A 72,089-nucleotide genomic window follows, 5' to 3' on the forward strand; every position below is an offset into this window, starting at 1 on the left:
TGGTTACATATCATGGATTTCACAAAAATATTAAGGAGCACAACTGTTTTGATTGTTGATTTCTGAAGGATCATGAACTGACTGCTGACAATTCAGCTTACAGAAATAAATTACAATTTTATATTCAAATACAAAGTTATAATTATTTTACATTGTAAAAAATATTTTACTTTTTCTTTAATATTTTACATATTTATTTATTTACTTCTTTCATTTTTACTGTATTATTTATTAAATAAGTGAACATAAGAAATATCTAAAACATTAAAAAAATACTGCTGACCCCAAACAGTAGTTTATATAGTATATATATTGTTCTTTCTTTTTCTTTTCTTTTCTATGAATCATTTATTCTACTATCTAATGGGCAGAAACATGTTTTAGGTTGCAGTCATGTAGTAAACCTTAACAACCTGTAATAAATACATTTAATCTACATTTTTCTTGGGTGCGACTGTTTGTACATTTCATGGGTCAGCCTTCCAGTCTCATTGTAACGTGGATGCTGAGGCTGAGTTGGAATCCATGTGTGGTCGTTTATTAGAAATAGCAGGAACAGCAAAGTACAGAAGGGCAGGCAAAAGGTCAGTAACAAGAGAGGCAGTCCGAACAGGAAACAATACAGAGGGGCAGTCCGAGAAACAATAGTAAATGGGCAGGCAGTGGGTCCAAACCGTGATGTCAGTCCAGACGAGCAAACAAAACAACAGGGATAATCGAAAAGACAGTAGAGAGGAGGCAGGCTAGGTTCAAACCGTAAATGCAGTCCAATCTGGCAAACAATCCGAAGGGGTAATCCGTAAACTCGTGAATCCAAAGACAAAGCAAAACAGCAACAGGTAGTCAGACAGAGTAAATAAAGAACGCTCGGTAAGGCAGGTTTAACTGGCAATACTTCGCGAAGAGCGAGCACATGGTCAGTGTTTATATACTACCAAACAGGAAGTGACAGTAGAAGCAGCAGAGGGAGCGTGGGCAGTCAGTACTCAGGTGAGGGCTCCCTCTGCTGGCTTGGCGTTACAAGCCAGCAGAGGGAGCTGGCCCCCCAGGAGCGACTCCTGGAGCTCAACATGGATGTCCCCATGGTCTAGGTGCAGGTCAGTATGGTCTGGCTCGGTGAAACTCTTCAATGAGAGATGGGTCCAGGATGTCGCGGTCGGCTACCCATGATCTCTCCTCAGGTCCATACCCCTCCCAGTCCACCAAATATTGGAGCTGACCCCCTCGACGTCGCGAGTCCAGCAACTCGTTCACCTGATAAGCGGGAGTTCCGTCAATATCCAGTGATGGTGGTGGTTCTGGGGCTTCATGGCCGGGGTCAGCATCCGGGTGGACCGGTTTGAGGAGGGAGACATGGAAAGAGGGAGAGATACAGTAATTAGCAGGAAGCTCTAATTGGTAAGTAATTTCATTAATTCTTCGTAGAATTTTAAATGGTCCTACATACCTTGGGGAGAGCTTCCTGCTGGGCAGCCACAACTTGATGTCTTTCATTGAGAGCCAGACCCATTGTCCAGGTTGGTAGGGAGGATGTGGGCAGCGCCGTCTGTTGGCCTGGACCTCTTGCGTCCTTATGGCCTGCTGGAGACGGACGTGTGCACTGTCCCACACCCTCTCACTACGTCGTATCCAGTCGTCCACGGCTGGAACCGAGGAGGGTTCGCCAGACCACGGGAACATGGGTGGTTGAAACCCCAGGACGCACTGAAAGGGGGTAAGGCCTGTGGAAGATTGAGTTAGGGAGTTCTGAGCATATTCTGCCCAAGGTAGAAACTCTGACCATCTGTGTTGCTCTCGGCTGCAATAGGTTCTTAGGTATCGTCCAATTTCTTGATTTAATCGTTCAACCTGGCCATTGAGGGTGGTACCCTGACGTGAGGCTCACATTAATATCGAGTTGCTTGCAAGACGCTTTCCAAACTTGGGAGGTGAACTGAGTGCCCCTATCCCTGACAATGTCCTCAGGGAGACCATAGATTCTGAAGACGTTGTGGAACAGGGCTACGGCTGTCTCCATGGCAGTGGGTAGTCCTTTTAATGGTATGAGATGGCAAGATTTGGAGAAGCGGTCAATAGTTACCAAGATGGTTGAGAAGTCATTGGCCGGGGTCAGTCATTGGAGGGAGGTAAATTGGTTACAAAGTCAATGGACAGATTTGACCATGGGCGTTGTGGAATGGGTAGTGGCTGGAGGAGACCGGAGGGCAATTCCTTGGGGGTCTTAGATTGTGCACAGATTGGGCAGGACTTGACATACGTGGTTACATCCTTTGTCATTGAAGGCCACTAAAATGCGTTTTGGACTAGATGGAGCGTTCGTGAGATGCCAGGATGCCCAGCACTTAACGAAAAGTGGACCCACTGCATTACGCGCTGGCATAGAATTTTAGGCACATAGTGTTTATTTGGAGGGCAGTTTGTGGGTGGTGGATCATGTTGCTGCTCCCGTTGGATCTCCTCCATGATGTCCCAAGAGATGGGGCTACAATTACTGTGGGTGGAAGTATGGATTCAGAGGATTGACGTTCTGTGGGAAGATCGTGTCGTCTAGAGAGAGCGTCAGCCGAGCTATTTTTACTGCCTGGTCTGTAAGTTACTGTGAATTGAAAGCGGGTGAAGAAGAGGGCCTAGCGAGCTTGGCAAGGGTTCAAACCTTTGGCACCCTTGATATATTCCAGGTTCTTGTGATCAGTTATAACTTGGAACAGGTGAGTGGTGCCCTCTAGCCAGTGTCGCCATGCTTCGATTGCGGCTTTCATAGAAAGGAGCTCCTTATTCCCCACGTCATAATTACGTTTGGCGCTGGTTAGTTTCCTAGAGAAGAAGGCGCAAGGATGTAGCTTGCCTGGTTGACCGTGCCTCTGAGAGAGGACTGCCCTGATCCCACAGTCCGAAGCGTCCACCTCTACTACGAAGGGTAAATTAGTTAGTGGAGCTGCTACCATGCTGTAATTACGAATGAATCGTCTGTAGAAGTTAGCAAAACCCAAGAACCTTTGAAGTTCCTTGACAGTAGAAGGTTGTGGCCATTCAGTGACTGCTTGAATCTTGGCAACATCCATCTTGACCCCTTGATGACTTATGTGGTAGCCCAGGAATGACGTTTGATGTACATGAAACTCACATTTTTCTGCCTTCTCGTAGAGCTGATTCTCAAGGAGCCGGGATAGCACTGTTCTTACATGGTCGATGTGTTCAGCCTCTGATTCGGAGTAAATGAGAATATCGTCAATGTAGGCAATGACATACTTGTTGAGGAGGTCCTTGAATGTTCCATTGATGAACGATTGAAATACAGCTGGGGAGTTGGCCAGGCCATAGGGCATAACCTGATACTCGTAGTGACCCCTGGTGGTGAGAAAAGCAGTTTTCCTTGCTCTTGGGAGGCATAGCGTTGGGAAGTAAGTCGATTGCACAGTCCCAAGGGTGGTGGGGAGGAAGTTGTGTCGCCTTGGACTTGCTAAATACTCCAGAAAGGTCATGATAACAGGGAGGAATGGTTACAGTCTTGTGAATATTAGGGCTTTCTATGCTGGTAGTGCAACATGGTTGGGGTTTAACGGGAAAGCAGTTGTTAAGACAGAAGTAAGACCAATGGGTTAGCTCACCATGATACCAGGAGATGTCAGGGTCATGAATTGAGAGCCATGGAAATCCTAGAATAGCCTCATGTTCGGGGGAGTCGACGACGTAGAGGGTGATGGATTCTTGATGTAGCAGGCCGACCTTGAGTGTGAGTGTTTTGGTTTGATGAGTGATTCCTCCCCCGATGAGAGCGTCGTTGATGGCCTTTATCTTAATCAGTGGGGTGCATGGTTGGGTGGGTGATCTTGTATTTCTCCACAATGTTCTTGTTAATTAGATTCAGCGCCACTCCAGAGTCTATCCTCGCTGTCAATTCAAGAGACAGAGTATCATTCTTAAGAAAAATGGGGAGTGTCAAAGTTCGATTACTGAGAAGAGAGAAATGGTTAATATTTACCCTGGAGCTGGCTTGGTGTTTCTGTGGACATCCGAGACTGCCATGGCCTGCTCCTCCACAATAATAGCATAAGCGATGGAGTCGGCGCCTCTCTCTCTCCTCCTCTGACAGCCTGGAAACACTTAGTTGCATGGGCTCTTCCAGTGGTTGAGATACAATCGCAGAGGAAACTGGTGAACTGCGTGGATTACCCTTCTCAATTTTATGTTTGGGAGCTTGCCGCATAAGATTGTCGATTTTGACAGTGAGAGAGACGAATTCCGAGAAGGAGGAGTCCTCTCTTCGGCAAGCTAGCTCAGTCTGGAGATCGGAATTTAGACTGTCGAAAAACATGGCTTTTAAAGAAATGTCATTCCATCCACTCTGAGCGGCCAGTGTTCTGAATTCGACTGCGAATTCAGCAGCAGTGCGGTTCCCTTGTTTAATGTTAATGATTTGTGTTGACATATCCCTGCCCTCAGCGGGATATTCAAACACTTCACGGAGCTGTTCAATGAAATAGTCAACAGAATATTTGAAACGTGAATCAGAATCCCATACTGCTGAAGCCCAATCGATAGCTTTGCCAGTTAACAAAGTCATGAGGAATGCACACTTCTTTTCCTCAGTTTCAAATTTGTCTCCTTGGTGATCGAAGTACAGTTTAACTTGACGAACAAACCCTTTACATAATTCAGCAGTACCATCGAATTTGTCAGGAAGGGCGAAGCTTACCGTATGTGGCGTGGGAGGAGGTAGTGATCGGATGTATTGTGTCAAATGCTCGTTGACAGACTGAAGTTTAGTGAGTTGTTCCTGGTAGCTTTTTAACATCTCGCTTTAGTAAGCGAACGCCGCCTGAAGGATAGAAATGTCCGCTGGATTCATGGTAGGCGAAGTATTCTGTAACATGAATGCTGAGGCTGAGTTGGAATCCATGTGCGGTCGTTTATTAGAAATAGCAGGAACAGCAAAGTACAGAAGGGCAGGCAAAAGGTCAGTAACAAGAGAGGCAGTCCGAACAGGAAACAATACAGCGGGGCAGTCCGAGAAACAATAGTAAATGGGTAGGCAGTGGATCCTGTTGTGAACTTTTCTCAGAGACCAGGAGACGTTTGGATATCTTTGAAGCAGAAGTTTCTCTTTATTGAGATCCTAGCTGTACGTTGCTACAGTTCTTCAAAAGTCGTCTACTAAGGCATATACATTACAGTTTATATACCTTTCCAGGGGGAGGATTACATAGAGGTGGAGTCAATCTAAACAAAGCATGCAAATGCAGTACAGGAATCAGCCCGTTACCAGAGTTCCCCAGCCCTGATCTCATTATCATAACAGTGTCATTTAAAGGCATAGGTGCTAATTCAGTCAGTCTGACAGTATTGCCCATACCTTAACATTATCATAGAGACAAAGGAATAGCTGTAACAAAAAGGTTAATGTCTCAGACACCTGGGCTGCCTGATTTGATCTTCTTCTAATGTCATCATCTGTACCTCTAAATTCAATGTACTTAACTTTAGATTTATCTGTGATGCTATGTAAGAATCTAGGGTCAGCATTATCATAAACAGATTCTTAAATTTGTAATCCCACAATCCAAACCGTGATGTCAGTCTAAACGAGCAAACAAAACAACAGGGATAATCCAAAAGACGATAGAGAGGAGGCAGACTAGGTTCAAACCGTAAATGCAGTCCAATCTGGCAAACAATCCGAAGGGGTAATCCGTAAACTCGTGAATCCAAAGACAAAGCAAAACAGCAACAGGTAGTCAGACAGAGTAAATAAAGAACGCTCGGTAAGGCAGGTTTAACTGGCAATACTTCGCGAAGAGCGAGCACATGGTCAGTGTTTATATACTACCAAACAGGAAGTGACAGTAGAAGCAGCAGAGGGAGCATGGGCAGTCAGTACTCAGGTGAGGGCTCCCTCTGCTGGCTTGGCGTTACACTCATCTGTGTCCACCTATTTTTAGCTGTACAAAACAGCTCGTTTTGCTGCTTGATATTGCAAATTAGTTTGTCTTACCATATTATTTTATTGTATTATCTTAATTATGAGCACACTGGTTTGAAATGCAGACAGTTGTACTGTATACTGCATGTTGTTATTCTTCTCATTATTTCCCTATAGCAGCTAATGAACCAGAATAGAAGGTTTGCACTTACGTCATGGTTTGATCAGTTACCAGGATGCACGGCCATATTGGAGATACTCGGATGTAAACAACAGCATGGATTGCACGGTTAATGTAATACTGAATGTGTTGTTCTGCTAATTGATGCTGTCTAAACCACAATATTTTGACAAACTATAGTTAATAGGTGGTAGAGATACATACAAGCAGTATTACTTAAGATATTAGCCTAATATTTGACCTACCTGACCGTAAATGATAAGAACAAACACAAATGTTGTTAAGATTCTTGCCCTGGAAATCCTGGTTCAGTTTGGCCAACCACAACTGGTCTGATTGATTAGTACAGCCCAAAACATGACAATAATTGACCATGTTCAGCAGCAGTGATAAGCAAAATGTGCAAGTTTTGTTTGGTTCAGTGGCATTATTTACATTCAGTGCCGCCAATATGGCTGATTGATGACGTGTCATGAAAACACTCTATAAGGTGGATACTGGAAATTCAGTCAATTTTTAAGCGGTGTGATACTGTCAATCAATAAATGGAGTAAAGGTTAGCAGTGTGTTTGTCTGCACAGCTCCAGTTGTTCTGCTTAAATCTGTCTAATCTGGCCACCCAGATCACAGCTGAGCTAAAGCCTTCAAAATTGTGCCACTCCACAAAAGAAATCTCCCTGGAGATGGATGTGGAATAGAGAGCACACAAAATACATCTCTTTTTTTGGACACAGGACACTGGTCCTGAGTTCCGGACAATCGTAACTAACCCTAGGGGCACTCTTCTGTTTACTGACCGCGAAAAAGCAAAGGAAGTCAGCTGGGGGGTGTAGGAGAATAGCTCTAAATGGGTTAAACTGATTCAGAGCATTGTTTGTATGGGAGGTTTTAAATATAATGAACTTGATGGTCTGTGGTGCTCGCTGGAGAGTAGATTCTATTGTTGGAAGGAGAGAAAACGAGCGAGCCTCAGGGCCACTTAGCTCGCGGCATGCTGTTCTTATTTGACAGCAGGTTGGGTCGCTCGGGGCCGTCTGAGTAATTATGCACAATCTTGCAGTAAAGAGCAACCAGGACAGGAAACAGGTTGCAAGCCGACCTAAAAACATGATTCTTTCTTCAATAACTTACCAGTCTCCTGTTTTCTGATATTCAGTGAAGCACAGAGCAGAGACAAGGTATAAACAGGACAGTAAATTAGAGACAGTACACATACAATGTGATTGCTCAAGAAAATAGACAGTAATATACAGTATTATCCAGTTGTTTCTCCAGCTGTTTTTTTTTTTTTTTTTTTTTTTTGGTTGCTTGACTTTGGTGACATCTACTGTTTACTTAGCTGATTGCTCAAGTTTAGAAAACCCATTGTAAAAAAAAGAAAGAAAAAAAGAAAGAGAGAAAAAAAAGAAATACATAATAAATATTATAATTATAACATACACTACCAGTCAAAGGTTTCTGAACAGTAAGTTTTAAAGAAGTCTCTTCTACTCACCAAGCCAGCATTTATTTGATCCAAAGAACAACAAAAACAGTAAGATAAAAAATTACTGTTTAAAATAACTGTTTTCTATTTGAATATATTTAAAAATGTAATTTATTCCTGTGATCAAAGCTACATTTTCAGCATCGTTACTCAAGTCTTCAGTGTCACATGATCCTTCAGAAATCAGTCTAATATGCTGATTTGCTGTTCAAAAACATTTTAAATTATTATTATCAATATTTAACAGCTGAATACATTTTTTCAGGATTCTTTGATGAACAAAAAGATCCAAAGATCAGCATTTACCTAAAATAATGTTTACATTTGTAACATTACACACTATTTCATTCAAAAGCTTGAAATCAGTATAATTCTTTATAGAATCTTTTATTTAGCAAGGATGCTTTAAATTGATGATTGAAAGTGATGATAAAGACATTTATAATGTTACAAAAGATTTCTGTTTCGGATAAATGCTGTTCTTCTAAACTTTCTATTCATCAAAGAAACCTGAAAATTCTACATAACAATAATAATAATAATAATAATAATAATAAATGTTTTTTGAACAGCAAATCAGAATATTAGAATGGTTTCTGAAAGATCATTTGACTGCAGTAATGATGTTAAAATTCAGCTTTGAAATCACAGGAATAAATTACATTTTAAAATATATAAAAATAGAAAACAGTTATTTTAAATAGTAAAAATATTTCAGATGTGTACTCTTTTTGCTGTACTCTAAATAAAAATAAATGCAGGCTTGCTGAGCAAAAGATACTTCTTCAAAAACATCTTATGGTTCAAAAAATCTTATGGTTCAAAACGTTTTGACTGGTAGTGTACGTATGGATTGTTTTAATGTCTTGCATTTTTCTTACAAGAAATGCAGCTCTACAAGCGGTGCTTGACAATAAAAAAAGCACCATAAAACATATAAAATACAATAATCTAACATAAAATTTAAGATGAGACCCTCTATATAACATGACTGAAAGAAGAAAATTGGAAATTAAATAATAAAGAAACAAATCATAGGCTACGCTAAATTTAAGAATAAAACATTCTAATAATAAAATCCACTTAATACCTTACAATGATATGCATTTATGGATTACTTACATACGTTTTATACGTTTTTTAATGGAAAACATTAATTCGTATTTTTAGTTGTAGATCCAGGTGTTTCCGTTTTTTGTCCCGAGACGCATTTGTAGGCTCTTTCCTGCTACCATACAACAAGCGATGTAAATGATTTGATAAATGGATGGATGAATGGATGGATGGATCATAGTTACATTTTAGGTAGGCTTGAAATTGACGTAGTTTTGGTATAAAAATCGATCACTCACAAATCGATTCACCAACCCAGTCCAGTTCCCAGATCTAAGACCAGACCGCATTGTCGATTGCCGAGCTTAGCTCCAGATATTTGTTGTCATCACGGTCTACATTAACGTTTAGGGGAAGCATTCATATTACAGATTAAGGCGGCTGGTTTAGATATAATCAAGATAAATGACTGTATCAGTCTGTTTTGTTTTTATTAGAAGTCAGTTCTACTAATACTTGCAGGTAAGACACACGAGCTGAATTAGCATTTGAGGATAACGGCTAACAAACATGCTAAGTGCATGTATGTGTAAAACCTGAACGTGTTCACGTTATGTTTTCGTTTATTTGTATTTGCTTTATCTTTCTACGAACTGCCGTTTAATTGAATGTGAATAGAAAAATATCTCAGCCAAAAATGAGGCTGTCAGGCATCCTTGACACCGACTGAATCAAAGAATCATTCAGAAAATTTTTAAAGGCATTTTTCTAGATATTGAGACATAGGCAGAATATATGTCATGGTTCGGGTCTCTTGCTTTTAAAACAAACATGACAATACATAATTAAAAAACAGTAAATAACGCTTCAGAGTCAGTAATCACAGTAAATGTTAAGAATACGAATTATATATTACATATTATGATTTATTAGTTACGGCGAACGTTGAAAATCTAATGTCTCTGTTGGTTGCAGACACAAGGCGACCCATATGGACCCGACGTCCAAGTCTGGGTTCAATCAGGTGTCAGATGTGGTGTTTGTCATAGAGGGAACTGCAAACCTTGGTCCATATTTTGAATCACTTCAGAAGAATTACATACTACCGACTATAGAGTAAGTAGACTATAGAGTCATCACTTGTTTATTCATGCTGACATGCAAAAGGCTTCTCTACTGACCTGCTTTGTGTGATCACAGGTATTTTAATGGAGGACCACCTGCTGAAACAGATTTTGGAGGAGATGTGAGTTGGATGAATCCGTTTACCCCTTCTGTTTACATGTGTGCTGTCATCTGATAATCTTTTTTGCTTTTTATAGTATGGTGGCACTCAGTATGGACTGGTGGTGTTCAACACAGTGGATTGTGCTCCAGAATCCTACGTCCAGTGCCATGCTCCCACCAGCTCCGCTTTTGAGTTTGTCTCTTGGATTGACAGCATTCAGTAAGGGCTGCGATTTTATGATATTTGCATTTTGTGGTAGAAAGTCTGAGATAAAAGTCCTTTTGCTTGTTAGTTAAGAGTGTATGTCTGCTTGAGAAATGCTGGGAATTGCAGCTTTTACACTGATGCTTTCTCAAAGGTTCATGGGAGGTGGAGCAGAGAGCTGCAGTCTCATAGCTGAGGGTCTTTCCGTGGCCTTGCAGCTCTTTGACGACTTCAAAAAGATGAGGGAGCAAATGTGAGTTCTTTAACTTGTTCTGTGAAATCAGAATTCTGTGGTTGAATGTGTGTTCTGATTGTTTTTCTATGCAGTGGTCAGACCCACAAGGTTTGTGTGTTGCTGTGTAATTCTCCTCCATACTTACTACCGGCTGTGGAGAGCGTCAGCTATACGGGCTGCACCGCAGACAGCCTGGTCCAGATCATACGTGATGTGAGTCTGCACTGATCTACTTGTTTTATCTGATATGTCTGTTTGTTAGACTATTGTTGTAATGGTAGATTTTGTAATATCACTTAACAACAGAATTCACTGCAATGACAGAACACTTAAACACATAATTGACCTTAGACCACTAAACCATTCTTAAGTAGCATGGGTATATTTCAAAATTATTGTTTTTTCTTTTATGCCAAAAATCATTAGAATATTAAGTAAAGATCATGTTCAATGAAGACATTTAGTAAATTTCCTCCTGTAAATGCATCAAAACGTAATTTTTGATTAGTGATATGCATTGCTAAAAACCTCAGATTCCAGATTTTAAAATATTGTTCTATCCTAACAAATCATACATCAACGGAAAGCTTGTTATTCAGCATTCAATGATGTTTAAATCTTAATTTCAAGAATTTGGCCCTTACGACTGGTTTTGTGGTCAAGGATCACATATTAAGAAATATTATGGATCTCAGGTTAAAATGTTTTTGGCTGAAAATTTGCAGAAATGCAAGCAACTACACTACCAGTCAAAAGTTTTTGAACGGTAGGATTTTTTTTTTTTTTTTAAATAAGTCTCTCACCAAGCTTGCATTTATTTGATCCAAAGTACAGCAAAAACAGTAAAGTTTTGAAATATTTTTACTTTTTAAAATAAATGTTTTCTATTTGAGTTTTTTTTAAATGCAATTTATTTCTTCCTGTGATTTCAAAGCTGAAGTTTTAGCATCATTACATGATTCTTCAGAAATCATTCTAATATTCAGATTTGCTGCTCAAAAAACGTTTATTATTTTGTTGAAAACAGCTGAGTAGAATTTTTTTCGGGTTTCTTTGATAAATAGACAGTTCAGAAGAACAGCATTTATTTTAAATAGAAATCTTTTGTAACATTATAAATGTCTTTATCATCACTTTTGATCAATTTAAAGTATCCTTGTTAAATGAAAGTATACATTTCTGTAACATTCTATAAATTACATTTTAAAATATATTCAAATAGAAAACAATTCTTTTAAACAGTAAAAATATTTCAAAATTGTACTGTTTTTTTTGCTGTACTTTGGATCAAATAAATGCAGGCTTGGTGAGCACTGAGCAGAAGATACTTAAAAAAAATAAATTAAAAAAAATAAAAACATTAACCTTACTGTTCAAAAATGTTTGACTGGTAGTGTATGTTCTAATCATGCTGGTTGATACCATAATAGTCTACAATATCACATTCTGTATTGTTTATAAAATGTTTATATGTGATGTCCTGCCAGATTTGTATAAATGCTGATAAATGCTGGTGTCTGTTTCTGATGTGTAGTTAATGGAATTATTATTAATATTATTGTTTTTATTATTATTATTGGCTGTAGCGGGGGATCCATTTTTCTGTAATTGCTCCACGGAAACTTCCAGCGCTTCGGTCTCTTTTTGAAAGAGCGTCCTCGGTAGCAGGTGCACCAGAATCCTCACACCCAGACTACAGTCAAGACCCCTTTCACATGGTGTTAGTCCGGGGCATTGCGCTTCCTGGTAAGAAAGACACTTGTCCTGATATGTTTGTGAATGTGCAGTGATATAACATAAATAGTTTTTGTCAGCAGCTGAACATCAGATGGGAGAATTTGAGATAAAGCAGTATTTCGTTGCATTATTAGATTTGCTCTGATTAATGCTTTCTGTTATGTCTGTGTGTGTCCAGTTGCTCCTGGAGGAGGATCTGTTCCAGTCTCCCTTAAACCTGTCTTGCCACCTCAGTCTCTGCCTGTGTTACAGCCTTCCATGGGCTCAGTAACCCAGACTCCTCCTCCTTCCCTTCCATGCCAGGTGTGTGTTAATGGAATTAATAGAATTATATTACCTTCGGTACATATACACTATTGTTTAAATGTTCAAGGTCAGTAGGATGCATTAAATTGTTCAGAAGTGACAGTAAAAGCATTTATTTTGTAAAGGATTTCTATTTGAAAATAAATGCTGTTCTTTGAACATGGTTTCGACAAACATTTCAGCATCAAATCCGTATATGTGACCCTGGACCACAAAACCAGTCTTAAGTCGCTGGGGTATATTTGTAGCAATAGCCAAAAAAACATTGTATGGGTCAAAATGATTGATTTTTCTTTTATGCCAAAAATCATTAGGAAATTAAGTAAAGATCATGTTCCATTACGATTTTTTGTAAAATTCCTACTGTAAATATATCAAAATGTAATTTTTGATTAGTAATATGCATTGTTAAGTACTTAATTTGGACAACTTTAAAGGTGATTTTCTCAGTATTTTGATTTATTTGCACCCTCAGGTTCCAGATTTTCAAACAGATGTATCTCGGCCAAATATTGTCCTATCCTAACAAACCATACATCAATAGAAAGCTTATTTATTGAGCTTTCATATGATGTATACATCTCAGTTTTGTAAAATTTAACCTTATGACTGGTTTTGTGGTCCAGGGTCACATATTAGAATGATTTCTGAAGGATAATGTGACAATGAAGACTGGAGTAATAGCGGCTCAAAATTCAGCTTTGGCAACATGATAATTACATTTTAAAATATATTAAAACGTGTGGCAGTAATTTTAAATTATAACAATATTTGCTTTACTTTTTATTTAAATTAATGCAGTCTTGGTGAGCATGAGTTTTTCAAAACCATTAAAAAAAATCTTACTGACCTCAGACTTTTGAATGATAGTGTATATATTTGCATGAAACTCCTTTTAAGCAAAACATTTGACAGAACTCGTTTCTTGTCGAATGATAAAACAGTTGGCCTGAATTGTTCAAAATTAAGTCACGTACAGTTGGGGTCAAAAGTTTACATACACCTTGCAGAATCTGCAAAATGCTAATTATTTTACCAAAATAGGAGGGATCATACAAAATTCATGTTATATTTTATTTAGTACTGGCCTGAATAAGATATTTCACATATAGTCCTCAAGAGAAAATAATAGTGGACTTTATGGTAACACTTTACAATAAGGTTCATTAGTTAAACATTAGTTAATGTATTAACTATCATGAACTAACCATGAGCAATACATTAGTTACTGTATTTACTAATCTTCATTAACGTTAGTTAACGGAAATACAGTTGTTCATTGTTTCTTCATGTTAGTTCACACTGCATTAACTAATGTTAACAAGATTTTAATAATGTATTAGTAAATGTTGAAATTAACATTAACAAAGATTAATAAATGCTGTATAAGTGCAGTTCATTATTAGTTCATGTTAACTAATGTGGTTAACTAATGTTAACTAATGAACCTTATTGTAAAGTGTTACCGACTTTATAAAAATGACCCTGTTCAAAAGTTTACATCCCCTTCATTCTCAATTCTTTGTTGTCACCTGAATGATCCACTGCTGTTTTTTTTTTTTTTTTTTTTTTTTTTTTGTGATGAGTCCCTTCATTGTCCTAAACGGGTAAACTGCCCACTGTTCTTCAGAAAAATCCTTCAGGTCCCACAAATTCTTTGTTGTTGTTTTTTGCATAATTTTTGCATATTTGAACTCTTTCCAACAATGACTGTATGATTTTGAGATCCAACTGAGGAACAACTGATGGACTTTACTATTACAGATGGTTCAAATGCTCACTTGATGCTCCCTGATGCTAAAGAGCTGGGGGTGGAAACATTTTGAATTTGAAGATCAGGGTAAATTTAACTTATTTTGTCTTCTGGGAAACATGCAAGTATCTTCTGAAGGGCAGTACTAAATGGAAAAAAAAAACAAAACAGATATTTAGGCAAAATAAGAAAAATGTTCTTCATTCTGTTCAAAAGTTTACACCCCTGGCTCTTAATGCATTGGTTTTCCATCTGGAGCATCAGTAAGCATTTGAACCTTCTGTAATATGTTGTCTGTGTGAAAAGATGGATCTCAATATCATACAGTCATTGTTGGAAAGGGTTCTAATACACAAAAAAGCTAAAAAACCAAACTGTTCTGAAGAACAGCAGGCAGTTTGACTGTTCAGGACAAACAAGAGACTCATGAACATCTATAAATAAACAAAAAAACACACACAACTGTGGATCATTCAGGTAACAGTATTAAGAATCAAGCATGTGTAACCTTTTGAATGGGGTCATTTTTATAAATTCAACTGTTCTTTACTGTTTACAGTATTAAATAAAAAATAACATGCATTTTGTATGATCCCTTTTATTTTGGTTAAACAATGATCATTTTAAAGATTCTGCAAGGTGTATGTAAACTTTTGACCTCAACTGTATGTTACTTGGAAACTTTGTGGATGTGACTATATTACATGTTATATCATTAGTACATATTATAATATTATTTTGAATCTTTTTAATAATTTTGGAGAGATATGAAAACTTTATGATCTTAAAATCTGGAAATGATGAAACATTTTAGCATCAGTTCTGCTGTAGTCATATTAAAACAATATTTGAAGACAAATAGGCCCAATGAAAAACTCAGTCAGAGCAGAGAATTTGTATATAATGGGTTTGCCGCAAGGAAAATGGGGACAAAGAAACAGGGACAGCAAAAATATATATTCACGGTTTAATGAGCAGTTCACTTACCATTGGCATGTAAAGTAAAAGGTTAATTTTAGACCCTGTCTGTCTCATTGCTTCGGTGATGTAGAGTAATCAAAGCACTTCTCTCAAGAACAGGCTAATCTCGGTCTGCTCATTCTGAACCTTTCTGTGCCTAATTGGAGGCACATTATTGGTAATTGTCAGCATACAGAGCCTCATTTTAAATCTTAAGATTAAGACTAACTGCTGTTGTAATCTCATTTGAATAGATAAGTGGTAGATGAGATGTGCATGAATGCATTTGTATTTGGTGGAAGGATCTGGCTTTGTTTTCCAGCAAGGCTGTGCTCACTAATGATGAGGCCTCATGAACGTTGTCCCTCTGTTGCATACACGCTCTCTCTCTCTTCCCACAGAATCCCGCTCTAAACGCAGCCCACGATGCAGCACAGAAGGTGCTAGATGCAGCCACTCAGCAGCAGAAGAGTCGATGTGAGTCAAATTGTGTCCCTGTATGCTTGGATCTTCATATTTAAAACACCATTTGCTGAGTTGTTTATGTTTTGTTTTCAGTTCCTCAAATGCCAAATACTCCATTCAGCCAATCACTCGCATCAGGAGGTAAACCCAACCTATCTACAGTTACCACAGTGTCACCGCCAGTGTTAACGCAGCAACAAGTTCCACCTCAGCAGCCACCACAGCAACCACAAGTCCCACCTGCACCCAACCAGCAACCCCCTCAGGCCCCTCAGCCACAACCCACTAATCAGCAGACGCCACCAACAACGCAGCCTGGCATGGTCAGATTTGCGAAATGTATTTCTGTGGATACTGTCTTATTTAGACTCATTTGGAGTCTATGCAAGATATTCAAAACATCCTTGATTTTCAGGCTGCAGTACCTGCACCTCAGGCTGGGGCACAGCAAGGTGTTGCCAATAAGATAGTGGCATGGAGTGGAGTTCTAGAATGGCAGGAGGTGAGAAACTTATACTAATAATGTCATGACAATATTTGCATAATGAACAATCTTCTTCAGATCATGTATGTGGTTTATTGCTGGAAAGCAAACCATAATTAGAACAGTTCACTCGCTACAGTTTAGAAAATGGTAATACAATCTGACAAGAACTCAGAGTTAAACTGTGTCAGAACAAGTTCATCTTGATAATGTCAGATAACTTTGATAGAAAGGTATGTAATGGATTACAAACAACCAAAAATTCTGTTAGTATGACGATATTTGCACAACTATCAATACTTTGTTGACCAATTACCAAGCAATGCTTAATGTTGTTCAGTCTGTGGTGTAAAGAGGTCGCTTTAGCAATTAAAGAAAAAACACTTAACCAAAACATGGTCAGGTTAAAGTGTCTAAATAATTTTTGGTCCTAAATTTTCATCAATTTTATTGGTAGTCCACTGAATGATGAATTTTTGGGCATTTCAGTCCAAGTTGCACCATTAATTTATGTTGAAAAATCTGAATATCAAGTGGAAAAAACTATTATCAAGGCTTTTCATGTGTTCAAGAAAACAAAATCATTTGAGAGAGAAGTAATGGAAGTTCAATTTAGAGCGCCTCTTGGTGTTTCCACATTTTTTTTAACACAGTATACAGAAAGTTGCATAAAAATTTGTACTTAACAAATTTGTAATTTATACTTAAATATTTATACTGAATTTTGATTACTCCAGGCTATACAGTTTACAAAAAGTAAGAACAGAAAATGTCCCAAAGTTATATAAAAACCTGATAGTGTGTTTTATTGTTGTTAATATGCTGCCAAAAAGTTGCTAATAAATCTCAGCAAGCAATGTTGTCACTTCCGGAACAAAAAATTACAGATAATTTACTCACCCCGTTGTCATCCAAGATATTCATGTCTTTCTTTCTTTAGTCATAAAGAAATTGTTTTTTGAGGAAGACATTTAAGGATTTTTCTTCATATAGTAGACTTCAATGGTGCCCAGAGTTTGAACTTCCAAAATGCAGTTTAACTGCGTCTTCAAACAATCCCAAATGTGGTTGCACATGATCTCATCCCTTTAAAAACAAATTAAGGTTTTTGAGGAAAGCATTCCAATTTTTTCCCCATATAGTGCAGTTTCAATGCAGCTTCAAAGGGCTCTACACAATACCAGCCGAGGAATAAAGGTCTTCTAGCAAAACGATTTGTTATTTTCAAAAAAAAAAAAATGTATATACTTTTTAACCACAAATGCTCGTCTTGTACTAGCTTTGTGATGCGTGTTTATGATTTGATGGAAAGGTCACGTGTGGTTAGTTCTTCAACTGTATACTCCGGTATTCTCCTCCAACTACAAAACCATCTGACATTTGTTGTTTTTCCTTTTTTTGTAAAGACCGTTTGCTTTGTAAACACTGGGTCTGTACTTTGGCCTACCAATGTGACTAAGTAATGAGTGAACTCGAGCTAGCGCAAGACGAGTATTTGTGACTAAAATGTATATACATTTTTTTAATAATTGAGGGTTTTGCTAGATAAGACCCTTATTCCTCAGCTGGGATCGTGTAGAAGCTGCATTGAAACTGCAATTTGGACCTTCAGCCTGTTCATCCTCATTGAATGTTTTCCACAAAAACCTTAATTTCTTTTGAACTGAAGAAAGAAAGACATAAACATCTTGGATCACATGGGGGTGAGTAAATTATCAGGAAATTTTGGTTCTGAAGTGAGCTAATCTTTTAAATACTACAACTACGGAAACTATAACTAAAATAAAAATGGAAATTTAAATGGGAACTTAAAAAATAAACTTGTATGTATAGTGTCTTAGACACCTGCTTGTGCCTCCCAGGTGTGCAAGGTTTACTACTGGAAAATGAAACCTAAATAGGATCTCAGTTAATCTCTTTGAAAGACTCTCGTAACTCACTTGCGACTCAGATGAAATGTAGTTTTTTTCTAGACGTGTGAAAAAGATTGATTCAATCACTGAGAGCGAATTTAGTAAAGCTATCTAGTCGTGTTTCATTGATGTATTGTTAGGTGACCCGTGGGTATTGTGCCTGGTGTGCCATTTGCACACGCTGTAATGGGATCAATGATGTTTCTTGATTTCTGTTTGATTTATGGGAGAGGACTTCTTTTGAGATTAATGAAGCACTATTGACTATTCCACAATGGCCACAAAATCATCTCAGCAACGAATGTTCCCAAACACACAATCAACTATTGAAATGTTTTGTTTTGACGCTGGGTCAACACAAATGATCGGGAAACAAAAACACAGACGCACACGCCACGGCCATTATCACCATCTGGTCAATAACATGCCAGCAAACCAATGTGCGCTTATCAAGTACCGCGACACGCTCGGTTGCTGAGGCCTGTCGTGGAGTCACCATCTGGATGATGAGTTCACACAGCTCAACGCACACTATTCGCAAACACAAACATTGCCAAGCTGCGCTGTGTAAATTAAATCAATAGTAATTCTGCGCCACAACTCTGTCGATCTGCAGATGAGTCCTGCGTTTTCTCCACACTGTCCTGTTGCAGCAATACTGTACGGTGGTTGTAGTACAAATGTACCAAACTGGCATATTTCTAAAATGAAAAAAAATGTGGTTCCATCAAAAATTTCTGAGATGGTCCATTTGCACATTGGTTGTACCTTTTTGATTGACATCGTAACATTGCAGCTCTTCCACTGTCAGTGCGATCTCTCTTGTTCTGGAAGTTGCACACACAGGTTGTATATTTCACCGAGACCTCCTGCCTTAAGCCCCACCATCCATCTCTGCCAGCAAGGTCTTTTTACTCTGTATGTTAACCTCTTCATCTTATTCTGTTTCTCCTTTTTTTCCCCTCCCCTTGTCACCTCTCCCTCTGTCTCCATCAATCACCGCAGAAGCCCAAGGCTTCCTCCATGGACTCCAACACAAAACTTACACGTTCCCTGCCCTGCCAGGTCCAGGTCAGCCAAGGAGAGAATCTGTGAGTGACTCCGTTTGGCCCATATTTGCATAATGAAGAATTTATGGCTGAGATGCACAGAATTAAGTTTTTTTTCTCCCCTCTTTTTTTCAGAAATACAGACCAGTGGCCACAGAAGCTGATCATGCAGCTCATCCCTCAGCAGCTCTTGGTAAATGTGAATATTGTTGTTCCTTGCAGGATGTATTACTGGGCTTGCGAAGGAAGATTCTTCTTCTTTTTATCTCCTTCATTATCTTTCTTTCTCTTGTGCTTTTTCTCTTCCTTCCCTATCTTTTTCAGTTCCTCCTTATTTCCCACCTCATCATTGCTTTTCCTGTATCATTTTCTCTTATTTAGTTTTTCTCCTCCTTTTCTACTTTTTTGTTTGTCTTCTTTTTTTATCTTTTCATTCCCTTTTCTACTCTATAATCATCTCCTCTTCTTTCTTAATTCCTAAATTTCTTCTTATTTGTCTCCTCCTTTTTCTTGCTCTCTTTCTTCTCAATAATTTTTCTACTCTGTAATTGTCGTCTCCCCTCCTGTTTCTTCTTCATCTTTTTCCCCTCTATCTCATAATTCTTTTCTCTTTCTTTTTCTTCTTCTAATCGTCCTCCTTTCTCCAACAACATCACCGTCATCTGCTCTTCTTTCATCTTGTCCTTGTATTTATATTTCAGTCTCTGTGCCGGATTATTTCCTGCAAAATGCATAATGAGTAAAATGATCATTTACAGACTGTATTCTTTGTTCAAATTAATAACTTTAATTATAAGTTCATCATACTTTAATCCTACTATAATTATAAAATTATAGTGTAAAGTATAATTGTAAACTCTCGCATTAATGGTTAATTCACCCAAAAATGAAACAGTTGTCATTAATTACTCTCCCTGATGTCGTTCCAAACCCGTATAACCTTAGTTTTTCTCCGGAATGCAAATTAAGATATTTTTGATGAAATCCGAGAGCTTTCTGACCCTGCATAGACAGCAACACAACTGACACGTTCAAGGCCCAGAAAGGTATTTATGACATCAATAAAATAGTTACCTTACAATAGAATACCTTCATTAATTTATGAAGCTATGAGAATACTTTTTGTGCACAAGAAAACAAAAACGACTACTTTTTACAACAATTTCTTCTCTTCCATGTCTACTCTCGTGAACGTTTGTGAAGACTGACACGAAAAAGAAAAAAATGTTTAATAAAGTCATTAATTTATTATAATTTTTTTTTTTTATGTGGTACTTGCATTGTTGTCTATGCAGGGTCAGAAAGCTCTCAGATTTCATCAAAAACATCTCAATTTGTGTTCTGAAGATGAACGAATTTTTGGGTGAACTATCCTTTTAACGTTAAAAAGTAGATTTCAAACCGCTTTTGTTGATGTCATCCTAATATGCATGCTTAATTGTGGTTGGTTGAACATCTGGGTCACATAGTTTATTAATGAAATGATCCCTATGTCTTGTCTTTCCATAGACTACTCTTGGCCCACTGTTCAGGAACTCTCGTATGGTGCAGTTCCTGTTTACTAATAAAGATATGGAGTCTTTGAAGGGACTCTATCGCATCATGACCAATGGATTTGTGAGTACATTACATTACATTACCAGCATCATATTCATAATGTCCTCCTGTAAGAGGGTTTGGAAAAGTATGGAAAAGTATTTGTGTTTCCAGACTTTTGCCCCTGTTTAGTTTTATATAATAGAAAATTAAGAATTTATTGAAAATAAATCTATAGTACAAGAAGTCAAAGTCAAAATATGACTAAATGAATTCAAGGTCCACTTTTTTCATTATGCAAAATGCAGGTTATACCCATTTTGGGTTGTTTCTTACAACATTCATAGCACCGTATTACATAGCCTCAAGGACCTTTGCAAAAATAAAAAAAATACAGATTTTTATGTGCGCACAAGAAACCATTAAACCTAACATATATGACAATGCACACTAAGCCACCTATTGGGCCTTGAAATATGGCATACTTCCCTAATGAAAGGCAAGTTTTAAGCACTTTTTTTACTGTACCCATCTTTTTTTATAAACCCTTGAAACTTGTTTTATTCATAGTAAGATGGCAGTGATACACAAAGGAAATGGGTTATATAAAACTAGAAACTGTAATGCATAAGCATGCAAAAAATTCCCATGCGCATGTGAATAGTTTCTCGGAGGCACAAAAAAGTTTCTTGTGTGCATGTAAAGGCCTGTTTTTTTTTTTTTTAGGGGCTCTGTATGTTGTCACTTAGAGAAAGTCAATTGGGAAAAAAACCCTGAGAAAATAAAAAATATTTACAGATGACTGTTTTATATACCAAATATAAAACCATTTATGTTAAATATGGTCTCAAGATTTACTGAGAGGTTTGGAAATTTGAGTCTGGAAAAGTATGGAATTTTGAAATGGAAAATGTGTAGGAAACAGTCAGTTCAAAATAATAAGCAAGCTTCTCATACAGGCCAAGTTTTTATGTTCTTTGGTTATATCTAATTTTTTTTTCCTCACAAGTGTCCGTATTTCCCATTGCAGACTTCTGAAGAAAATTTGATAGTGTGTAATAATGGTCTTCATCCTCTTGGGGGAGTTCTTCCTCTGCTTTTGAGTGTCGCTGCAGTAAAATCTAAAGATTTTCACATTTAGCTATGAAAAAATCTAATAAAAAAATTATCAGCAAAGTCACATAGCCAGCATTTTCGCTAAAAATGAAAGGCTCTGAAATGAACCTTTACCCTGGAGCTAGATCCCTTGACGCCGACTAAGAGATCTGTCAGTAGTGAATCACCATTAACACTGATTAAATTCAGTTTTAGGTTCAATCTGTGTCTGGAAAACGGCTGCTTAGTTCATTTTAATCCTGTCTTCAAATATAAGCGTGTACGCCCAGGCAGCTCTCCAGTCACTCTGCTGTCTAGATGTGTGGATTGGCACATAGTTTAATGTATATTGTGTGTGTGTGTGTGTGTGTGTGTGTAGGCTGGTTGTGTGCACTTCCCCCACAGTGCTCCATGTGAGGTGCGTGTGCTGATGCTGCTGTACTCGTCTAGGAAGAGGATCTTCATGGGACTCATCCCTAATGACCAGAGTGGATTCGTCAATGGCATTCGGCAAGTCATCACTAACCACAAACAAGTGCAGCAGCAACGCTCGGTGAGTCACACAAAATGGTGTAGTTTTCACTATAAACAAACACAGTTATTGATATGATACAGACAGAGCACAACATTGTAAAATTATACACAAAAAAAGCTCACTTGGAAATCTATAACTAAAACACTGCAATCTTTTTGTTCCTGTAAAATGTTGTAAAAGAACAACCGTTTTAACAGTTTATTTAGCAATGAAATTGATCCTGTTAAGTTTCTTGCACCTTGTGAGCAGCTGTCTCTGGTTTTGCTTTGATGTTGCTCACATAGTGCACATGGCACCTAAAATTAACACCTGCTAAGTGCTGAGTGTGAGTTAAAAGTGGCTGTGGCATTTTTTTCAAATAAATGCCTGTAACAATCTTAGGACTTGCAACATAATACAAGGTTAAAGAAAACCATTGCCAAATTGTGTCCCTGGTTGGCACACACTGGTTGGCATTAACATACCATTTCAGTGATTGTTAATTAGATGAGGAGAAATATAGAGAATCATACCAGCCATACAAGAGGTAACCGGAGACAAAAAAAACGGATTTACCTTGACAATATCGTAAAAAAAGCTTGAATTTCATTCTTAGAGGAATATTCTGAGTAACGGCAGCACGTTTCATATTTAAACTGCTCACCTTTTGGCACAATTAGCCGTTTTTCAAAGCAAAATTGGTGACCAACATCCAGATTCAAAGACTTCCTGTTTAGGATTCTGAAGGTGTGGGGCTTATTTTTTTTTTTTAAGATAGAAAAGCATAATACTATAGCAATATTAAGCTGGATGTAAGTTAGGGTGTGTTCACACTTGTAGTTCGGTTCGTTTGACTCATTTGGTCCGGACCAAAAACGAAAATGATACATTTGGTCCTAGTCCACTTAGCGTTCACACTGGCATTTTTGACAGCGGACCTAAAGATACCAAACCTAAAGGCATAGTAATACGTTCACAACCTGATTGGTCGGGTAGAGTGAAGTATATTTTGTGACGGAACTCACCGAACTCTCCAAACAAAAGGAAAAGATGCGTTCACCATCCGAGGATGTATGACATCAAAATACCTATTCTCTGATTGTTATGCTTAGCACCCTTTTAAGTTGAATACACCTAATGCCATCTGCTGGACTAAGCAAGCTAATTTTATTTTGCATGACCTGCGAACTGACAGAGAGCTCATAAACGGCACTTTACCTCTACGTTTGCCCTCTGGCTCTGCTCATTTTGTTTTGGATACACCGCGTGTTCCCCTTCATGAAATCATGTCACATAGCATTGCATCTTGTCATTACTTCCGGTTTTGGGTTTATTTTAGAAGTATTTGTTTCGTGTTGTGTTCATATTTCTATCGAACCGCACCAGAATTTGCACCCATCTTTTTAGTGGTCTCGGTCTGCTTGTTTGGTGTACACCAGGGTTCGGATGACAGCGTTCACACTTACTCAAATTAACCGCACTAACAGATCAGTCGCACCAGAGTTTGTTTTAATCAAGCCAAACAAGTGTGAACACACCTTAGTTACATGAGGCAAAACAAAGAAACTTTCTAATGTGAGTGATTCATCATATTTATGAGTGTCCTTTATTGTTATTGTATGAAGTACTGTTATTAACTTAATTATTATTTGATTTTGTACACGTTACTTAAAGGGATAGTTCACCCAAAAATGAAAACTACCCCATGATTTACTCACCCTCAAGCCATCCTAGGAGTATATGACTTTCAGACAAATAAAATCTGAGCTACATTAAAAAAATGTTGTGGCTCTTCCAAGCTTTATAATAGCAGTGAATGGGTGTTGAGATTCAAGTAGAAGTCCAATAAAGTGCATTCATCCATCATAAAAAGTGCTCCACACAGCTGTGGGGTGTAAATTCTGAAGTGAATCTTTGCATTTGTGTGTGAAAAAATATCAAAATTTAAAACTTTATAAACGGTGATCTCTAGCTTCCGCTAACTGTCATATGCACGTTCATGAGAGCGTGGCATTCCAGCGGATGACGTAGGTTTAGTGTAATCTCCAGTGAGAATATAATCTCGCGAGAACCAAGTTTTGTTTAGCACAAAAAAAAACAATCTTCTTTTGACTTATATCGAAATCCTCTTACATTTTTCTTTACAAATCCTTGGTTTGTACTGGTAATTAATGACTGGTGTTTTGGTTTATTCTCTGCACATCCGCGTTTGTCACTTCTTACTGGAGCTTACACTACACCAGCGTCCTACGTCATCCACCGGATCGGTGTTCTATTGTGCGTACAACTATTAGTGGAAGCTAGAGATTATGGTTTATAAAGATTTAAATATAGATATTTTTCTTAGAAAAACGCATTGATTTGCTTCAGAAGGCCTTGATTAACCCCCTGGAGCTGCGTGGAACACTTTTTATGATGCATGGATGCGCTTTATTGGACTTCTTTTGAACTATTGAAAAATAACAGCCATTCACTGCCATTATAAAGCTTAGAAGAGCCAGGACAATTTTTATATAATTCTGATTGGATCCGTCTGAAAGAAGAAAGTCATATACACCTAGGATGCCTTGAGGGTGAGTAAATCATGGGGTCATTTTCATTTTTGGGTGAACAATTCCTTTGAACACCCCATAATAAAATTGTATAAAACTGTAATTACGTATTTCGTTAATTAATTTTGTTAGTTTTGTTTTCAGCCAGTGCAGCTTTAAATCATAAAAATAGTTTGAAATGTGCAGTTGGAGCAGTAAATTCTCAATGAAGCATTTACTGCATCTGCAGTTGTTTCACATTTTTGCATTACTGGACATAATGATTACCAAAATAGTAATTTTGAATTTAAAAATAAATGAATAAGTAAATGGGTAAGTGCTTGCTGTTTCAGTAGTACGTTAACGTGATCTTCATGTTGAAAAAAAATACTAACCTTTTCTATGTAATGTTCTATCTGATTTTAAAACTTCTTTGCAATGACAACAGTATACCTAAAACCCTAAAATGGCTGTAAATATGACAAACTGACCCCTTTTACTTCGTCTAGTCTAGTCCATATATGCAAAAACAGATTATTCTGAATGTATAATAGCATTGATGTCACAACTATGATCACATGAACTGATATGACTATGCTACCAGTCAAAAGTTTTTGAACAGTAAATCTAAAACCCTAAAATGGCTGTAAATATGACAAACTGACCCCTTTTACTTTTATTGTAAGTGGCTTGCCATAACCCTGGCTCTTTTGTTTGTTGATAACATTGTGCCTCAAGTGCTGTTGATTGAGCTTAACTTGTATTGAACCTAGACAAAAAAATGTTTTCAAACATGAGTGCACATACATACAAAATCAATTATATAGTCACACGCTTGAAAATGTTCATGCCGTTCGAACTCTAGCATAACAACATACATTTATGAAAACATACTCACACACAAACTTACCTTCATGAAAAGAACAGCATCTCTTGAGACAATTAAGTAACTGTGTTTTAACTGTGCTTTATTTAATTCTGTCAGTAATCCATTGCTTGTCTTCTTCTCAGATGGGCAATGCTGTTCAGATGCAACCTGGACAGGTCCCACCCAATCAGAACTTCCTCAACAGACCGCCGGGCCCCATCCCTGTTACGCATGGCAATGTGCAACAGCAGGTAAAGCAGCAGTGCTTCCCCCTCTCCTCTCTCCCCTGCCCTGCTCTCTCTCTGTCTCTGGCCCTGTGCACTCACCCCGTTTGTATTTCTCCTCTGCTTGAGATGTGCATGCTGTTCTAAACCTTCCTCGTCTCCTCCTCTCTGCTCCTCTCTTTCTGCCTCAGTCTGTGGTGGTGGGCTTGCCCTCCGTCAGTCAGGTCACACTGATGGAGGACCAGCAGAGACAGAACAACATGGTGAGAATCAGAAACGTAATTATACATGCATGCACGCACACTTAGGACCATGCTTCCCGCAAGCGCAGGGTTTCACAACTTGATTTTCTGCCATTTCATCACCAATCTTGTGAACAGTGTTTTGTGTTAAAGGGGACATTGGTAAAAGAAGTCTCTTATGCTCACCAAGGCTACATTTATTAGATAAAAATACAGTAAAAAGTAGTGATGCTCCGATTGATCCGCCACCGATCATGATCGGCCGATATTGGCTTAAAATAGCTTGATCGGCGAACCCCAAAAGTGCCGATCAAAAAAGCCGATCACTTGACGTAAATTACTGGCGCAACTTTTTCACACGTGCATGCACGGCGCACAGGTAGACAACAGCAGAGCGGAGCTTACCAGTGGCAACATGAGTACTAATGCTGCCTTCATGTGCTATCGTAATTATGGTAAATACCAAAATCCGACATCGAAATTGCACATGAACACCCACTCACGTTGTAATTTCCACTGGAAAGCTCGAAAATTTTTATGATACCCGAGTTGCCGAGATGGGATAAACTTTGACCTTTCAACATGGCGGACAGTAACGAAACCATAATGAATGGTAAACATTGCATGATGTTAAAAGTAAAAAAACTTATATAGGCTATATAAAATATATATACTATATATAGGCTTATATAAAAACGTATATATAGGCTAGCTAAAATAACCATTAGTAAGTATTGTCTTTAAAACAACTCTACTATTCATGATCAATAAGATACAGCCTATAATTTACCGTTTGCGTTTTGATGCATCCTGTAGCAGATGCATTAGGGAGTTTATAACCGTTTTAAAACTTTTACCTAAGTAGCATGTGAGGACAAATTCCGAGTTCGCCATGTTTCTCTTCACTATGACAACAAAAGCACCTGAATACGACACACTGGTAATTTCCACTTCACAAGTGGAAAGCATCATCTTTCCCATATCACATGAAGGCAGCATAAATTCCTCTTTCGTTTTGTAAGGGTAGTCTTGTTATTGGGCATGTGACTAAGTTGTGCGTGTACAGAGCGCTGACTGTAGTTTTGCAGAGAAGTTCAAGTTTACTTTCGGTTTCATAATTCTCTGTAATCGTCAGTGAGCGGTAAATGTGCGTGCTTGAATGTAAATGCATGTATCTTTCTATAACCGTCATATTGCAATAACGTTACCGCTGTATGTCTGATTGTTGTCATCAGTTCATGTTGTAGTTCAGTTCATACAGAATAGAAACGGTGCGCGTGTAATTCACGTGCGTATGTTTAGCGCCATTTTATCGCATCGTAATTCTAATGAACGCATATAGATGTTACTGACGTGAATGTTTATGTTTCCTATATAGGGACGGATTCTGATATATCGTATTTAATTCAGCCTAAACCACATTTTACTACCTTTATCCTAATGACTGTGCAATGCTGGATAATATAATCCTTACATCATCTTAAAAAGCAACTACAAATAACAAGCAAAGAACAATTACATTATCAAAGAACTTCATCACTAACCAGTGTAGCCTAGTCTAGTGAGAGGTACACTCCCGTTATAATCAGTTTATCTATCTACGTACACTGTATGATGAATAAATCTCTTACCCATGTGGCTTGTTTCTCTTACCCATGTGTGTGTGTTTATACCACGGCAAGTTTCTGAAGCATCCTAGAACCGACTCTCTGCACTGCATCGCTAAAGTGCAGAGAGGATAATAATAATAATCGTCTTGCTATCGTCAAAGGCATCAGCAACTGGCGATATCTCTAACTATCGTCAATACACCATACTATCTTCTACAACCCTAACTTGGTGGTTCTTCAAGATCTTGACTGTAGCCTATTTCTACAGTTTTTTTTTTTTTTTCAATATAGTTAATTTAGAGTTAGTTTCATTTCTATAAATGGTGCAAACTCTACTAGATTATAGATAAAAGATTCCCCTGCCATTCTGTGATCGGCAGTGATCGGCGATCGGCACATCATGATCTTGGTAATCGGTGATCGGCCCCAAAAATGCTGATCGGAGCATCTCTAGTAAAAAGAGTAATATTGTGATTATTACTATTTACTACATAAATGCTAAAATGTTAATATACGAATATATTTTACAATGCAATTCTTCCAAAATCATTCTAAATCATTCAGTGCTCAAGAAACAATTACCTGCTTCATATTTTTGTGGAATCTGTGATCATTTTCAGAACAGCATTTTTTTTTTTAAATGGAAGCTTTTGTAACATAAGTCTTTACTGTCAATCTTGATCAATTCAATGCATCCTTGCTAAATAAGTGTTATTTATAAAAAAAAAAAAAAAACTACACCCAAACTTTTGAATGGTTGTTTAAAGGAACCGTATGTAGGATTGTGGCCAAAACTGGTACTGCAATCACTTTCAAAATACTGTAGAACGATGTATCCCCTCCCGCCCCCCTGACTCGAGGTTGCCAGGTTGCAGGATCCAGCAGGAATATAGGCTGCTACAAGGAGCTTCCAATGGCAAGTGACGAGTCCTACACAGTCATTTTTTTTTTCTTCTGTTAATTATGTTTATGCTTCACGAGTGATGTTTTGCGAAGTAATTATGTATCGCAAAAAATATACTAATGGCGATTAGCCAAATATTTCGGAAAGATGTACTGTAACACCACATTTCAGTCGGAACATAGATTGTTTTCATACCCTGCTGGTGGTGCGATATAAAGCTTTTTATGAACGCATTTAGCACGGCCGACCGTGGAAAATCCACTGTGTACGGAAGCAAAGTTAGCCAAACACAGATGAATCTTACCTGTCCAGGAGAAAATTAGCAACGTTGGCGTCTGTCTTCAAATTCTTCTCCGTTTTCAGCCGTCTCCATCTTTCAAAGGTATCTCCTATACAAATCCTTGTTTTATTTCGGACTTTGTCACGACGTATTTCGGATTCATAACGAGGTCTTTTAGGTTTCGTAACGTTATACATGTTTTATCCGACACGTTCGTAGCTGCAGCTGAGCTGGCAACCCCGAGGACGAAACTCTACTGACTTCGTGATTGGTAGATAGCTGGAGGGTGGAGCCTCAGACCAAAACACAAAATGACAACAATAACATCAGTCGTGGGCTGCAACTCTCACTTTTAAATGACAATATCCTGGCCGGACCACTGTTGTCAGTGATATAAGTATTTGAAATGAACATGATTTCTTAATGTCTAGTGACATGTCAGGGCCATTTTATGATTAACTGAAATAAATTTCTTACATACAGTTCCTTTAAGTCTAGTCCATATATGAAAACTAAGATGAAAAAACAGATTATTCAGAATGTATAATAGCATTAATTTCACACCTATGATCACATGAACTGATATGACTGCGCTCCCAGGAAAATATTTTTTTAGTCTCTTCTGCTCACCGAGCCTGTATTTATTTGATCCAAAGTACAGCAAAAACAGTAATATTTTGAAATATTTTTACTATTTCAAATAACTGTTTTCTATTTGAATATATTTTAAAATGTAATTTCTTCCTGTGATTTCTTCAGTTCTTTTGCATCATTGCTCCAGTCACATGATCCTTCAGAAATCATTCTAATATTCTGATGTGCTGCTCAAAAAAAAAAAACTTTTATTATTATAATGTTGAAAACTGAGTAGAAAATTTTCAGGTTTCTTTGATGAATAAAAAGTTCAGAAGAACAGCATTTATCTGAAATAGAAATCTTTGCAACATTATAAATGTCTTAATCATCACTTTTGATTAATTCAAAAGCATCCTTGCTAAATAAAAGTATTAATTTCTATAATTTCTTTCCCCCCAAAAATTATACTGACTCTAAGCTTTTGAATGGCTTAGTGCAGGGTTCCTCAAATCTTACTCTGGAGGGCCGATGCGCTGCAGAGTTTAGCTCCAACCCTAATCAAACTCACCTACCTGTGATTCTCTAATGATCCTGAAGACCTTGATTAGCATGCTCAGGTGTGTTTGATCAGGGTTAGAGCTAAACTCTGCAGAAAAATGGATCTCGTGGGCCAGATTTGAGGATCCCTGGTTTAGTGTATAATGTTACAAAAGCTTTTTATTTCAGATAAATGCTTATCTTTGGGTCTTTCTATTAATCAAAGAATCCTGAAAAAAATGTACTCAGCTGTTTTAAATATTATTAATAATAATAATAATATTAAATGTTTGTTGAACAGCAAATCAGCATATTAGAATGATTTCTCAAGGATCATGTGACTGAAGACTGGAGTAATGGTGCTCACAAGAATAAATTACATTTTAAAATATATTCAAATAGAAAACTGTTCATTTGAATAGTAAAAATATTTCAACATTTTACTTAAAGCATAAAAAACATAACAAATCTTACTGTTCAAAAACTTTTGACAAATCAACACAGTTCTCAGTTGTCAGTATTGAGCACCTTTCAGTATTGAGCAGTGCAGTTCTTACTCATTTCAAATGCGAAGAGGTTAGCCAAAAATGACATAAGTCATTTACATATAGATGTCTTAAAAATACCGCCTAAAAAAATGGTCAAAAAAGGGTGGTGTCACATTACAATAAAGATCTACTTTGCAGCTTATTATAAGTAACCCCTAGCAAGACGGCAGCCAGCATAAACACAGCACAACCAGTGTAGTCCATCCAATTCCTGAATTAATGACTCTTAAAAAGACTTAAAAGTTCTTTTCACAGTGTAATCCATCCCATTCCTGTACAAATGACTACTATGAGTCGATTCCTTTTAGTAAATTCAAAAAATACAGCGTGATCGGGGTAGTCTGATTCCCGGATGAATGTATCTTTGCTCAAGGGCTGGGCAATATGGCCTAAAAATAAAATCCCCGATTTTTTTCACAAAAAATCCGATTTACGATTTAAATCGATTTTTCCCCCCTACTTTTTTTAGCATGTAAAGAAACCCCAGCTTTTCCACAATATATATGGGCACCATATATTTTGCAATATACATTGCAGCTGCATCAGTGATCGCTTTCCACCAGGCCCCATTCTTATCATACTAGACACAGTAAATGTTTGTAAGACAAATAAATATGAGATGGGAGGAAAATATATATTGCCATGCTTTTCTCTTCCACTTATATCGTATACAAAAATATACAATTTTGAACACAGAAATATTAAATGATTTAAAAAACTGAAACGATCTGCCAGCAGGTGGTGGTAAGACACTGATTTAATTACTGAATCATTTCATTCATTTGATTCATTCGAACGGATGGTTCATTCAAGAATAAAGCAAGTGACTCTTAATGAACGGGAAATTGAATCATTTCACTAGATTCGTTTAAAAACGCACGTTCACTCATAAACTAAACACCGCTGTGTTTGAATGGAGATGCGCAGCGGCTCAGCTGTGACTTGTTTCAGATTACTTTTGACGACGAAATAGAGCAAAATCAGGCAATAGTGTTATAGTCAGACAATGTAAGTCACTTAATAATAACTTCTTGTTTATTTAACTGTTATAATAAATCAATATCTCGTTTACAAACTCCCTTAAAAATGACTAAAAGCTGTCACTCATCTTAGTTCGCAATATCACAAAGCTCTATTATAATAAACGAAGCTACTGCCCATTCAGTCTCTTATTTACACTCTCTACACTTGAGATACATTTGTCAACGTGCAAAACACATAGAAACCTTTGAAGCTCCACTCAGCGCAAATACAAATATGCTGGTCGGGTCAGTCGCACATGGTGCTCCTAAATATTTTTTCATAGTCGCACGTAGTAGTTTCTTTTTGCCCTTGAACGGCGGGTCGCACCATTGAGAAACTAGGTCGCACTCTAGAGCCCTGATATGCAAATAATTCGCCATTGTCTTCAATCATCTCTCTACTCTGTTTATGTGGTAAGTGAAATTGTATGTACTGTAATGTAACAGGCTAACTTGCTAGCAAGCAGCTCATCATGTCCTCTTAGTGACTCGCGTTATTTTACCAGAATGCGTTGTTTTCCGTTCTGAATACATATATATATATTTATTAAAAAAATCGCGATACCTCGGTTTAATAAAAAATTAAATCGTCTTAAAACATAAATTCGAATTAATCGGAAAAAATCGAAAGAATCGCCCAGCCCTAGTTCACACTGTATGTTCGCTAAAAAGAGCCAAATCAAAGAGTCATTCATTTGGGAATTGGACTACACTGGTCACGCTCTATGATTTGGATTCACTAAAAGGAAATGACTCTTATGAGTCATTTTTATTGGAAATGGAATGGATTACACTGGTTGCACTGAATGTTTATGATTAACAAAAAAAACATTCCCTAATCAGGCTGTTGAGATTTCAGTCGGTGTAGTTGCTGAATGTTCTTATGATGTTTAGTTAAAAATACAGATGAATTTGTAAGTAATATTTTATATAAATAATCAATGAATGCATGAAATGTTTGTTTTGTATTTTTTAATACAAAGTTAAGGCCAAATATTGAATTGCATTTATTCTGCCTCTAAAAAGACATCATTAAATAGCCAGGAATCATAATGTTTTTCTGTGGTTCCCATCCTTAGAATAAACAGTTCTGCTTGTGAATATCTAGCTTACTTGTTCCTAACTGTGTCAAACTAAACTCTGAATATCTGTGTGAATATTGTACCGTGGGCTGAGACTAAAAAGAGATTGGAAAATGGTTATGTAAAACGAAGTTACGACTGTATTAGATGCGAGAAGCCTTGGCTTGTATTATAAGTAGACTTCTGGGAAAAATGCTACAAAGTGTGGAATGTGTCCCCTTTAATGCCTTTAACACAGTTACAGTGGCTCTGTATTCACGGTTCTCTCCTGTGAGACTCTCACACTGAACTAGCACTTATGTAATACGGTGTTTTACAGCAGCCCTCTCATGTCCACTTACTCTCTATCCTCATCACTGTGCTTTTGATTTCCATTAGCTGAGAGCAGCCGCAACAGGCAATCAGCAGCCACCCGTCACAGGTGCTCCGCCCAATCAGGTGGCCCAAGCTCAAGCCCAGCCTCCTGGTGGCATGCTGCGCCTTCCAAACCCAGGTGCAAATCCCCAACTCCGCAGCCTCCTCCTCAGCCAACAGCCTGTAAGTGTGTGCGGCAAATAGCACTTCCTTAAAGGGATAGGTCACCCAAAATTGAAAATTTAGTCATTAATTACTCACCTTCATGTCGTTCCAAACCCATAAGACTTTCGTTCATCTTCAGAACACAAATTAAGATATTTTTGATGAAATCCAAGAGCTTTCTGACCCTGCATAGGCAGCAACTCAATTACCACGTTAAAGGCCCAGGAAGGTGGTAAGGACAAAAAGTATTCTTGTAGCTTCATACAATTACGGTTGAACCACGGTTGATGTCACATGGACTATTTTAACAATGTACTTACTACTTTTCTGGCGATTACGAAACAAAAACTTTGAATGACAAAAACTATGACAAATCTATTAACATTTTCATCAACTAATAAAACGTGACAAATGTTAGGGAGGGACAATTTGGGAAAGATTAATTCAGAACGAATCTGCTTTGTGGTAAGGAGGTTAGATGCGGACATTTAAACTGTATCATAGCCTATTGATCTATCTGACGGGACATAAGCTAGCATGCTAGCTTTTTTGGTGCGCGAATGTGGAAGCACTCATAGGAATCTGTTGTTTTATTCCAGCGCGTCATCACGTGCGATATTCGTTTCTCTTTTCGTACTCGGTGTGGAAAGGCTTTTAGGTGAACGTAAACAGTTGGGAGAATATTGAACATATATCAGTACATTGCATCCATGTATCCAGTTTAAAGGGACAGCAGCCTAATTTAGTTGCTGTTGTCTGTGGTATTGATGTTAATCAAGCAACAAAAGAAAGACAGAAAATCACTCACTGCTGTTGACTGAATCACTTAAGTAGCCCTAATAAAGATTAATCTAAATGTATTTATATAAATAAATATGTCTGCTTGAAAGAATGAAGAATGTGGTAAACAAGTTGTTATAAATAATGCATAATTAGCCTATGTAACTATTGATATTCTGTTGAAAAGAAGACCATGTTCTTGTTTCCTTATGAGAAGTGGTTTCATTTAAAGGGGCTATATGCAACTTTTTCCCAAAAATAAACGCAACAATAGCCTTTTTATTTGACCATTTATGACTCAAACATCTCCTGATGAGCATACTGACACCTTGTCAGCTCACAGTGGGTGCACCTATAAGCCTGTTTCCTATTTTTCCTATTTTCTGTCGGGTCGGATTTTCCGCGCGCTGTCTGCGGATGTGACGTCAAGCGCGTTCACGTTAAACGTTTCAGATCACTCTGCCACCACCGCTAGTCCGCATTTAGACTACACTCGCAAGCAGTGCAATGGATTGTGCGAGTACACAGAAGAGACCCAGGACAACTCTGACACCAACAGTAACTCCACAGAAGACTAAAAAAGTTAAACCCCTGACAAGTGCCCGAAAAAGATCGAAGATTGAGAGCGGCCGGCGCCGAGCAAGGACTAGTGTGAACATCGGCTTCGCATTTGAGCCTTGGAGGGAGCTCAGATCTGTGTCATTTTGTGACACATTATCTTCATTTTATGTTACTATTTATAAAACACTCTATTACTACACTATTCTAAACAAACACTGAAATATACAAACACTATTACTATATAACTCCGAAGCACTACTGTGCATTTTGTTGTGTCAGATATATTGCAAACAAACTTAGTTTCTCAAACAATATATGTATTTGACTGTTCTTACCTCTGTAAACATAATGTTGACTTCTTTGCAGCGGATGACTTGTGAAGTGTGTACGTACGAGCGCGCACTGCGAGAGCGAGCAGAAAAGAAGAGCAGTTCCGTTTTTTGGCCACAGGTGTCAGTCGCGAGTTTAAATTTCAGAAAATTGCATATAGCCCCTTTAATTTTAAAATAAAGACATAACTGTCACAGCAGTTAAATCTGGGTCTGTCATAAATAAACCTTTATATCAATGCTATATAATAAGTTGATAAATATAAATACTTGATAAATGCACACACTATAAATAAACCCATTCGATTTTAGCCGACTAAATCTACTGTAGATTTAGTGGACTAAAATCTTATGATATTTAGTCGACTTAAAACTAAAACAATTCAGATGACTAAAATATAACTAAAACTAACTGCCATTTTAGTCAAAGGACTATGACTAAGACTAAATCAAAATTCGCTGTCAAAATTCACTGCTGTCTATGCAGGGTCAGAAAGCTCTCGTAATTCATCAAAAATATCTTTGTGTTCTGAAGCTAAACGAAGGTCTTTACAGGTTTGAAACGACATGAAGGACAAGTAGTTAGTGTCAGAATTTTCACACTAGAATTTAAGTCAACACACAATGCATCCAAAATGGAAAAAATATGCCGTCTACTCCACTTTACTGCAATGCTGCAATCCTGCATATTTAAAGCTTGCTTTTTTTAATTCAGATAAGAGGTCAAATTATAACGCATCAGTAATCTATGGGTCGCACATCTTCATGTGATGTAAATTCACAGGTCAAGAGTTCACTGAACGCAGCAAAATTTGCACAAGCTTGCATTTCCTGTCTCCCGCATTTGCATACATACTGTATAAATGCAAGTCAATAGAACGACAAGTGCCATTCACAGTTCGGCTTGCTTTTATATTCCATAATCTCTCTCTCTGCAGCAGGGTGGGATGCCGGGCATGCAGGGAATGCATCCCATCCAGCAGATGGTCCATCCTGCACCAGGAGGGGGCGCTCAGATGCAGCCTCAGTGGAGGCAGCCGCACCAAGGTAGCGCTTAATTTCCAGTACAGTATCATTAGCACAATTTATTTTTATCACATCTGTGACCTCGTTAATTGTGTAAGAGATTTCATTTATTTGCTGTGCTATTTATGTGTTATCTTTTTTTAAACCGCTTAGATACATTTATGCGATGCGTTTTATTTTCCCACAGGTCCACTGATGATTCCTACCGGTCCGCGGGGTCCAGTCGCACAGAATCCTGGGATGCCTCCAGTTTCAAGCGTTATGGAGGATGAAATTCTTATGGACCTTATCTAAGGACTGCTTTACCCATCATTCTTTGCTACAGAGGTTTCATTACAGAATATGAGAGTCATCTAAGCTGTTCTTTTTATTTTATGTTAGAAGCAGGTGCGTAGAGGAAGATTAGAAATTTATTTTCATACTCACGTATTCCTTGATACATGAACCTATCACCGTATCATGTTAGCGATAACTTGACTGTTCATATAGACAGGACCGAAGAGCAAGGCGTTTGAAAACCATGCTCTTTTTTTCATCACTTGACACCTTCTCTCGCTTCAAGATTATTCAGACGAATCCGGTTACTATTGTATTTTTATGAAAGTTTTACTTTCTATCGGTTTTACTTTTTCTTAATTTGTCTTTTGAAATTTAGTATGTTGTTTTATGAAATTAATAAAGTTAATTTTCTCAAGCAATTTTTGTGTTTGAGGTCATCCTTAAAGGAGAAGGTCACTTTCTGAACAAAAAATTACAGATAATGTACTCACCCCCTTGTCATCCAAGATGGTTCATGTCTTTCTTTCTTCAGTTGAAAAGAAATTGTTTTTTGAGGAAAACATTTGAGGATTTTTCTCCACATAGTGGACTTCAATGGTGCCCCGAGTTTGAACTTCCAAAATGCAGTTTAAATGTGGCTTCAAACGATTTTAAATGCGGTTGTAAATGATCCCAGCCAAGGAAGAAGGGTCTTATTTAGCGAAACAGTTATTTAGTTTTTATTACAATTTATATACTTGTTTTACCTTTTTTTTTTTTTTTTTTTTTTTTGTTAAGGGTTTTTGATCTTCTTTCCATGTTCCCTTTGGAAACACTCGGTCGGTACTTCTGCAGCGATGTAGGATGATTTTGAAATGATTTTTGAAGTTGAGGGAGAAAATGAGATGGGAGTTTTTCAACATACCCTAACTTCTTGAACCGTAAAACGAACAGAGTTCAGGTAGAGCAAGATAAGACGAGTGTTTGAGGTTAAAAAGTATATAAATTATAATTAAAAGAACAAAACAAAGCGATAATTTCACTACATAAGACCCTTCTTCCTCTGCTGGGATCGTTTGAAACTGTATTTAAACTGTATTTTGAAAGTTCAAACTCTGGGTACCATAGAACTGAAATGTTTTTCTCAAAAAACATAATTTCTTTACAACTGAAGAAAGAAAGACATGAATATCTTGAATGACAAGGGGGTGAGTACATTATCTGTAATTTTTTGTTCTGGAAGTGAACTTCTCCTTTAAAGTTATAATAAGTAAACACTGCCATCATTTGCTCTCATGTCGTTCCAAACCTGTATGCATTTGATTTCTTCATGAACAACATAAAAAGTTTCAGTTCACATTGACTTCCACTGTATTTTTTTCTCCATACAATGGAAGTCAATCACCAACATTCTTCAAAATATCTTTTGTTCCACAAAAAAACAATAAAGCTATACAAATTTGGCTCGATATGAGGATGAGCAAATGATAGCAGAATTTTTGGTGTACTGTCCCTTTAAGGCAGAGTATTTGTTTGTGTGTCAACCTGGTAGTGGTGTGATAGCAGCGGACGAGTGACTTAAATAGACTGAATGATAGGTTGCAAAATGCTCGATTCTGCCAAATGGTGTCACAGCGTTAAAATTAACCACTCCAATATGTCATGGAACCATACAGTGGACCTCTGTGCCAAGTAGTTCTACCAGATGGCAGCACTTGGCCACACTTTCCTTGGCATAACACGTAATCAGGCTGGACACAGACACAATGTACGACTACAGTCCACACATATACGCAGATATCTTGAATCTGTGCATTCGTATATGCATACAGTGATCTGACACTGAACCGTTCTGATTAACCATGAACAAACGGTTTTAATGACCGAACGTGACTGTCCCATCATGCCTATTCTTTCAGAGTAGCCTAAGGCATTAATTATAAAGCGGCGTGTGATTCGTGTGAGGCATTACTACATATCTGTCACATTAGGAATGCGTGTTCTGAATCCACCGCACCAGTAATGGGAACATGGGTGCGCTGTTACCAACCACTGACATTCAGGAGAATTAAACAGCCTCCGGTCAGAGAGCAGTCAACCGTTTGCACTGGCGTGCACGTTTTTTGCATGCAGACCTTTTAGTATACAGACACACATTCTCACACAGACAGGAAGTGATGTTAGTCCCTGTCACCTGGGAGACGGAGACGGTTGCTAAGATACGCTGACACTGGGATCTGATTCTAAGCTTTCTCTCCATCCCTTCCTCACACACACGCCGCATACACTCATAGATAGAGGCTCTTCTGTCTCGCAGTGACGGCTGCTCATCCCTTTCGCTGCCATCCAGGTCACGTCAACAGCTGAACAACTGTGGGCTACGCACCCTTGCTTTTATTCCTTCTTTTTGTGTGCGCGTTTTTTTTTTTTTTACTTTCACACTTTCTAGTCTGCACTTGTTCCTATTTAAAGCCAAGCACTCTTTGGGATACGCAGACTGTTTGCACTTATCACAGTTTGATGTGTGTTGATGCACATTTTCTGGCTCATTATTGTCTAAATAAAGTAGCATCGCAGTGAGTAAATCGCTGCAGCGCAGACGGTGATGACTGGTGCCTCTGCTTCAGTATATTAAGCCTAACGTGAGGAGTTGGGCCATTCTGCTCACTCATCTGGAAGAGCGAGTATTGTTGCAGTTCCAGTGGTCTTATGGCTGCGTTTAATCTTGCAATGTCTGCTTGATCGACGTTGAGCTGTGGCCAGGGGAATAAGTGGGTCACCGAGCCACGAAGAGTTTGTTTTAGGGGCGATCGCTCTGACTGACTTTTGTTTTAAATAGAAAACAGTGGCAGGAGAACGGAAGTCAAGTTGTATTGTACTCCTAGAGACATTCGCTTGGCACTGACGGAAAAAAGTGGCGTGGTTGTTGGGCCTCTGGGACAGAGATGCATCTCTGGTCTTAATGGATGTGCACTGACGATGGCTCCCCATGCAGGTGTGTTTTCTTGTGATTTTTGAAGGCCTTATCCATTCCACATCATGTTTCGTGCCTGTAAGGGAGCAGTTTCTATTCTGACAGTGAAGATGTTTATTGAATATAATTGCACCGCTGTAGGGAAGCTGCTCTGTTTCTTGTATGGCACGCGTCTTGTCGCGGTAAGGCAAAAGCAGCTCCCATGGCGAGGTGGGGCAAAAGTTCTGTCCGAATCTCACCATGTTGCCCTCTCTCTGAACGAGTCAGACCTTGTGAGGAAGGAAAAAAGGACAAAAGGAAGATGTATTGCATTTCTTTCACAGCATGACTAAGCCTTCTGCAAATCCTGACCTGATGTGGTACAGCAGCTGACGTGCAGCTAAGAACAGGAGGTGCAACTGAGAGGTCTGATAGGAAATATATTAACCAATAGTGCAGTCCGTTGAGAGACAGTGTGAAGAGAGGCAACACAAGAGCTTATCAAAATGGATTGACTTCAGTGGCGCTTTCATGGTGTTCATATTGGGCTTCGCCGTTTTGAAAATTAGAGAACAACCTATAATTTTCTAAATTACAATGTCACTGCTTAGTCCTATTTGTGACCCTGGACCACAAAACCAGTCATAGCGTCAAATTTTTTATTGAGATTTCCATCATCTGAAAGAATAAATAAGCTTTCCATTGATGTATAGTTTGTTAGGATAGGACAATATTTGGCCGAGATACAACTATTTGAACATCTGGAATCTAAGGGTGCAAAAAAATCTAAATGTTGAGAAAATTGCCTTTAAAGTTGTCCAAATGAAGCTCTTAATGATGCATATTACTAATCAAAAATTAATTTTTGATATATTTATGATAGGAAATTTACAAAATGTCTTTATGGAACATGATCTTTACTTAATATCCTAATGAATTTTGGCATAAAAGAAAAATCTATATTTTTGACCCACACCCTTGCTACTTAAGACTGGTTTTGTGGTCCAGGGTCACATTTGACGTTATCCTAGTGGAAGTATAAGGGCAGTTTTTCAAGCATATTTCATAAATTAATCGTATTCTGAATCACAGTATAAACTTTAATGAGATATTTGAAAAAAGAACGTACAAATACCTCCAAGTTATTGGTGTTTATCAGGCAACTGGTGCTGATTTCTTTAATTATATGACTGACAGCATTCCTCTCAATTTTCACTGAGACTGCAAGATGGCAGGCTCCTCTATGGTGATTGAAACCCTGTGACATGAAGTTGTCCAGATGAAGGCCAAAGGGATGACCCTTTCAGCCATTGCAAGAGTAGTTGGTCATTCCAAATATGAGATTTCTCAAATATTGCAGGTTTACAATGACACTAATTCATTCAAGTCATTCACCCAAGAAGGCTGGCCGTCCACCTAAGACAAATGCACGAGAAGACCGGATAATGCAGAGACTCTCAATGGGGAATCGGTTCAACGCTGGAGCTGGAATTGCTTTGCTGGTTCAGCACTGAAAAGGTCTGGATCTGTCTCAGCATGTTTAAGAGAAGTCGGACTGAAAGTGCACTCTGCAGTGACCAAGCTTCTCATCAGCAGAAAGAATCAAAAGGCAAAGCTCACCTTTGCTGAGGAGCATGTTGTGTGGAAAGAGCAGAACTGGTCCGAAGTTTGCTTTAGCGATAATAGCAAGTTTAATTTATCTGGCTCTGATGGGAAACATTTTGTTTGGGGTCAAACTGAAGAAAGACTGAAGCCCAAATGTGTAAAGAAGTCAGTGAAAGGTAGATTAGGAAGTGTCATGGTTTCTGTGGCAGGAGTTGGGCATCTTATACAGACACATGGCAAGGGTTAATGCAGATGTTTATCAGAACCTCCTTCAGCAACATTCGGTTCCTTCCCTGAAAGCATCTCCCAATCAACCTGCATTTTTCATGCAATACAATGTCCCCGTCACACTGCAAAACAGGTAAAGCAGTTCCTTGAACTAAGAACATTGAAATAATGATATGGCCGTCCCAAAATCCTGATCTAAACTCGATGGAAAATCTCTGACAACAAAGTTTTGGCTACGAAACTCGCAACAGTTACCAACCTATGGAAGAGAGTTGAAGAAGAGTGGACTAAGGTCACACCAGAGCAGTGTACTGCGGCCGAAGATGTGCTGAAGTCATTCCTACTCATTTCTGACAGCTGTAACCCTCCAAAACTTTTGTTGTGTTCTTCTTTCGTGCTACAGTGGTTACTGCTTTTTTTATTTTGATCGTGTTTTCCACAAAATAAAGGTTTTTGTTGAAATGCTATGGATATTTTGTCAAACATGATAGTAGAACAGTGGAATACCTACAGCTAATATTCCTTCAAATTTTGAGCAATGAATTTTGATCTCCACTGTACTTTCTAATCTCACTATTCCACTCAAGATTGTCTTATACCTTTTGTTTTGAAGGGGCAACGGAAGCAGTTCAAGCTCAGTTCTTGTGCCCCAGGCAAGAAAAAACATGAACAAATGACATTAAACAAAAAGCTTTTTATATACTTACATACATGAGGTCAGAATGTGAGCTCAAGTTCCCTGCTTGTCATGCATTTTCACTGGTTTTCTGGAATGGTAGTAAGATGTTTACCGCAGCTGGAAATATTTAAAATCCTAAAGAGACGGTGTTATTGTTTTGTTGTGATCTTGGACTTTCTGAATGCATATATTGTATATTGTGCTTAGAAATGGAAAACTAATTTCAGATGGAGAGTTTGAAACTTTGCTGTATTGAGATCACAACAAAACAAGACAAAAATTAATAATTTGTGGCTTAGGGCTTGTGTATAGATTTGTTAGTCTGTGATCAGGAAGTGTTTGTGTTAGTGCAGTTCAGCTGGAGATTTAAATCACTTCTGCAATGTTAAGCTTTCATTTAGAAAATATTTGCTGTCACAGGGAACATATGCATCTGTACATACAAACATCTCAGCAATCAGTAGCGAGCAAAGTGCTAACATTGCACTAACATTATGCAGTTAACAGGGAAAGTGTGCTTTGTGCTAATGCAGTAGTTAAACTTTAATGCCATTGTAAGACACCGCAAGATGGCCCATGGAGTGTCACACATGGTTACATCACACATCATGTTGCATATATTGTTTTGTATTGCTACCTTTCAAAAAGGCACGCAAAGAACAGTAGCCCCACCTTTCTGTCATCCAGAGAGGACAACACGGGGTTTGACACAAACATGGCATGAATTACTTACTGCGTTAGATATATTCTGACATGCCCTTGAGAATAGCAAATTTTGATGTGGCTAAATCTGCTGACATGGTTTAATGCAGTAGAGAGGAAGAAGCACTTTCCACATGTCTGGTGGACCTGTGTACAGGAAAAAAAAGTGTTACACAAACAGAGTAAAAAAAAAAAAAAATCCTTCATGTTGGGTTTGCATGGTTTTGAAAAACATTTAAATGAAAATAATGTCACAATGTTTTTGGTAGGATTCACACCAAAGACATTTAATAACTTGGACTTACTTGGACTGCCTTGTTTTAAAAAGGTCAAATTAAATTATATTTTAAGAGACTTCTTGACCATGAGACAGACATAAGGGTCTGGGGTCCACTCTATAGAGCTGGGTAGATTATTACAAATTGTAGTCTGTTACTGATTCCAAATTACATGACAAAAATTTTAGTTCATAACGTAATCCATTATGTTACACATTTTAAGTAATGTAATTAGACTAATCTTTAATTACTTTTAGATTACTTTTGACTTGACTTATCACATTTATTTAAATGATAATCTTTTACCACATCGATATGTGACCATGGACCACAAAACCAGTCCTAAGTAGCACAGGTATATTTGTAGCAATAGCCAAAAATACATATGGGTCAAAATGAACTATTTTTCTTTCATGCCAAAAATCATTAGGATATTAAGTAAGGATCATGTTCCAATAAACATTGCAAGGTTTCCCAAAATGTGGTTTGAAAAGGACTTACAGGGGTTTGTGAGTTATTCAAAAGCAAATAATTAAGTAAATCATAAAAATGTAAAATCAAAATACATCATTTTAAAATAACGTCAATCAAAATAAAACTAAAAAAAATAATATTTTATGCATGTTATTTGACTATCAGCCAACATTAGAGAACCATGAAAATGCAAATGTGATACTTAATTATTAAAACATTTATTTTAAAATCTCAGGGGTACTTCAAGTAAATATATTAGGTGAAAGAGGTTCATATGACAAAAACATTTGGGAATCCCTGCATTACATGTAAATAAGAATCAACATGAATTAATGCATTTTAATGTGTTTGAAAGACAAAAGCCAGTGTTTTTTTTTAATTATAGCCACCCGACTATAGGGAATGTCCACAAAGCTGGAAGACTTTCTGAATGTACAGTTGAAGTCAAAAGTTTACATACACCTTGCAGAATCTGCAAAATGTTAATTATTTTACCAAAATAAGAGGGATGATCAGGGTGAACTTATTTTGTTTTCTGGGGAACATGTAAGTATCTTCTGTAGCTTCTGAAGGGCAGTACTAAATTAAAAAAAGGTATTTAGGCAAAATAAGAAAAATGTACACATCTTCATTCTGTTCAAAAGTTTACACTCCTGGCTCTTAATGCATCATCTTTCCTTCTGAAGCATCAGTGAGCTTTGAACCTTCTGTAATAGTTGCATATGAGTCCCTCAGTTGTCCTCAGTGTGAAAAAAAAGATGTATCTCAAAATCATACAATCATTGTTGGAAAGGGTTAAAATACACAAAAATGCTGAAAAACCAAAGAATTTGTGGGACCTGAAAGATTTTTCTGAAGAACAGCGGGCAGTTTAACTGTTCAGGACAAACAAGAGACACATTAAAAGTATCACAAAAAAAAAAAAAAAAAAAGCTGTGGATCATCCAGGTATTAAAAATCAAAAGTATGTAAACTTTTGAACAGGGAAATAAAATCAACTATTATTTTCTTTCGTGCACTATATGTAAACATTTTTTATGTGAAATATCTTATTCAGGTCAATACTAAATAAATAAAAAAATATATATTATTATTTTGTATGATCCCTCTTATTTTGTAAAATAATTAACATTTTGCATATTCTGCAAGGTGTATGTAAACTTTTGACTAACTGTATATAACTGTATATGCTATTTAAAGGAAAATACAAAAGTTGAAGAATTAGGGAGAATCAATAAATTATGTATAATTTTTGCTACATTGTGTGAACAGTATGTAATCATGTGATCAATAAAAAAGTAACTGATTTAGAGTTTTTTTAAAATGTAATTTAATCTAATTACAAGTACTTCATTTTTGGAATCTGATTACATGTAATCAGTCACTACCATAGACTGTAAAGGTCACTATACCTATCATATCATATCTTGTTTTGGAACATAATAAATAATAAAGATAAGCAGTGAAGCACATAAGCAGTGTTGATAAGCAGATAAAGATAAGCAGTGTTGTTTATATGAGAAAAAAATAGTATCAACTGTATCAGGATAGCATCATCCTGACATTTGATCAAAATTAACTTCAATACAGCTCTGTTCGAATCACTATACTGCAAACACTGTATGTGCAAATTGCATTTTAACAGAGCATCGCGCCACTGACCCACATGACAAAAACAGTTAGCAGGCAGAGCAAAACTAAGCAGAAACTCATCCCGAGAGTACCGTGTCGTCCCACACTGTGGTTTAGGAGTATTTCACTCTGCGGGTGAGGACACGGCTACAAGCATTAATTCTGAAGCGTGGCGCGAAACGCACCATGTTCACTGAAGCTAGTAAAGCATCGCAGAGCTCAAAGGGCCGCACGCTTTCCCCGCAGCTCCCCGTGAAGGCCAGTAATCACACACACAGGGCCTAGTGTACAGCTCGCCCGCTCTATCTTCATCATGCGAACTGCATTAATCCTCTAGCCGGCCCGCATCACTGTTCATTTAATGGCCTGTGGTGTCCACATAATCAGTCACATCTCAGCTGCCCCGTGAGGGAGACCGAAAGAAGGAGAATTACCAAGAAAAACACAGTCAACATGGTTGAAATACACACACACTCTGCACAAAGTACACGAATGCCATGCTGGATAAGTGCGAGTAAGTGTGTGTGTATGTATGGGGGGGGGGGGACTAAACTAGAGAAAGGTTTTGTTTTAATTGGGGTGAAAGCGGAAGAGATGAGGCGATTGTAAATGAGGAGGGGGACAGCTTGCAGTCTTAATCAATGGAGATTGAGGGCTTTGACTCGGAGAGAGAGCAGTCAACAGGGAGACATACAGAGATCCAGGAAGATTTCAACATAGGAGGGTATCTGTGGGAGAGAGGAGGAGATTGGAAAGAGGAGAGAGAGAGAGAGAAAACCGGAGGGAGGGAGGGATATCCACTGCACTGTTGTGTGACTGGAAATTTAATAGAGAGAGAGAGGGAGGGAGAGGAAGAAGGAGCAGGATGCTGAAGCTGGACGAGAAAGAGAGAGAGAGCCTACTGGTGTAGAATTCCAGGGTTGAGCTGTGGGCTGTGAACAATGCCTCCTCTACTACTGCATTGAGCGCAGTTCGGGGGCAAAAGGCAGGAAGGGAAGGGGGGCGGGGGGTATTCAAAGAGAGCGAGGGAGCTAATGGTATAGATGTGATGTCAGTGGAGCGAGTGCGCCGCAGAGAGCGACGGAGGAGGGGAGGACGAAAGTGAGGTGAAGGGAGTTCGTTCGGGGGCACGCCGATTCTGAGGGTGCCTGGATTGGCCACTGGACCGTACGAGCCCCTTCGAGGAAGCCGTATAGCCGAATATCATTGTAGGCTAAAAGACACAGCAGCTGTGTTCCATATCCGTCCTGACTGAGAGAAAAAAAGAGGGGTAAAGGGAGGTAAAGTCGCAATCTCATCTCTCAGACGTTTATTGCGAGCGACGAACGTAGGCTACTATGCTCAGAGTCGGATGTGATGTGAAGAGTTAAAAGCGAATCGAGATTTGAGAGTGAGGCAGTGACTGATTCCTCGTGTCTGAATTTAGAATGTTATCAATTCAGCGCTAATCAGCCATCTGATATCCCTCATCCCTCTCTCTCCTCCGCTGACCTCTCCCTCCTCCTCTCACACCTCATTTACCCCCAATTCCTCCAAGCACCAACTCAAGTTGTCACGCCCCCGTGTATCGAGCGATATCCCTCGCAATTATTTATCGCGCAACCTCACTCTAAATTGGTAAGAAAAGGTCCGCGGTGGAAGCGTTTTAAAGCAAGATGCTGGGTGCCGAGCGAGCGGGGGGCAGCTTCGCTGCTACTGTATGCGACTCGGCGTTGCTATGCCAACGTAACATCCAAAGCGGAGCGCGCGCCGTGGCCGCGCACATGAGTTCTGTACCTCACACACGCAAATATCACTCCTACACAAATACACAAAGTGTGAAGCTGAGCAGGGAATTCTTATGCATTAGCAGGCCTGTCTCGTGTCGATGAAAGGACAGATGTCTGTCTCTACCATAGAGTGCATCGATTGATTGCGTTCTGATGTGAGGCGCATGAAATGCGGTCTATGTGACATTCACCTGTGCCATTGCTCATTAAATAAGTAATTATCCCTGTAGATACGAGATTTACATACACAGTTGTCTCTCTTATTGCCCAAAGCTTTATGAAGGGAGGATATTGTGACTTTGGCTTATTCACATTAGCGGGTGATTCGGCAGCAGGTGCTCAGAACAAGTGCAACAAATAGTTCAAATTAACAGTCAGTTAATTGTGAGTAACTTATATTTGAAACTAAATTTGGCGAGACTGACGAAAATAGTTTTAAAAAAGGCCAGCGCATCAATTTCAAGTAAAGCAACAGTAACAGGGTTAGTAACAAATCCAGTCCAATTTACCCTTAGCAAAGACCCCCCCCCCCCCCCCCGGTGAAAAAGGTGCACTTTCATAATGTACTTAAAGGGAACCCTGGGTATTAAGACTTGCATGGCTTAATATAACTGAATTGATGTCTCTTACTGAAATATGTAGTAGAAAACCTGCAAAAGATTTAGTTATGTCTATTTAAAAAATCCATATCGATATATACATATTTTGGACTACCCCTTGTCATCCAAGACATCCTTCAGTTGATAGGAAACTATGTTTCTTGAGGAAAACATTTCAGGAATTATCTCCATATAGTGGACTTCAATGGTGCCCTCGAGTTTGAACTTCCAAAATGCAGTTTAAATGGCTCTAAATGATCCCAGAAAGGTCTTATCTAGCAAAACGATTGGTCATTTTCGAAACAAATTGACAATTTATTTACTTTTTAACCTCAAACGCAAGTCTTCTCTAAATTAGCGTAACCAGTTTTTTTCCGGTTTAATACAATCAATACAGTGAGGGTATGTCGAAAAACTCCCGTCTCGTTTTCTTCCACAACTTTAAAATCATCCTGCATCGCTGCAGAAGTACAGACCCAGTGTTTACAAAATGAACTTGCAAAGAAGATCAAACGCCCTTTACAAAAAAAAAAGGTAAAACAGCGATGTGGGGCAATTTTGACGTTGAAGTAAAAAAAAAACCAAGACAAGAGTTTATAACAGTTTCATACCCTAACTGTATTGACTGAATTGAACTGGAATAAGACAGTTCACGCAGACTTAGACAAGACAAGCGTTTAAGGTTAAAACGTATATAACTATGTCAATTTGTTTAGAAAATGACCGATCGTTTTACTAGATAAGACCCTTCTTCCTCAGCTGGGATCATTTAGAAGCTGCATTTAAACTGCATTTTGGAAGTTCAAACTTGGGGCACCATTGAAGTCCACTATATGGAGATAATTCCTGAAATGTTTTCCTCAAGAAACATAATCATAATCATAAACATAATATCGACCATGAACATCTTGGATGACAAGGGGGTGAGAAAATTATCTGTAAATTAAAAAAAATAGAAGTGAATTTCTGGAAGTGAACTTCTTTAATATACAAAAAATTATTCTTTAGTATTTCTCAAGATCGACTTAAGATCATCTAAGTGTATTTAACTGTGCTATTATGGGACACTATGAATGTGAACTAAAATGTGATTTTAACATACTATCTCTGTATTAAAAAAATTGTTACCACTTTTAGTACTCTCTATGAAAGGTGGGTTCAAGTTTACTACAAGTGGTAACTAAATAAATGTTTTAAAATACAGATATAGTATGTTAAAAGCACATTTTAGTTCATATTCATCCCAAAATAGCACAGTAGAGTACACTTAGATCAGGAGTGCCCAAGTCAGAGATTGTCTTACTATAGGGAGATGAGAGGGTCTGTTTTACTTACTATTGGAGAAAGCATAACGGCTAACTTGGATCATGTGTGCCTTCATAAACAATAACATTACAGTCTTGATGTCTCTGAATTTTAGTCAGAGTTGTGTGACACTCAATCGCCTTTTATGGAGTCAGTGACATCTCTAATAAAACAGAATTTTTTTTGTGGTAAACTCTAAAAGTAGTTCAATCCAAAACTATTGTTTAGTGTAAAACATGTTGAGGATTAGCAGATAGCCTGTCAATTCATTAATTGATGAGCCGTTTCCTCTAAAAAGCTGTCTATTCAGCATATAGTTCTCCATTGACATCCATTAAAAAAAAACAAAAACAAAAACAAAAACAAACTGCCTTTGGTCTACTTTCCCACATACTGCCAGACCGGAAGCGTTATCATTAGCTGTTACGCTTTTTCGGCTAATGGCTTTGGTTTAGTTTCAACTTGCCTCAACACACCGGCCAGGAAGTTTTAGTATGCCTAGTAAGAACTTGATTAGCTGCTTCAGGTGTGTTTAATTGGGCTTGGAGCTAAACTCCGCAGGACACTGGCCCTCCAGGACCCAGTTTATCTTAAGAAGTATCAAAGAATAATTTTTAGTATATTAAGTACAAAATTAGTGCATGAAAATATAACACTTTAAGTACATTATAGTAGTGCACTTTTTTCACCTGGGCCACAGTTACTGTTGCTATGTCTGACAAGCCATTGCACTCTCACACTGCACATTGTGTTCTTACGCAGTGAAAAATACATTGTGGAATAAAGAAAAAACTGACAATGTGCCGACAGACAAGACAGAGCAAAATACTTTTGGTATGAAACAAAGTCTTAGCTTTCCAATTTTGTCATTTTTTAAAGAAATTCAAACAATAAATATAATTTTATAGCTCTTTAATGTGTCGTGACAGATCGCTGTTGCACCTCAGTTCAAGCAGCATGTGAACTGATCATCTTTAGTTTTTTTTTTAACAAGTTACAGCATGAAATAAACATGAATGAACATCAGAAGGTTTCAACCTTCAATCAATCTTGTTTCAACCACAGAAAGACGTCAATGCACTATTTTTTTTTATGTCTGCCGACGTTAATATACTCTCTAATTTACTTTCTTAATCTAATTTACGGTCTGGTTGTTTGTTTGACAAAAGATTCAGTGTTATGATTGTTAGATCGCCTGTCAATTAAACCCCCGACGAAGAGTCTATTGGTAGTCAAGACGTCAGTGCCAAATCAGTGCCAAAACTAGCCCAACATGGTTGCAGGGCAAATTGACTATTAAAATCTCTTAAAAATCACTCCAAAATTGCTGTCCAGGGGGTCAAAACTCCTTTCCGGGAAGTTCCACCTCAGTCAAAATCGTGTTCTGGGGGGGCAGAGGTTTCAGCCTGCAGAATAAAAAACATAGTAGCACAAGTAGCCCAATTCCGTGGGAGAATTGTGGACTTGGCAACACAGATCAGTAGCTGAAAGCTGTAATCACACCCATTTTTTTAGTTCCAGTCTGTGTTTTTTGTTTCCACTGCTTACTATAATATAAACCCTACAATTTCAAATCATGGTGTGAAAAATTTTCACTTTGAGGCTATTCTGAAGAACATGTATTTTAGACATTTACAGGACTATTCCACACTATAAAAAAAAAAATCGTACAGTATACGGTAAAAAACTGACATCGGTGGTTGCCAGAATTTTACCATAAAAACACAGTAGCAACATTTTAGGTTTTATTGATTAAACTTAAATTTACATTAAAAACATATTTTTGATACATATTTCAATAACTGATATATAACGTTACTGTTCTGAAAGCGGAAGTCTCACCCGACCGGAACGGTGCTTTACATTTCCTGTCTCTGGTGTTTCTAGTCAAATTAACATATTTTTCAAGCCGATAATATAACCTTAAACCTATGCACATTTTTATATTTAGTTATATTGAAAAAGTTAGTTCAGTCGATCATTTTTACCCTTTTTTAACATGGATTTCTATGAAGATTGGAACACGCAGAGCCGTTTTCTCAACGAACAAAAAAGGTGGATACCAACTCATTGAAGTTCTGAAATATTTTTAGTACCATTGTAATATTCTGATAACCATTAAAAGCAAGTGTTGATGAAAAAACCCACCTCTCAGGCGATTCTAAAAATTTTATTAGTCACCTCTTCTTTTTTAGCCAATCAGAAGGCTTTTGGCCTTGTTCACAGCGGGAAGTCCATATATGGGAATCCGGAAGCTGAAAGCGTGGCACTTGAAGCAGAGCGGTTTTTGTAAATTTGGACGTTCAAAATATTCGCGATTACCTTTACTCAGCTGTCACCAACAGCTTTCACAGTAAAACGTTCAAAACGTAACATAGAGGAAGATCAGAAAGAAGCAGAACCAGATTTAAAACTTTAAATCGCTAAAGAGAACCGAGACATTCAAACACTTGACAGGCGGCCAGCTTGTTTTGCTTCTGAGTGACAGGTACATATCATTGCTATGTTATTAGCAATAATGTTTGTGTACAACTAACTTTGCTTTTACAGCACATTTAAGTATCATACGCGGTTTCTATAGTATTTAGTTTACGGTTCCTCTTCAAGGTTGATTGACAAATGAGAGCTCACTTTTAAATTTAACAGTTGTCGGGTTTTTACTATTTAATTGTTATTTTTTTATCTCTGTTGTGCCATTTGATTCAGACTAATACTAATTAAGATGGGCTTTTAACTAACGTTAAATGTTTTACAGGCTCATTAATATGCTATATGTATTTCATCGAAAGACCTAACGTACTCTGGTAAAGTTGGCTGTTATCTCTTCCTGCGTGTATTTTTCCATCTGACCCGCCACTACTCACAGGCAGACAGTGCTGTGCTTCTAGCTCTGCGAAAGGGTGAATCAATTTAAGAGAGAGAGAGAGAGAGAGAGAGAGAGCGAGAGAGAGGGGGTTGAACAGAGAGAGAGAGAGCTAGGGAGACGGAGAAAGACAGGCGAGAGGAGACATCGACTCCGCACCAGAGCTTCTGAAGGATATATTTAGATTAAAAACAAAGGAAGAATTGCCGAGGTAAGGCTGGATAAATATAGTAATACTACTTGCAAAGCAATTTGTACGCTTGTTCGGTAGTCTAGGAAATGTGTGCATCAATAGCCTTCGTAAACAGCTGCGTTTAATAACAGCTGCTAATTTAGTATTTTCTATTATTTGCCAGTTGTGTTAACGGTTGTGAAAACGAAAACCTTGTTTTAGTATGTATATGAGTACGAAGGAATTAATGCGGCAGTGTGTGTGTGTGTCTCTGTGTATGTCCAGTTGCGCGCGGGTGCGCACACGCGTGTGTGTCCGGGCGTCGATGTAAACTAATGAATTGGTGCTGTCGAGACACCTTTCACCAATATGTAGTGACCTAGAGTCATAAATTATGGATGGATTACTTTAGGATATAGGACTGCTGATTGCAAGACGCGAAATGAGGGCTTATTGGTTTTATTCACAGTGGCTAATAAAACTAGTCTGAAAACCTAACGTCCGCTGTTTTAGTCAGTGCTGGCGATGTTTGCAATAATCTTAGACTTTTCTACGTAACACGTAAATATCGGCCCCTGAATGCGTATTTGTCAGAGTGTAGAACCAAGGATGCTCTCCAATGCGCATTTTCTTTAGTTTACTTGTCACGCTGTTTCTTGGTTTACCAGTAACCAGGGTGGGTAACTAAATCTGTTGCCTTTAAACTTTGCATTACAGTTGTATTTTTGTAAAATGATTGAGTGTCTTCACTTCGAAGGGCGGTTTGTTCAAATTTATGGGTATAAATACGAAGGCGCTGTGTGGCCTGTGATAAATCACTAAAGCGCTCCACCGCTCGCGAACAAGAAACAAACAGATTAAGCGCAATGAATGAAGATCCACTGCTGTTATCTGTGACACATGAAACGAAGGCTTTAAATGCTGATGTGTTGTCGCGGTGGTTCAGCTGAGAGAAAATTAGCCCATAGGCATGTGCTGTGCGCTCTGATAGTGTGTGTGTGTGTGTGTGTGTGTGTGTGTGTGTGTGTGTGTGTGACATGAGTGGTGATGACTTGGGCATCTGTTGCTTAAGGAACAGGGTGCAATTCTTCACACAGGTTTCTCATGCTGTATCTTATTTACGGAGGACCAAAGCTCTAGCTTATCTCTTTCTGCATTGTGTAGTAATACCAAATGCCGCTGATGATACATTATGCTACGCCATTTCACAAGTAAAAGGGTTGTAGGTTAGGTTTATGGTGTAAAAAGTGAGTGATCAGATGATGCAGAGTTTGAGTCATGCTGTCATATTGGACGAGAATGATTGAGGCTTTTTACAGAGAGCTCAGGCTCCATCCAGAGCGCATATATAAGGCAGCAGAAATGTGCTTTCATTATCATATATGTTCCCTTGGCAACGTAAGCCATGACACATCACATAAATAAATTTATTTGAACACAAGCTTTGAGGGAGACATTTCACATTGCAAGCCAGGTATCGCTGGGCCAAAATGGCTACAATCACAAGCATGACATGTATGTTTATAAACATCTATAGTTTTTAGTTCTTGGAGCTCCTCAGAGCTGGTCAGTTCATGTTAGGTGGAAATGACAACTTCAGTCAGCATTTATGTTCATTGTATGATAAAAAGCAGTGCAGTGAGAGTGAATAGTGACTGGAAGAAAGAAGTCATACAGGTTAGAAGCAACATGAGGGCGAGTAAATTCTCATTTTTGCGTGAGCTATCCCTTTAAACTCTGGAGTCACCCAGGGCTGTATTCATAAAAACCATCCACCATGTTGGAATTAACGCACGTTAATAACTCTCTAATGCCTCTTGAATGGTTTGAAGTGAGCCATTTACCTGCTGTGGGTTTTCCAATGGGTTCTCTTAACACGCCGGTGTTAAATTTAAAGGTGACATGAAGTTTTATGAATAATCATTTAAATGCCTTTGTTCACGCTCCATTCCTCTCCGTGACCATGTGATATATTGCACGTGAAGTTCTAACTGATAAATGATACCTGATGTTTTATTTTTTACATCAGCTTCAAGCTTTCTCTTGCTAAAAGGCCTTTTATAAAATGATACCTTTTATGTGCGTGCGCTAGTCGACCTTTGATGCCTCACCTTACTTTTGCGTTTCATGTGCCTTTTTTTAAATGTATGAAGGGGCTTTTAACTTCAGTGGGTCAAAAGGTGACAGACATCAGCCGTTAGAGAGGAAGGCTTTACGCAGACGTGCTTTAGGGAGCAGTTCACAGAGAGCATTGCACCCTCAACCCTTCTGCTCCAATCAGGCCCTTCAGGGCTGCAACTCAGCAAGTTGCTCCTCGGCGCCTGCGGCAAATCTAGATCTAAATAATTAGATAATGATTAAAAGGTGGTTTAGAGACACGCGCAAAGCGAAGGCGATGAAAGTCGGTTGACATCAAGGAAAAACAAGACGCAGCTGCAGAACAGAACCAGCCGCCTTAGTGGGATTAGATTATGTGCATGGGGAGAGCAAGGTGCTGTTGCATAGTGTTGCATGATAGGTTTGCACATGTTATGGCCTTGATCATCTATTAGAGGGATAAGCTGCCAGAAACTGTCAGCTTTTTTTGTGTGTTTTTGGATATTGTGAAGTTTCGTTGTTGTTAAACATTATAAACCTACCTGATTTCATGACAAAAAGGTACCTGTGGAAACTTTTTTGCAAAATGCTAGATCACTGCAGTTTCCAACAGAAATGAACACTAGAGTTGGTTAAACAGCAAGCACTTCTAATCATTTTTTGTACACAGTTATATGTTTCGCTTGACGGATGTAGCAAGCTTGCTCGGTAGCTCAGCCAGCACGGAATTGGACATAAAATGCGGAATCCTTGGGTACAAATCCTGTGAAAAATGATTCAAGATGAAAGAGCTGAGAGATCGAAAAACAAGCTAAAATGTTAGATGCAAATGGTACTTTATTTTAAAACGTCACAGAGCATTAGAGATGTAGAACCACTCAATGTACAAAACCAACATCACATAAAACATATCATATAACATATCATATATACGCCATATATATCTGTTCCAGGGGAAAAAAAGATTTTTTTTAGCGCCACTCAGTGGACATTTCACATTGAATATGTCACGAAAAGTACATGGCAGGACCTATTTCGCATCTTGCGAAAAAGTTCCCGTAGGTACGTTTTCGTCATGAGACGAAACATGTACAGGTCCTTCTCAAAAAATTTGCATATTGTGATAAAGTTCATTATTTTCTGTAATGTACTGATAAACATTAGACTTTCATATATTTTAGATTCATTACACACAACTGAAGTAGTTCAAGCCTTTTATTGTTTTAATATTGATGATTTTGGCATACAGCTCATGAAAACCCAAAATTCCTATCTCAAAAAATTAGCATATTTCATCCGACCAATAAAAGAAAAGTGTTTTTAATACAAAAAAAGTCAACCTTCAAATAATTATGTTCAGTTATGCATGGAGGCAATCAGCCTGTGGCACTGCTGAGGTGTTATGGAGGCCCAGGATGCTTCGATAGCGGCCTTAAGCTCATCCAGAGTGTTGGGTCTTGCGTCTCTCAACTTTCTCTTCACAATATCCCACAGATTCTCTATGGGGTTCAGGTCAGGAGAGTTGGCAGGCCAATTGAGCACAGTAATACCATGGTCAGTAAACCATTTACCAGTGGTTTTGGCACTGTGAGCAGGTGCCAGGTCGTGCTGAAAAATGAAATCTTCATCTCCATAAAGCTTTTCAGCAGATGGAAGCATGAAGTGCTCCAAAATCTCCTGATAGCTAGCTGCATTGACCCTGCCCTTGATAAAACACAGTGGACCAACACCAGCAGCTGACATGGCACCCCAGACCATCACTGACTGTGGGTACTTGACACTGGACTACAGGCATTTTGGCATTTCCCTCTCCCCAGTCTTCCTCCAGACTCTGGCACCTTGATTTCCGAATGACATACAAAATTTGCTTTCATTCAAAAAAAGTACTTTGGACCACTGAGCAACAGTCCAGTGCTGCTTCTCTGTAGCCCAGGTCAGGCGCTTCTGCTGCTGTTTCTGGTTCAAAAGTGGCTTGACCTGGCGCCTGTACACGGTGGCTCTGGATGTTTCTACTCCAGACTCAGTCCACTGCTTCCGCAGGTCCCCCAAGGTCTGGAATCGGTCCTTCTCCACAATCTTCCTCAGGGTCCGGTCACCTCTTCTCGTTGTGCAGCGTTTTCTGCCACACTTTTTCCTTCCCACAGACTTCCCACTGAGGTGCCTTGATACAGCACTCTGGGAACAGCCTATTCATTCAGAAATTTCTTTCTGTGTCTTACCCTCTTGCTTGAGGGTGTCAATGATGGCCTTCTGGACAGCAGTCAGGTCGGCAGTCTTACCCATGATTGCGGTTTTGAGTAATGAACCAGGCTGGGAGTTTTTAAAAGCCTCAGGAATCTTTTGCAGGTGTTTAGAGTTAATTAGTTGATTCAGATGATTAGGTTAATAGCTCGTTTAGAGAACCTTTTCATGATATGCTAATTTTTTGAGATAGGAATTTTGGGTTTTCATGAGCTGTATGCCAAAATCATCAATATTAAAACAATAAAAGGCTTGAACTACTTCAGTTGTGTGTAATGAATCTAAAATATATGAAAGTCTAATGTTTATCAGTACATTACAGAAAATAATGAACTTTATCACAATATGCTATTTTTTTGAGAATATTTTAGAATTTAGAATGTGCTTTAAATGTATTTTAGACATTTAAAGAAATATTCCAGGTTCTGTAGGTTAAAGTCTTGTGCACTACGGGACAATTTCCGCCGGCTTTTAACACCTTGGGACTAAACAAAGGGCGCCAATGTGAGTGTGCACACCGACGCACAAAATGCCTGGCTTAAAAGAGTCATTAAAAAAAAAAATGCCTCGGGCTCATTGGTTGACCAATAAGATTTTTTGTTCATGTGCTTGGAGCTGCTGAAGTTACAGTAAAAAAATAACTTGGTGACACTGAAGCACAAAACAATGTTGCCGAGCACACATTGTTACCTAACGATGAAGAGAAAGTAAGTAAACCAAGAAGATGCATTGAGGCAAGATCTATGTAAAGCCAGAGAATGTCTAGAGAGTGGTGCTAAAACACACGTTCAATAAGTGATCGTGGCACATTTTTATTACGTTGGTACAGGCATGTATTGCTGCGTTTTTATTACGCTGCTTGAGGTACACATTGTGGCTGTTTAGAATTCAAATAACCGGGGAGTGTCGCTAAAGGTTAAAGGGTTACTCCACCCCAAAATTAAAATTTTGTCATTAATCACTTACCCCCATGTCGTTCCACACCCGTAAAAGCTTTGTTCGTCTTCAGAACACAATTTAAGATATTTTGGATGAAACCTGGAGGCTTGTCACTGTCCCATTGACTGCCGAGTAAATACCACTGTCAAGACCCAGAAAAGTATGAAAGGCATCGTCAAAAAAGTCCATCTTTAATGCTTGTGTGCTGGAAATATCCCCTACACAAAACCCAACCCTAAACCTACGTGATAGTGTGTGATAAATATTCATTATGTTTTGTCGAACCGTACTTTCATGAGGTTCATACTGGAGCTCTTCATCACTCAAGTGCAACGCCATATTGCGTGAGCTACCGAGCAAACCTACTGAATTAGAAAACTCATGCATTAAAAGCTGTATACAGTATGTGACGACAGCATTCAAAAGTATCAGTTTTCAAATCACGCCGGATGTTAAAAATTGTTTTGAAGTCATAACATAATATTCTGCAAGTAAATGTGTGAAAATTAGGCTTTATTAATTAAAACTCTGTACCTGTAAATCATACTTTGTGTGAAAAGGAATAAAAGTTGTCTGAGTTTCACTGCCTCTAGTGTTCATTTCAACTGGAAACGGCAGTTATTCGTACATATAGGTACGTTTTTGTTTTCCAGTTTTGCAGAAATGTATATAGAGGCACGTATTTCCAATGAGATCGCACACATACGTGTGCAAGATGTCTGTTAAAGATCTCTTGATCTGGAGAGCATCTGCAGTGTATTTCAGATGTCAGTTTCACATACACTTTAAATCGTAAGCATCTTAAAGATATCTAAAATACGTCTATTTGACATCTGATAGGACATATTCAATACATGTGTTGCAGATGAGGAAACACTCTAAAAAATACGTCTTGCAGATGTCAAATAGACGTCTCCGTGATGTAGGTGTGCTATCAGTGATGTTGCTTTTTCTGCATAAACTTGTACAGTTTTACAAATCTATCACCCTAACAATGGAATGCAGTGGAACCCAAAAATGACTGTAAATATGTTTTGTAGCTCAAATAATGCACACGTTTTGACAGGAATTAATGTAAGTGCTTTTATAAAATAAAAGAAACACATTTGTACTTTTAAAAATTCTGCTCCTAAAAAAACTCACCTCATTCACGTTCATTATGCTTTACCGTTGCCTCACGGTAACCTTGATTTTTGATCCCCCCCCCAAAAAACAAAACAAAACAAGGGAAAAATCTGAATCATTTTTGTAATCAACATTATCTCACAAATTAAGCTTAACTTGTATTGATCCTGAAATATTTCTTTAATAAAGCATTCAACCTTTGGATGTCCAGGGAGCAAACGTTATGTATTCAATTTGGAAATTTTATTTATTAATTTTACTTCACCCTCGTTCACCTCTATTTCCATTAGGAAAAATCAATGATGGATGTGTACAGTAATGCATTAATTAAACCGGAACGCTCTTTAATTATTAGAGTCATAAATCTGTCTTGTTTACTCGTAGACAATGACAATGATAAGCAAAAACACACGCTCGCACATGGGACATGGTTCAACACACCTGCGCACCTGTCTCTTAGCAAGAAATTTAGATGACTCACAGAAATGATCACACATGCGTGCGTGCACACACACAGACACACACACACACACTCCACTGGGCTAAAATGCCTCATAGGCTTCTTCTTGCACATGCCAGGTGACACATCACCCAAAGTCGTTTTTTTTTTTTTTTGGTATATCCGCTGCACAACAATAAATGTCTGTTTTTGTAATTCAGAAGGGGCGTAGGAGGGTTTTGTAGCGTGTTGGATGATGTTAGCCATCCACTAGTCTTTGGTTCTCTTGTGCCATGGGATCTGGAGCTAAAATCTGGCTGATGACATGCAGAGAAATTTCGCAGTACGATATTGTCGATTGTAAGACTCCATCACAGTCCAGAGCGGGTTTATCAAAAGCAGGCATTGTCGGAGGGCTAAGTGCTTGACAGACCTTTCTTTGAAGCCAAAAAATCAGAGCCTGTGTCGAATTTTAGTTTTATCTCCCATAATCTTTAAGCCATTACATTGCCGGACGATTTCCTCTAGAGATAACGGCACAGACGCCTCTTTACGGCGCACCGGCCGCACTCGTAGTCTGTATTCAAGGCCGCATAACACTGTGCCAGAGCAGGACGTTTAATGCATCATGCAATGTGTTACGTCTACCGCCTGGCTGAATTATGACATTGAGCAAAGTTATAAAAGTGTAATGAATAAGTCTGAAGTGATGTCTAGGGACAACAGTTACACCATCATGGCAAGTGCGAGACACTTCTGTCTTATTTTAATGCACTGCGCATAAAATATAAATCCCCTTGTTTAAGCGAGGGAGAAGGATGACCCGTCTTGGCCGCCGTTTTAGCATGAACCGCTTTCGAACGATCTGCCAAGCCAGAAGTCAGAGTTTCATGCAAAACGTCTTAGTGGCATTCAAGACACGCCGCTCTCGGCTGGATCGTGAGAAGGCCATCTGCAGGCTTCATTGAAGAGATGGCCGGACTGCTGAATTGACCACTGCCTAACTTAGCAGTCTTCGTCGATATGGAGATGGCTTTGTATAAATCATCTCATGTCACCTTGCGTGCGCAGACGTGGATCTGAAGTGACATGGTGAGCGTTCTGAACGCTTTGGCCTGCTTTCAAAACCGATAAACGAGGTGGATTGAGCCGTGTGAGCGCTGACCCATCCATAGTGCTGATTCTGGCCTCCTTCGCTCTCCCCGCAGAGTGGGGGCGTGGAGGAAGAGGGCCACGGCATAATTAGCCATGATTGCTTTGATTGAGTTCCCCGGTCCAGGCCTGCATGCTGGTCCTTCAGGGGAACAATGAAGACTGTCAGACCTTTAATTATTGAGTAATTGTCAGTAAGGAATGGCAGTGGTTAGCGATATAAAATTAATACCGTAATCCAGCCCCAAAGTGACATAATTGGAAACAGTGGAAATGTCTCCCCAGGCAGGAAGCGCTCGGGGCGTTCGAGTCTCCCGTGGCGAGGTCTGGAAACCCACTGGAGCGATGGAAGTGCGTTCATGTGGAGGTAAAAGGCTTTAGGCATGGAGGGACTCGGGCGAGAGGTCTGTCATGTGCGAGGGGAGGGGGGGGACATCTTGATCGCGTGTTTGCGAAGACGGACAATAGGCACGGATGGCCAGTGCCGACTTAAGTAAATTGCCCATGAGGAATTATTAATGAGTCTGTGTGGATTTGAGGCGAAATAGGCAGCCGTGTGTTAATAAAGCGGTCTATCTCTGTTTAGATTATGTGTACATTAGCAGATTTTCATGACTTGGTTCGTGCAAGTGTGTTTAGCGCTGCTGGTGTTGTTGTTTTTGGCAGGTGATGCAGAAAACACAGACGGAATTGCAGAATCCAGTCATAAAAGTGGAATTTACTGTATAATGCGGAATGTCACGGAATTTACCAAATTTTGGATGGACAAATGGAGTTGGTGGATTTTAACCTGCAAAAAGTCTATTTAAATATGAATCCTACATATTTTGCGTGTCTCTGTGTGAATGAATGGCCCAGACACGCCGTTTTGTTTACTACACATATACTGCTTTGAGAGTCACTTCATGGGCATTTTACTGTTTTGTTTTTTTGGAGAAAAACTATCGTCATATCATATACACTACCAGTTAACGATTTTTAATTTTTAATGTTTTTTTAAAGAATTATCTTCTGCTCATCAAGCCTGCATTTGTTTGATCCAAAATACTGCACAAACAGTAATATTGTGAAATATTTTTACTATTTAAAATAACTGCTTTCTATTTAAATATATTTTAAAATGTAATTTATTCCTGATCAAAGCCGAATTTTTAGCATCAATACTCCAGTCTTCAGTGTCACATGATCCTTTAGAAATCATTCTAATATGCTGATTTGCTGTTCAAGAAACATGTATTATTATTATCAATATTTAAAACAGTTGAGTACATTTTTTCAGTATTCTTTGATGAATCAAAAGATCCAAAGATTTGTATTTTTCTGAAATAAAAAGCTTTTGTAACATTACAAACGATACTATTAAAAAGCTTAGAGTGAGTATAATTTTTTTGGGGGGGAAAGAAATTATAGAAATTAATACTTTTATTTAGCAAGGATACTTTCAATTGATCAAAGTAATGATAAAGACATTTATAATGTTCTTCTGAAACATGAAAACATTCTACTCAGCTGTTTTCAACACAATAAATGTTTTTTGAGCAGCAAATCAGAATATTATCAGAATGATTTCTGAAGGATCATGTGACACTGAAGACTGGAGTAATGATGCTAAAAATTCAGTTTTAAAGTCACAGGAATAAATTACATTTTAAAATATATTCAAATAGAAAACAGTTATTTTAATTAGTAAAAATATTTAAAAATTGTACAGTTTTTTTGCTGTACTCAAATAAATGCATGCTTGGTGTGCAATAGAGACTTCTTTAAAAAAACAAGAAAAGTCTTGCTGTTCAAAAACTTTTGACTGGTAGCGTACAAACAGAAACCTAAAGGTTTTCACAGCAACCCGTAAAAAGTTCTGTTCAATGTAAAGAAACTGTGACAGAAATATACTACTAAATGTAATGACAGTACTACTACCAATACAAAATTAAAACATTATTTTTTAAGGAATGCTTACCAGAAAAAGTATTCACCAGAATTTATTTACCAGAAAAATTTAAATATACAACACCATATTTCTGAGAAAAGAAAGAAAGATAAAAAAAAAACATTAATTATTTATAAAATCAGTTAATTAGACATGCTTTAATTATTAAAATGTAATGAAACCATTAAAATCCAGAATCCAGAAAATTAATGGAAAATACAGAATTTGTTAAAAATAAAACTGAATAAACACTTTTAATAAATTGCTGTTAAATTGTGTAAGTTTCATGATTTCAATTAATTAGACATGCTTCTTAATAAATATTTTTTTAATTTATCCTTTAAAACAGGGTCTAGAAAAACTGAAATGGAAAAAAACTTAACCAGAAAAAATGGAATTTGGGGAAAAATTTAATGGATTTCATAGGCCTAGTTTGTTCACAATACATGGAGGGATTTTAAGGTCACACATGGTGTATTTTTGGGTTTTCGCTCCATAAAATAAGTTGAATCATGACAGATGCTGGCCTCCGCGTGGCTATTTGAAGAAAGCTCGCCGGCCGAGATGCTTTCAGAACATATACTCCGCGTAATGTGTTTGTAGTGACTGCAGCCATGCTGAGGTTTATCCATGCGTGACTAATGCTAACTGCAAGTGATGGCTCTATGTTTAGCCCATCATGTTTGACTCAAAACACGAAGAACTGTACATCTGGAAGTGTTTTAGCCATGATCCTAACGCATATTGGCAAAAGCGCCGGGTCAACTGCAAGTCAACCTAAGATTCAGCCATTTGTTCATAAGTCATCGATTTCAAGGCGACCGTAGAGGCGCCCGTAATATTATGTTATATAGATAATGGATTGTCACATTGATATTCCCTAATGGAGACTGTCAGGAGCTGCTTACTTCATGGCTAAACGGACAGAGCCTGACTTATAAGGGTGGTCAGACAATGGCTCGATCATGTGTGAGTAAAGCTGACTTGGGGTAATGGAAGTGGTCAGGCTATGGTTAGCTCATGTGTTTGGAGAGGCAGTTTGGTAATGAGAGCATTCAGGCTTCAGTGACCTCGCGATGCAAGCACTATGGCGGTGCCGCCGCATTGAGCCACACTATCTGGAAGGAGTTTGATTCGGGTCACCGAAGGAATAAGTGAGCCGGGGCAGGAGGAGGGCTCGGCGCAGCAGCGCAGACTCAGGCTAAGGGGATTTTCCTGTTGTGGATGCTCATGTATGTGCGCCTGCTTTTCTCTGTGAGAACGAGTGTGTCGGCTGCGTCTTACAAAGCAGGCCAGCCAGAATACCCTATATCACCATGATGATGATGGTGTCTGATTAGAAGCCCCGGATTCAGAGCCTCATCTGTGCTGCTTTTTGTAAGGCTTTAAGCAGACACTGTCCCTGGGGGAGAGTTTATTTACTGTGAAGTGGTGGTCACCACGAGGTGTGTTTGTGTGCGTTTGGGGACCGTCTTAATGCCGTCCTCCAGGGTGGGAGGGAGTTCTCACAAAGAAAGAGTCTAATGCAAAGGAAGAACCTTGAATTATGCAAGTTTTTCACGGTTAAAGCTGGCAATCGTAAGGAATGTAATGATGGCGGTTCCTTAAAGATTCAATTTATGATTCTCTTAGTACTTGAGGAAGAACACTGTGACTTATTCAGTCAGTGCGTGACTCATTAGACAGATTCAGACCGATAACTAATGAGTTTGAGAAGATTTTTTTTAGTCTTTTTGGTTGACTCATTAAAAAGAACTGAAGAGTCATTAATTCACAAATAATTTGTTGTATGATTATGTGCAACCAGCAAGTTCATCGCAATCAAAAGCATGTCTTTGTAATATTATTTGTGACTCTTTTGTGAACTGCATTGTGTTTTATTGTTCAGGTTCATGTTTAAAGAAAAAAATCGGTTTGTAATGTACACTGCTGCTCAAAAGTTTGAATGAATGTGAATGTTAATATTTTAATATACTTTAAAATGTAATTTATTCCTGTGATGCAAAGCTGAATTTTCAGCATCATTACTCATTGATTTAACTTAAAACTTTAAGGCAGCTGCAAAACTTAAGTTTTTAAGTTGAATCTGGTGAAAACTTTTTACAGTGTAGTTTTCAGTGTCACATGATCCTTCAGGAATCATACTACTATGCTAATTTAATATCAGCGTTGAAAACAGTTCTGTTGGTCAGTAAATTGTTTCTTTCTTTCTCTCTTTGAAAGTAATTAATACTTTTATTCAGCAAGAATGTGTTGAATTGATAAAAAGTGATAGTAAAGACTCACTGAATTATAGATGTATTATTTTGAATAAATGCTATTCTTTAAAACTTTTTATTCATCACAGAATCCTGAAAAGAGTATCACAAGTTTAAAATATTAAGCAGCACAGCTGTTTTCAACATTGATAATAAAAGTAATAAATCAGTATATTACAGTGATTTCTGAAGGATCGTGTGACACTGAAGACTGGAGTAATGGCTGATGAAAATTAAGCTTTGCATCACAGGAATAAATTATATTTTAAAGTATATTAAAATAAAAAAAAGTGTTATTTTGAATTTCAATAATATTTTAAATAATAATACGTTTTTCTGTATTTTTGACGAGCATAAGAGCCTTTTTTTAAAAAAACATTAAAAGTCTTACTGATCCCAAAATTTTGAGCAGCAGTGTATGTGTAATCTTTAATCAAAATTTTGTAAAATGGACTTTCTCTGACATGAATTTCCTTTTTTAGCCATTTAGACATCACATGCATGTCTTGCTTCATAATTAAATGCAACACAGTGTTATTTTAGTGCAGTATTTTAGTATTTATTAATATTTTGAATACGTTTTTACTTTTAATTTTTACTTTATTACATTTGAGTTATTTTAAAGGTCCAAATTGCAGTTTCAGTGCAGCTTCAAAGGGCTCTGCACAATCCCAGCTGAGGAATGAGGCTTTGATCTAGTAAAATGATTGTTCATTTTCTAAAAAAAATTCAAATTTATATACTTTTTAAACCACAAATGTTGGTCTTGCACTAGCTCGACTTCACACATTGCATAATCACATTGGAAAGGTCACGTGTGAAGGAGATGAAAGTACCGGCCCACTGTTTACAAAGTGAACGAGCAATAAAATTCAAACGCCCTTTGCATAAAAAGGTAAAACAACGATGTCGGACGATTTTGAAGTTGAAGGAGAAAATGAGATGGAGTTTTTTGCCCTACCCTACCTTTTTGAACCAAAGTACACAGACGAAGAACGTGATTACAGAATGCGCAATCCAATCCAATCCAATCAATTCCTGATGGATAAAATCACCTCCCATCCTTCAACTCTGCTTGTACATTATTGTACATTATTTTCTGTTTGCATCAGCAGAAAAATGCAAAGGTTGAAGAGTTGTTAACACATAAAAACTGTTGTACATTCCCAACTACTGTATATTCACAGCGCCATATAGAAATATGCTCTATACATAGGTCCATTAGAGAATAAGGCGAATTAAAAAACTCACATCTTTGCTCATTTACATTTATTCTGATTTAAGACTGAGTAAGGTGTTTATGAAAGTGAAGAGGTGAAAATTTGAGTCCCCCCCCCTGAGTGCTGTGAAAAGAAAAAGAGAGAATGAAGGCCAAAAGAATAAAGATGGAGAAGGGTAGAGCAAGGTAGCGCAAGGCAGAAGTGTCCGTGCTGTGACGTCAGCCCTGTTACTGTGATAAATCAGAGCCTTGGCTCCATGTTTAGAGTGATTATGCAGAGTGCCATCATGCGAATGTGCTGGCCTTTATTCCTTCACCCACACATATACTTCTCTTTCTCGCTCTCTCGGCTTTCTCAGTGATCCTGTGCAGGCCCTTACAAATAAGGATGGCCTAATGGCCCGGGGCAAGTGTAAGAGAGTTTTGAGCCAGTTGACGGAACTGTCAGTTTCCCTATCGGGCCAGAGACGCTTGTCACTGCACATTACATTTGTTGAGCTTTTACATGTGTTTTTATGCCTTGTAAACGTAAATATGTGGATTTTTGAGATGTTTTAAGCATTGTTCGTGTGAATTCTGGTAATTTAAATGTTAATTAGCAAGTTAGAATCTCGAAAGCATCATTAAAAAAATCTATATTTTTTTTGTGAATTTTTATTTTAAATATTTTTTAATATTTAACTTACTTTTGTAAGTTTTTTTTTTTTATTGTGAATGTATAATGAAAAATTTAATTCTAATGCATATTAAAGTAAAAATAAAATCTCGACCAATCCAGGCCAAAAATGTATTTGATTTTTAATTATATTTGTTTATTTAATTTATTTGTTTTTATATTTAACTTGCTACATTTTTTTTTTTTTTGTATATGTATTTATTTCTGCCATGAGAAACTGATTTATTTATTTGCTCTCACAATTAAGTTTGTGTTGTTACAAAAAACTGAAAAAATGTATATTAAACCTGGGCCAAAAATGTAGTTTATTTTTATTTTTTTATTTTTTATTTAATTAATTTATTTTTATATTTAACGTACTACATTTATTTATTTATTTATTTATCATTTATTTCTGCAATGAGAAATTGATTTATTTATTTGTAAAATATGTATAATGAAAAATGTTTTTTGAATCATATTAAAATATTTGACTAAAATATCTCTCTCTCTATCTATCTTTCTCTCTCTCTCTCTCTCTATCTCTCTATCTATCTATCTATTTTTGTATTAAATTTTGCATAATTTGTTTAATTATTTTTTTTTTTATATTTAACATACTACATTTATTTATTTGTTTATTTATTTAGCATTTATTTTTGCCATGAGAAATAGATTTATTTATTTGCTGTCGTAATCGAGTTTTATGTTGCAAAAAACTTAAAATATGTATAATGAAAAATGTTTTTAAGCATATTAAAATATGTGACTAAAATAACTGTTGCTAAAAATTATTTTAGTTGTTTATTTTTATTTTTATCTATCTATCTATCTATCTATCTATCTATCTATCTATCTATCTATCTATCTATCTATCTATCTATCTATCTATCTATCTATCTATCTATCTATCTATCTATCTATCTATCTATCTATCTATCTAGTCATTCAGATCTGGCTCCATATTTGAATGCAAAAACATTGTTATATTTGTATTCTTAATTTATACATTATTATAGTATTTATTCATATTTTGAATCAGTTTTTATTTTGGAACTTTCATTCTTCATTATTTGTATTTGTTTTGTATATTTCTATTTTGCTTTTGGTTTTAATTGTAGTAATTTTTAAAAATGCACGTGCTGTCATAATTCTGTCATAATGCTGTCATAAGTTTTTTTTTTTTTTGTGTGTGTGTGTTAATATATTTAATGAAAAACATATCTGATACATATTAAAATCTGTGTCTAAAAATAGCTATTTATTTAATTGTGAGGGTGCCAGTATAAATGTTGGCAGGGCAAGTAAAAATCTGACTCGAACGACCCGGCCCTGAAGGAAAAAAAAAAGCTTATTATTGAGCCCTGCTGTGGGGGTTTGAAAGTCTACAGAGAGTTGACTCAGGCGTGTGGATTTATTTATTTCATTAAGTCGCCCGTTCTTTAATTATTTGGTCGACCTTGTCATCTCTCCCTGTGTAGATACAGCCCTATGTAGCAGCAGTGGCAGCGCTGAGAGAGAGACAGGGAGTCCCAGGTGGGGTTCTGAATCCCCAGAGCAGAGTGATGGAGCCGTCCCAGCCACATAGCCTCGGAGCTGGGCTATGGTCGTCAGGAGCTCGTGTGATGGTGACACGCAAGATGGTGAGTGAGCCTGTTACTATAGCAACCCCAGGCTCTCAGAGCGTGCTTCCATTTCACCCAGTGTGGGAGAGAATGATGGAGAGAGAGCATTGAAGAGAAGGCTGCCAGGAGCTATAGGGAGTTTCGGAAGGGTCTGGAGAGCAGAGATGCTATATGGTGTTACTAAGATGACTTCCTGGGGTGGGCATTTGGAGATGCGGCGTGGGCAGCTAAAGTTAATATGAGAGGAAATGAAATTTTTAGCTTTGCCATGAAAAATGTTTTACCATTACCAGACTGGTGCAGCACCACTGTTGCAATCTAAATGATTCACACAAATACTCTAGCTGTCACTTTGTTGTTAAAGATGGACTGGTTTTGTTGGTAACAGGACACAACAATAAGGATGGCCTAATAGTCCAGGACCAGTATGAGAGAGAGCTTTGCCATTGAAAATCTTACATTGATTGATGTTGCACGAACATTTTATATCTTGCAAGCTTTGCAAAAAAATTGGTCTTCTACAAATTCTGCTGATTTGTCATGTAGACAATGTTATCCTTAGTGAAAAACAAATATACTAAAACGTTTTTAAAATACATTAGTTTTATGCCAAGTATACCACAATTGCATTTACATTATGCACTTAATACAAATACCCTGCAATTGTACTTTTAGTGTAAAACTAAACTGGTGTACTTAAACACAACTAATTTTGTGCTTAATGCACTTTCATTGTGCGGAAGTAGTACTGAAGTCCAACTAAAGATATACTTAAGTATATTTGATTGTGCTAAAGTATAAGTTTACACTATAAATATCTTTAGTGTTAAGAAATGTACATTATGCACAAATAGTACTCCAAATAATAAAGTTTAGTTATCTTTTTTTATCAATAAGTCTCAAGCAATATATAAGTAAATATGTTCATAGATTTTAATTATACTTAGTATAAAATAAATACGTTTTAAATATATTACTTTTTTACTAGAAATCTAACTGGCTAACATAGATGAGCTTCTGATAACCCTATAATCATTTCGAAAGCTTCAATATGAATTGCATATGTCATTGTTTCCAGCAAAAGCATGTTTGTGTATAATTTCCAGATTAATGTTTTAAATTTCTTTTATTAAGGAAAAAAACTGTTAATTTAAAAAATAATTAAAATAATTTACTGACTTATTTAAATAAATGAAATATTGTAATTTAAACTAAAATTCTGTGCTTTTTGTAGACTTACCTTTTATTGGAAAATATCAATTCTACCAAACATAAAACTACATTGTTAGAAAATGAATAATAGATTATTCTTCCCTAGTGAAAAATAAATATACTAAAATACTAAAACAAATACATTTACATATTAATGTAATTGTACTTTTTGTATACTAAACTGGTATACTTAAAGGGATGGTTCGGAGTAGAATTGACTTTATTGCTATGTACTCCGAAGCCCATGTAAATACCCCATCCGAAGTTTTTTTTTTTACCTTAGTCGAACATTTATGGAGATATTAGAGTTTTTCGAATTGCTTGTTACAGGAGTGAATGGTACATGTGATGTATCTCGTAAATTGCACCACTAAACGTGCAAGTAATCTTACCAAACTTGTACAGTAGTGTAAATAGGTTATGTACTCACAAAACGCCGCATCAGAACATTTGTAAGTCCACCATGAGTGTTTTAAAAACACGTTTTACCCGAACTACTAGTCTCAGAAACTACAAGTCGACGTCACTTCCCTTGTTTGAAAAAAGCACGTAAAAGTCCTCCTACTACATCTGTGTGCATGTCAACTTGTAGGAGGACTTTTACGTGTTTTCTTCAAACCAGGGAAGTGACGTTGACGTGTCGCCATTTGTAGTTTTTGAGACTAGTAGTTCTCGGGTAAAACGTGTTTTTAAAACACTCATGGTGGACTTACAAATGTTCTGATGCAGCGTTTTGTGAGTACATAACCTATTTACACTACTGTACAAGTTTGGTAAGATTACTTGCACGTTTAGTGGTGCAATTTACGAGATACATCACATGTACCATTCACTCCTGTAACAAGTAATTCGAAAAACTCTATCTCCATAAATGTTTGACTAAGGTAAAAAAAAAACTTCGGATGGGGTATTTACATGGGCTTCGGAGTGCATAGCAATGAAGTCAATTCTACTCCGAACCATCCCTTTAAAGTCTGCTAAATTGGAACTAGTTATGTGCTTAATGCACTTTAATTATGTGAAAGTGAAAGGTCCAGCTAAAGATATACTGAAGTATATTTAATTGCGCTTTAGTCAAACTATTGCAAGTATACTTCAGCTGCACTTTAAATATCTTGCATTTAAAGACTGATATTATTAAAAGATCATACAGTCCAGTTTTAACAGTGACGTTAAAACACATTTTAGGCTTAATATTAAGAAATGTGTATTGTGAAAAAAGTTAAATTATAATTTTTATATCAGCAAGTCTTGAGCGATATGTCAGTAAATATGTTTCTAGATTTGGACTCTACTTAGTATGAAATAAATTTTATTTTAAATATAATACTTGAGGCGCAGGTGAATATGTCGCCATTGGAAGTTAAAAAATGTAAAACTACTGTAAAAACTACTGCTTTGACTGAACCAGCAGAAATTAATCCATGTGGTTGAGCCCTGGATAAGGTTTTTACTTTAAATATAGGGAGTCCTAGGTTTAAATCCAGTTTTTCTGTATTCATTTGCATACTTTGTTGAATGAAAACTTTTATATTTGTTAACTCTGCTAAGTAGGTTTTAAAACAAGCACATAGAGTGAATCGAAATGCTTGGACTGAGCTGTCATTATGCAGCGCTGACTTTCGACTCTTGAATAGCCAATAATCAATTGGGAAAAATGTACAAGCTAAAGCTAAAACTGTAATTTAATTGATTTTCTATCGGGTGGTAAATCAGCCCGTCAGTAGCCACGCCCCTGAAGTGACGGCCAAGGAGGGCTGGAAAGAGAGTTGAACGAGAAAGGAGGTAGATAGAAAAGAGAATGGACAGAGATGAATACGTCCACCTGCAGAACGCTGCAACGAGCCGACAGGTTCGCATGAGGGAGGAGACCTCCAAAGAAACACTGCAGCATTGGCTGTCAGATAAACGCAGCTTTTCTTCTGCTCTCCTCTGTTCATGTCCATCTCCCCACACCTCCCTCCCCGCTGCTTTACTCGCTCACTTTGATTCTGATGGCACTGCACTGAGAAGAGACATGGTGTCTGTCTCCACGGTGACAGGTATCCATGGAGACATCCATCAGTCAGTATGTGTCAGCGTTTCCATGGGGATGCGGATCTGGGGGTGTTTGTCAGCGAGTTTCGCGCCGCACTCTTATCATGTTTGTCATAGATGGTGTTTATCTGTGTTTGTATTAGTCATGGTGTCACTCAGAGTGTGGGGTGCAGCCTTATGGCCTTCTTAGACTGGGACCAGTGTGTGTGAGTGTGTGTTTGAAACAAACTTGAAAACACTTCTATTCCAGTTTAATGTGCAGAGGACACTACAGATACTCTAGTCAACTCACATGTATTTATATTGATGTATTTATATACAATTCAGTAATAAACAGGAAAATAAAAGAATCCGTAGCTATGTTTTCATCCAAAGTTGTGAAATTAATGTACACGTTAGCATTTGATTGACAGGTAATTTGATTTCAACAAACAAACCAGAGTAGAAGACCAGGAGATTACGTTGGTGGACTTTGGTGTGTATTGACATCTTTCTGTGTTTGAAACAAGATACCTTCTGATGTTCATTCATGTTTATTTCGTATTATAACTAGAAAAGAGAAAGAGATGATTGGTTTACATGCCGCTTGAACTGAGGCACTACAGTGAGCTGTCATAACACATTAAAGAGCCACAAAATGGTGTTTATTCTTTGAATTTCTTATAAAATGACAAATTTTGAAAGCTGAGACTTTTTCATACCAAAAGTAACCTTCTGTTGGCATGTTGTCAGTGTCTTCCTTGGCTTGGAAGGGGACAGTCTTTGCGAAGGGTCAATTGGAATATCGCATAAAACATTTGAACATATAAAGCACCATTCTATCCAGTGAGATGAAGAGAACAAAATTGTAACTCTCCTGATAAACTGGTGCCAATTTCAGAATGATCAAAAAACATTTCTGATGCTGTGCAATGAAAGCGGTCTGCTGGTTAGTCCATCAAGCAAAGTCACATGACTTTTTTTTTAAAGCACATTGAGGAATTTATTCTTTAGTGTGTTTCCATCATAGTTTATGCGTATATTTTCATGTTGGATAAAAATGTATCCGTTGATTGCGAACATTTTTTGTGCATCTTGGCATTTCCATCTGTTCAAATGCTGCTTAAACTGAGGCGATTGCGTTCTCACACCACACGTTCACATCACTCAGTAAAAAAAAAAAAAACATCACAGAGCAAAGAGGACACTGACAACACGCCAACAGACAAGACAGAGCAGGTTGCTTTTGGTGTTAATGTCTTTGAAATTTTGTCATTTTTAAAGAAATTCATACAATTTCAATACAATTTTTTGGGCTCTTTAATGTGACAGATCACTGTAGCGTCTCAGTTCTAGCGGTTCAGATGTGAATCGATCTCTTCCTGCAAGGTATAGCATGCAATACACATATATGATTATGAACATCAGATGGTATGTTGTCTCAACCATGGAAAGATGTCAATACACCATTTTCAAGATTGACTCTACTGATGTTAATCTATTAACTTTCCTGTCTGGTTTGTTTGTCAAAAGAATTAAGTACAAATGAGATTTTTTAAATATAATGATGTTCATGGTTAAATAGTTTATAATAAATACTTTATAATATATCGCTGTAAATAAAAATGTACAATTGTAACTTTTGATTTTATGGTGACTTTACAATATGATACAAATGTATATTTCGGTCTAAAAAAGACAATAGCATCATTATTCAGCTCCAGTCAGTTGATTCAGTTCACTATACGCTTGTGGCAGAACTACCTGTTTCTCTTAATAATGAAAGACAGGGTGTTTGGGAAACCTGTTTGGAAACCTTAATTTATTTTTATTGTTTTTTGGCATGAGGGTGAGTAAATCATAACAGAATTTACATTTTTGAGTGAACTGTAACTTTAAACTCTGA

The 72,089-nt window shown here is 37.7% G+C and overlaps 1 protein-coding gene across 4 annotated transcripts; it reads left to right on the top strand.

Moving 5' to 3' along the window:
- The first annotated feature begins 8,990 nt into the window (after positions 1 to 8,990).
- Positions 8,991 to 36,456, top strand: med25 (mediator complex subunit 25). Of its 4 annotated transcripts, none has more exons than XM_073826696.1 (20): positions 8,991 to 9,162; positions 9,616 to 9,756; positions 9,841 to 9,886; positions 9,963 to 10,087; positions 10,227 to 10,325; positions 10,400 to 10,520; positions 11,894 to 12,053; positions 12,223 to 12,347; positions 15,465 to 15,540; positions 15,622 to 15,851; positions 15,944 to 16,030; positions 18,931 to 19,016; positions 19,110 to 19,167; positions 20,484 to 20,591; positions 21,985 to 22,158; positions 25,662 to 25,769; positions 25,934 to 26,005; positions 32,922 to 33,080; positions 35,671 to 35,779; positions 35,946 to 36,456. In XM_073826696.1, the coding sequence occupies exons 2-20, from the start codon at positions 9,632 to 9,634 to the stop codon at positions 36,050 to 36,052; spliced, it is 2,175 nt and encodes a 724-aa protein (XP_073682797.1). In that variant the 5' UTR covers positions 8,991 to 9,162; positions 9,616 to 9,631; the 3' UTR covers positions 36,053 to 36,456. The 4 variants fall into 4 exon arrangements, with proteins under 4 accessions (XP_073682797.1, XP_073682871.1, XP_073682945.1 ...); XM_073826770.1 differs by having other exon boundaries at positions 18,934 to 19,016; XM_073826844.1 differs by lacking the exon at positions 25,934 to 26,005.
- Positions 36,457 to 72,089: the final 35,633 nt, after the last annotated feature.

The sequence above is a fragment of the Garra rufa genome, chromosome 1, assembly GCF_049309525.1.
Source record: "Garra rufa chromosome 1, GarRuf1.0, whole genome shotgun sequence".
NCBI classification, from domain to species: Eukaryota; Metazoa; Chordata; class Actinopteri; order Cypriniformes; family Cyprinidae; genus Garra; species Garra rufa.

What these genes read in the sequence shown, in the direction of transcription:
- med25 (XM_073826696.1), top strand. Translation starts at nt 9,632, where the DNA reads ATGGACCCGACGTCCAAGTCTGGGTTCAATCAGGTGTCAGATGTGGTG. An exon ending in TCTTGGATTGACAGCATTCA is followed by an intron (nt 10,088 to 10,226) that starts GTAAGGGCTGCG and finishes GCTTTCTCAAAG; the next exon opens with GTTCATGGGAGGTGGAGCAG. An exon ending in CTCCTTCCCTTCCATGCCAG is followed by an intron (nt 12,348 to 15,464) that starts GTGTGTGTTAAT and finishes CTCTTCCCACAG; the next exon opens with AATCCCGCTCTAAACGCAGC.